We start from the raw sequence: 60,948 nt of genomic DNA, 5'->3' as shown, positions 1-60,948 counted from the left end.
TAAGTAAGAATTGTCTTATATTGCTATTAGTAAGTCGGCTGTGTTTGAATAATTGAATCTATTGTTTTCTGTGTCTAGTGTTTTCTCTCCTTCTCTCCGGCTACCTAAATACATCAGAAATCACATATATTGTAATTTATATCAATGTGTTTTAATTTAACATGTATTCACAGTCATTATTAGCTACTTCCATTATACAGAAGAAGTAAAAATTACACTATTGAAGATTTGGAATAGGTGGATTTGAGAATTGGCACTGGTCAGGAAAAATCCTAGATCCACCCCTGGTAATATACAGTTTTCTCAAACAAGCAAGATCGATCGTCTTGCTTTGAATCAAATGGGACTTTCTTTAGCAGTTTGAATAACTTGCTCAGCTTAAGGAGGCTGGAAAGTGTTTTGTACCTTCACATACACTGATCACCATGAATTATGAAGTAAGGACATTTTATTTCAGGCCATAGTATAACAGTTAGTAAACCTGGAAAGCTTACCATGACAACATCAGAACCCTTCTTTTGCCATCAAAAATGTTCATTTAAAAAATCATAACTCAGGGACCAAACGGTAATTTTTTTTTAAACCGGAATATTTCAACTTTGTATCGTATTCTTCTATTTGACGGGGAGGGGGAAAATTCTGTAAGAAGGAATAGTCCCCTTCACAGTTCCCTGCCCCATCTCGAAAAGGTAGCCGTGCCTTTGCATTGAAGCGAGACGAACGGTGAACTTACAATGATAGAGAATAATGTGAATAATTGTTCAGATTACCGATTTTTAAAATGTTTTCCTTAAGTTTTCGAAAACATAAACCAAAGCCATATGCAAAATTTGAAGAAATTTCACAGCAACGTTTTTGAGTTTTTTCAGTTTGAATATTAAAATTATTAAGGACAAAATTGTCCTTTTCATATATAGTTCAATTGCAATACCTACGGCATCCGCTCTAGAGGGCGCGCGCTCAAGAAAGACCGTTTCAAGGCTCTAAGGTGGCTGACTACTTTGGAAAATAATAAACAGAAAATTGAACCTTCTTTTAACCTGAAATTTAATGCTGATTTCAAAACTGCATAGAAATATGTCCCAAGCTTGTTCAGTGAGATAATCACTCCGGAATGACATGCGTTTGTACAAATTTTCGAAGAAAAATAGCGAAAATCAGGCTATGTACAAAAAAGATCATAAAACAGAAACTAAGGAAGAAACATGAGTCATTTTCTCCGAACACGTAACTTACACTATATTTATGAAATACTGATAAAAGTTGTCTTAATAAACTATTGTAGACAATGGAAAAAAAAATTTTTTGTTCAGGTTCTACGGCGTTCAAGTTATAGCACAAAATAAACAGAACGCTTTTTTACATTGTTCTAATAAACAGAATTGTCTTAAACTTTGAAAAATAAAGGGATATTACCTGTTCCAGAAAATAACAAAAAAAGTATAGAGTCCCGCGCAAAATTTGAGGGTTTTGCCCTCTTGAAGTTCAAAACTTGTATGGTTCTTCAATAAAATCGTGTAAATTATTCTGCGGTTTTTGAGCGAGCGAGCTCAAATCGAACTTTCAAAAGTAGTCAGCCACCTTAAATAATACTAGTACATTGTTCAAAAATTCAATGAAAATTAAAAAGTCCTTCAGCTTGTCTGATCACTAGGTGATATCACATAAAACGTCGGCAAATTTATACTGGGAATTTTTTTAAGATGTACCACAGATCCCCGAAAATAATTTGAAAACGTCATGAACAGTTATTAACACGAAATAATCAAGAAACCTAAGTTTCTAAAGCAAAGACAACAAGCTTAAACGAGAGCAGTCGTCGACTATTAGCAAACATTGAATGAGTTATTAATGCTAAATTTCTTTACTATAATAACGATTTTAAAGACTGTCAACGTTCACAGTCGGAAACTTTTTCCTGGGTAAATTGGTTTCGAGTTAATTATTTTGAAGGCCAAATATATTTGAGTTCAGTAAGGAGTCATTTCGTCAGTAGGAGATTGAAGGTGGAAGGGACAGGCTCGTTATCAGTTCAGCTCAAACCATGAACGGTTCGGACAACCTAACGCAAAGCAGCTTGTCGTGCTTCAGTGTACCCGATCCAGATCTTGTACGAACTGTAAAGATAATGGCCATCTTGTTAGTGGGTGGCTTTGCTGTGTTTGGCAATATTTTGATCATCTTCCTCGCTGCCAGATTCACCTTGAAAAGGAACATCCATCATTTGATCATCAACATGGCCGTTTCAGATATTCTCGTTGCTATTATGTATTCGTATCACAACATTCTTTCTCTACTTCGTCTTCCAAATCCCTGGGATCTTTGGGATAATAACGTTTTTGGCAACATCTCATGTAAGGCTTACTACTTCTTCGGTACGGCTTCCATGTATGTGACTTTGACTAGTCTATTGATAATAAGTGTGGAACGGTTCAGATCAACCAAGGTAACTGTACACAGAGTTCGTCCATACACGATGAAAAAACGTCTGGCACTAGTCTCTTGTTCTTGGTTGCTTCCTATGGGACTTACGGCCTACGTTCCTTGGTATGTCCAAATTCACTATGACAGCAATATCCGAGAATGCGATACAAACTCGTCGAGAACTTTTGTATTTCTCTATTCTTTTGAGCAACTCTTTGTTCTTCTTATGATGTGTTTAGTTGTGATATTTAATATCATGACTTCATTCAGACTTTGGAAATCACGTCGAACCTTCGCGCAAGGCAATTTTACTGAAGAACAGAATAGAACTAGAGAAAAACGAACAGCTAAGGCAGTGAAAATGGTGTTGTGTTCGCTTCTCCTTTACACCTGTTGTTATCTTCCAAGTTTTCTCTTCAGGTTCTTTTACGCTTTCCACAATGCAGAAGTGTTTTCAGTATTAGAGCCATTTTTCAATTGCACTATTGATTGGAACACGTTACCCTTTATTCTTGATTTCCTTTTTCTAGTCAACTCTTGCTTCAGTCCTTGTATTTATATTGTTTTTCTAACTGAATTCAGACAAGCAGCTAAAAGACTATTGCAGTAGTAATGAACAGCACTGAACTTAGTAGTCTATTTTGATGGAAAATAATTCTTGTACTATATATCATTCCCATGTACAAATAATGTAAAGTAAAATAAACTACGTATCACTAATGATGAATAAAAAGTTGTATTAAATAGCAAGTTTGTTACTTAGAAAATAACTGATTCTTGTACTATATATCATTACGATCCTTATAAATAAAAAATACAAAAATATTTGTGAAATGAGCTCATTATGATATTCTTTCATATTAAAATCAAAATATTAAGCCATGTTGTTACTCCTTCCTTACTATTTTTGTTTAAAAAAACTCAGATTGCACTAAAATTTGCTTTAACTACAGGGGCGGCTGAAGCTTAAAATCTTTGGGGGTGGGGGGGGAGGGCACTGCAAATTAAAAACCTTTGAGGGGCACTGAAGATTATATTTAACGCTATGTGATAATGACAATGTTTTGTTTGATTGCAGACGCATGCGCCGTAAAACAATGACTAAGAACCAATATTGGGGGGGGGGGGGGGGGGGGGGGAAGACGGGTAGATGGAAAAAAAGTAATTGAATTCCCCCAGAAATCTTTGAAACTTGAAAGCGAGCGATAGCCATATACTTTTCCCGTAATACACTGCCACAAACACCAAGCTTTTCTGTCATCATCCATTCCCGACAATAGATAGAATATACACTTAATGTCTGGTTGCGAGGGAAATGGTTAGTTTTGTTTTCCCGAGAGTCTCGATGTTTCACGAGGCGAAGCGTTTTACACGTTCTGATCACGTGCACTTGATTATTTTTGCGATTATTGTCACGTGCAACTTATTTCCTGGTTGAGATACATTTAGATTTAGCAAGCGTCACGTGGTCATCTTTCAACCTATGAGAGCGTTTGTTGTATCGGAAAATTTCGTAGCTATGTAACAATACTTTTTATGTAATTGCTTAGTATATTTTCCCCTTCGTTTGGTCAGATATTAGACTTCCTACCCAACCACCTGTAATATCTAGAACAGATGGTTATGAAAATATATCAATATCCCGCTTGTGTTAGACGACATTATTATGTGGCAGACTACTTTAGCTAAAAGTAATTAGAAAACTTTCTAAAAAAGCTTATTTTACACAAAATTTTTTGTTCAAAACGAAGGAAGAAAAATGGAGGATCCTGAGCTCGATTTTGGATATAATGAAATGTAATTATTATATTTTCCCCTTCGTTTGGTCAGATATTATACCTCCTACCCAACCACCTGTAATATTTCCAACAGATGAAAATATCTTAATATCCTTGTGTTAGCTAATATAGAGTTTAGATGTCGCGGTACATTTTCAGAAGGCAGACTACTTTAGAAAAGATTATCATTAAAATTATCATTTTGGAAACAAAAAACAAAAAAACGCTGATTAAAAACAAAAAAAAAAAAAAAAAGAATGTGTGCCGATAATGAAATTCGAATACTACCATCTTTGACAGGTTTTCTAAAATTCGCGGAAACCAAGCTTTCCACAAAATAATTTATTCGTTGGAAGCGTAAAAAATAGCTATGAAATTAATTGTGTGAGAGAATCTACTCTGAACATTTATTTCGAGAATTAGCTGAAAATTTTTTGCGGAGTTTTCGTCAATATAACAAAATTTAGCATTTTTGTGATTGATGAAAAGAAAATCGTTCTCAAATGAGAACAACCAAAAAACCAACACCAGCCTTTTACTTGAAGTTAAATTAATTACGTTTTTTTGTTTTGGACAAAAGATTGCTTTATACCTGTTGTTTAAAAAAAAACTAAAACTAAAAGTATAGAGTATATTGCAAATTTTAGGGTTTTGCGCTCAGTGTTGAAGTTCAAATCGTGATGCTTGCTCTGTTAAAATTTCTACGGCTTTTTATTTTAGCGGTGTTGAAATTTTAAATTTGTGATGCTCTAAAATATTCATCGATTTAAAATTGAAATTTACAGTTTCCTCGAAAAAGCAGGTTCGATTGTCTTGATTTGAATCAAAGACGACTTTAGTTTAGTAGTTTCAATAACTTTCTCAGCTTAAATAATACTGGTACATTGTCCAAAAAGCTCAATGTAAATTAAACACAGCAGCTGCTTGTCTGATCACTTGCTTATTTCACATTAAGTGTCGGCAAATTTATACTGAGAAGATGTACTGAGATCCCCGAAAATGAAATGAAAATAACTTGAACAGTTATTAACAGGTAATAATCAAGAATCCTAAGTTTCTTAAGCAAAGACATAAAACGAGAGCAGTCGTCGACTATTAGTAAAAATTGAACAAGAAATATATGTTATTTACCGGCCAGGAGGTCCGAATAGGGAAAAACTGTGCCCGAGGTCTTGAATATACGGACCGAGGCCGTTTATTAATTCTCAATTTCTTTACCATTATAACGATTTTCAGTAAAGACTATCAACACTCGCACTCGGAAACGTTTTGCTGGCTAAATTGGTTTTGAGTTGAATCCGCAATAAAGTTGCAATAAAAGCAACGATGAAAGAAAGGAAGAAAGAAAGAAAAAAAAGAACAAACAAACAAACAAGCAAACAAGCAAAGAAAGAAAACGTCGTAGGGAGACTGAACAACCAAGCAATAAAGTTTTGAGCAAATTCTATATTCGAAAATTCATTAAATCGCATAAGACATTTTCTTATTCCTTGCTCGCTATTTTTTTCTTTCTTTCTTTCTTTCTTTTTTTTATTTTTTGCTTTTCTTTTCTTTCTTTTATTTTTTTATTTTTTTATTTTTTTGTAAAAAGAAAACTCAGAATGCGTGAAATAAAGCACGGCTCTAGCTAAGAACAGGACACAAATGAATAACGAGAAAAAGAACAAAATTCATTACATGGGCCCCCGAAAATCTTCAAAACTTGACAAAGCGAGATATTAGAGTGCACGCATTAAAACCGTGAACATTAAATAGTACTAATTAGTACTATTTCATACAGAATCCTTTGTTTTCTATTGTTTAGTTATCACTATTTAGTGCTAAAAATTAGTATTTGTTTCACGGATTTAGTGTGAGCACTCTACTTGTGAACCACATACATTTACTGTAATACACTGACACAAAAACAATTAGCTTTTCTCTCATCCATTCCCGACGATAGATATAACACAAGATAATTCTCTATATAATTGCTTAGAATTTTTGGTTTAGACAGAAATTAGACCTCCTACCCAACCTGTAATATCTCGGACAGATGGTTATGAGAATATTTTAATATCCTTGTGTTAGACAACATTATTAGGTGACAGACTACTTTAGCTAAAAGTAATTAGAAACACTTCTAAGAAAGCTTATTTTACACAAAATTTAAGGCTTGTTCAAAACAAAGAAAGAAAAATGGGGGATCCTGAGCTATTTTTTTTGTAAGAAAAACTCAGGCTCTAACTAAGAACAGGATACAAATGAATAACGATAAAAAGAAAAACATTCATTACATGGGCCCCGAAAATCTTCGAAACTTGAAAGCGAGAGATTAATTATGAACCACATACTTTTACTGTAATACACTGACACAAAACCAAGCTTTTCTCTCATCCATTCCCGACAGTAGATATAGCACAAGATAAAGAAAAATGAGAGATCCAGAGCTCGTTTTTGAAGATAATAGAATGTTCATATTATTATCTTGCCAAGTTTTCAAAAGAGAAATGGCAGGAACCAACCAGTTTCCACAAAATCATCATAACTTGAAAACGTAAAAGATCTCTGTAGTGGAAGTATTTTTTTCAGAAAATCTACTTTGAACAATTTTTAAGAGAATTAGCTAAAATAGTTAGCGGAGTTTTCGAGAATAAAATAAAATTTAGCATTTTTCCGCTTGTTTATGAAAAGAAATTCGTTCTCAAACGATATATGACAAAAAAAAAAAACACCACAACCCGTTCCTGTAAGTTAAATTAACTACGTTTTTTCAAACTTTGAGGAAAGATTCCTTTTAACCTGTTGTTTTAGAAAATTAAAAGAAAGTTATAGAGTATCTTGCCCAATTTTAGTATTTTGCGCTGTTAAAGATCAAAACGTGATGGTTCCTTGCTACTGTTTCTCAGCAGTTTTGAGTTATGAATTTGGGGCGTGCCAAAGTATTCAGCCGTTTAAATTGTAATATACAGTTTTCTCAAAAATACCAGATCGATCGTCTTGCTTTGAATCAAAGAGGACTTTCTTTATAGCAGTTTCAATAACTTGCTCAGCTTAAGTAGGCTGGAGAGTGTTTTGTACCTTCACATACACTCACCATGAATTATGAAGTAAGGACATTTTATTTCAGGCCATAGTATAACAGTTTGTAAACCTGGCAAGCCAAAGACCATAAACCAAAGATCACAATGAACATGAAAAAATAACGTAAAGCGTTACCATGACAACATCAGAACCCTTCTTATGCCATCAAAAATGTTCATTTAAAAAATCATAACTCAGGGACCAAACGATAATTTTTTTTAAAAACCGGAATATTTCAACTTTGTATCGTATTCTTCTATTTGACGGGGGGGGGGGGGGGGGGATTCTGTAAGAGGAAATAGTCCCCTTCACAGTTCCCTGCCCCATCTTGAAAAGGTAGCCGTGCCTTTGCATTGAAGCGAGACGAACGGTGAACTTACAATGATAGAGAATAATGTGAATAATTGTTCAGATTACCGATTTTTAAAATGTTTTCCTTAAGTTTTCGAAAACATAAACCAAAGCCATATGCAAAATTTGAAGAAATTTCACAGCAACGTTTTTGAGTTTTTTCAGTTTGAATATTAAAATTATTAAGGACAAAATTGTCCTTTTCATATATAGTTCAATTGCAATACCTACGGCATCTACTCTAGAGGGCGCGCGCTCAAGAAAGACCGTTTCAAGGCTCTAAAGTGGCTGACTACTTTGGTAAATAATAAACAGAAAATTGAAAATTGAACCTTCTTTTAACCTGAAATTTAATGCTGATTTCAAAAATGCATAGAAATATGTCCCAAGCTTGTTCAGTGAGATAATCACTCCGGAATGACATGCGTTTGTACAAATTTTCGAAGAAAAATAGCGAAAATCAGGCTATGTACAAAAAAGATCATAAAACAGAAACTAAGGAAGAAACATGAGTCATTTTCTCCGAACACGTAACTTACACTACATTTATAAAATACTGATAAAAGTTGTCTTAATAAACTATTGTAGACAATGGAAAAAAAATTTTTTTGTTCAGGTTCTACGGCGTTCAAGTTATAGCACAAAATAAACAGAACGCTTTTTTACATTGTTCTAATAAACAGAATTGTCTTAAACTTTGAAAAATAAAGGGATATTACCTGTTCCAGAAAATAACAAAAAAAGTATAGAGTCCCGCGCAAAATTTGAGGGTTTTGCCTTCTTGAAGTTCAAAACGTGTATGGTTCTTCAATAAAATCGTGTAAATTATTCTGCGGTTTTTGAGCGAGCGAGCTCAAATCGAACGTTCAAAAGTAGTCAGCCACCTTAAATAATACTAGTACATTGTTCAAAACGTTCAACGAAAATTAAAAAGTCCTGCAGCTTGTCTGATCACTAGGTGATATCACATAAAACGTCGGCAAATTTATACTGGGAATTTTTTTAAGATGTACCACAGATCCCCGAAAATAATTTGAAAACATCATGAACAGTTATTAACACGTAATAATCAAGAGACCGAAGTTTCTAAAGCAAAGACAAAATATTAAACAAGAGCAGTCGTCGACTATTAAAAATTGAACAAGAAAAAACTTTATCAATGTTAAATTTCTTTACTATAATAACGATTTTAAAGACTGTCAACGTTCACAGTCGGAAACTTTTTCCTGGGTAAATTGGTTTCGAGTTAATTATTTTGAAGGCCAAATATATTTGAGTTCAGTAAGGAGTCATTTCGTCAGTAGGAGATTGAAGGTGGAAGGGACAGGCTCGTTATCAGTTCAGCTCAAACCATGAACGGTTCGGACAACCTAACGCAAAGCAGTTTGTCGTGCTTCAGTGTACCCGATTCACATCTTGTACTAACCGTAAAGATAATGGCCATCTTGTTAGTGGGTGGATTTGCTGTGTTTGGCAATATTTTGATCATCTTCCTCGCTGCCAGATTCACCGTGAAAAGGAACATCCATCATTTGATCATCAACATGGCCGTTTCAGATATTCTCGTTGCTATTATGTATTCGTATCACAACATTCGTTCTCTACTTCGTCTTCCATATTTCTGGGAACTTTGGGATAATGACGTTTTTGGCAACATCTTATGCAAGGCTTACTACTTCTTCTATTCGGCTTCCAAGTATGTGACTTTGACTAGCCTACTGATAATAAGTGTGGAACGGTTCAGATCAACCAAGGTAACTGTACGCAGAGTTCGTCCATACACGTTGAAAAAACGTCTGGCACTAGTCTCTTGTTCTTGGTTGCTTCCTATGGGACTTAAGGCATACGTTCCTTGGTATTTCAAAATTCACCAGGACAGCAACACCCGTGGATGCTATCCAAACTTTTTGAGAGCTTTTTTCGTTCTCTTTTCTTTTGATCAACTCTTTGTTCTTCTTACGATGTGCTTAGTTGTGATATTTAATATCATGACTTCATTCAGACTTTGCAAATCACGTCGAACCTTCCCGCAAGGCAATTTTACTGAAGAACAGAATAGAACTAGAGAAAAACGAACAGCTAAGGCAGTGAAAATGGTGTTGTGTTCGCTTTTACTTTACACCTGTTGTTATCTTCCAGGTTTTGTCTACTATTTCCTTTTCGCTTTCGACCTTACCACGGAGTTTCCATCATATTCCTTTGAAACATTAAATTTTATGCTTTCTTTTCTTTTGCTAGTCAACTCTTGCTTCAGTCCTTGTATTTATATTGTTTTCCTAATTGAATTCAGACAAGCAGCTAAAAGACTATTGCACTAGTAATGAATAGCACTGAACTTAGTAGTCTATTTTGATGGAATGGAAGAAATTACACCTCCTACTCAACCTGTGATATCTAGGACAGTTGGTCATCGAAGTATCTTTTAATATCTTTGCGTTATAGCATGTATAATATAACATGGACTTTCGATGTCGCCGCAACATTTGGCAATATTTCCAAATATTCACGCATACGCAGATGATACTTAACTCTACTTATCATTCAAGCCATACAGTTCCTTGGGTGAGACCGAGGCAAGATCTGCTATGGAACGGTGTATTAGGGCTGTGAGGGCGTGGATGGTTGTAGATAAGTTGAAACTGAATGAAGATGCTCATTAAACTCGCGAGCAACTTAGTAAAGTTAGAACTGATAGTCTGTTAATTGGCGACACTCCCATACTATCAGTTAGTGAAGCTAGGAATCTAGGTGTCTGGTTTGATTCTAATCTCCAATTTCAAAATCATACAAACAACACGTGTCAGTTAGCTTTCTATTCACTATATAATATTAGACGTATTAGGAAATACTTGCCTTTCGAAGCTACAAAGACATTAGTGCAGGCTTTAGTTATAAGTCGCATTGATTATTGCAACGCTATATTTTATGGTCTGCCAGCTATTCATATTCATAAATTGCAACGCGCTCCAAATGCAGCCGCAAGGTTACTGACAAACACACCGCGCTATGCTCATATCACTCATGTCATGATAGAACTTCATTGGCTACCTGTTAAATTTAGGATTATGTTTAAGATAATTTTAATAGCTCAGTTTTAAAGTTTTACACGGTCTAGCACCAGTGTATCTTAGTAAATTTTTATCTTTCAAAGAACATTCAAGATATAATCAGTTGAAGATCTAATAGTAATAACACTCTCTCTCGTCTTGCAATAAAATCGGTCAAGACCACTGGAGACAGAGCCTTTTCAGTGGCTGCTCCAGTTTTATGGAACGCTTTGCCGCCAAGCCTTAGGGCTGAGGACAAAATTACTAGATTTAAAAAAGAATTGAAAACATATCTTTTTAGGCAGGCCTATTTTTAATTTCTAATTAAATTATGAGATCGGAGTAACTGTGAGTTTTGGTAAATTTAGTTTATTTAGTGACGTTTATTTTGATTTTCTATCTGTAAATATAATAAATAGGACTACATGATTTTAGATACAGTTTTAGTATAGTTTGATTCTTAATGATTACAAAGATTGTAAAGCGCATTAGATCATATATTTTAATGAATTTTTGCGCTATATCAGTAATAAATATTTACTTCAAGACTCGCTTCAAGACTCGCGTCTCGGTAAATATTCCCCGATATTCACTTCGCCTTCGGCGAATAATCGTTGAATATTTACTATATTAATACACTGCCACAAAAGCCGAGCTTGGGCTCCCTGTGATTATACGTCCCCACAATAAATGACACATTCAGATTTCTTTTTATGTAATTGCTTAGTATATTTTTGCCTTCGTTTGGTCAGATATTAGACCTCCTACCCAACCACCTGTAATATCTCGGACAGATGGTTATGAAAATATCTTAATATACTTGTGTTAGCTAATATAGAGTTTAGATGTCAAGGCAGACTACTTTAGCAAAGAGGAATTAGAAAACTTTCTAAAAAAAGTTGGTAACGAACTAGGCTATCACGCCAAGGATCCCAGGTTCGAGACATGGTAAGTCCAAGGTAAAAAGAAAAGAAAAAGGTAATTACATAAGCAGATCGAAGTATAAAAAGTAAGTAATGGAGGGGAGAGAGGTAGAGAAATGAAGCAAATAGGCCGTGATCTAGTTATTTTGAGACACCCACGACAAATAAATAGATTAAAGGACATTAGCAATATAATTCAAGCAACCTATCATTAAAGGTATATACATAAATAGTCTTTATGGTGGTGTTTTATTTTATCTGGATTGTAAGGGTGGCGAGAAAACGAATTGTTACTTGCCCCTAGTCGTCCCCTGTTCTGCCATTTTGAAAATCTTCGACATGCAAATGTATTCATGTGACGTCATTACCAGGATAGCATTGAAACATCTGGTTGTACAAGATGAAAACAAAATGTATTGCCCAGTTTACAGCTCCATAGTCTTACATAAAAGGATACTAGAAACTAATTTTTACGTTCACTTTCTCCAAAAACTAGTCCGAAAATCAAGGTCTGTTTTCATTCTACCCTGCTAATGACGTCATATGGACGTTAATTATTTCGACAGACTATTCAAGATGGCGGACGCTAAAGAATTTTGGCCAAATTAATTTGCTTTTTATTTCCCACTATATCGGTTTCTTCACGAAATAATAGCATATTTAATGTTGCACCATAATGTGAGCCTTAAACAGACTGCGTTTTTCTATATTGCCAATGCCCTTTAAGAAATATTTTAAGCCTGGTTTTTCATTAGGTTTCAAAACCCATCCACGTGATCCGAAAAGTGCCCTTCCATTGGTTGCTGAGCTTATGAATTATTAATGAATCTGAGAACGAAAAGTAAAAAGTAACAGCTTGTCTGATCACTAGGTGATATCACATAAAGCGTCGGCAAATTTATACTGGGAATTTTTCAAAGATGTACTGAGATTCCCGAAAATAAATTGAAAACGATATGAACAGTTATTAACGCGTAATAATCAAGAGACCGAAGTTTCTAAAGCAAAGACAAAATCTTAAACAAAAGTTGTCAGTCGTCGACTATTAAAAATTGAACAAGAAAAAACTTTATCAATGTTAAATTTCTTTACTATAATAACGATTTCAAATACTGTCAACATTCGCAGTAAGAAACTTTTTCCTGGGTAAATTGGTTTCGAGTTAATTGTTTTGAAGGCCAAATATATTTGAGTTTAGTAAGGAGTTAGCGCATCTTGTTTTTAATCGCATATTTGAGTTGCTTTCTCTTAAGTTTCTTCCTCATATCAATTTAAAATTTCTAAACTTCCTCCCCAATTAAACCAAAGATGACTTGGGTTAAGCTGTATTTTCGTTGTAAAAACAGTTTTTAAGAACACGTTCAAATTCTTATTCCCCGTCATCAGCTCCGTTGCGTGGTTTTGCAATAAAATGGGTCTCCACGAAATTTTTGTGAAAAGGAAATCAAACTTTAAATGTGGTTGGAATAGATCGATTTCACTGACGGCACAGTAAACAGTAAAATTTTCTGGGTCTTATATCGAAGATGATTGAATCAAAGGTTATGCACCCGAAAGAGAATTCAAAAACAATATATCTCCGAATGAATTGTTAGTTATAGTTATAAGAAGTTATTGTTATGAGAAGCTTTCATACCGTGATAAACGATCAAATGTGCTCATATTTAGCGCGCCATGGTTACCATGGAGATTTTCGAGAATAACGATTCTTGTTTGAATTCAAAAACGGCGCGAGTTTGCTCTGATCTATTTTAGAATCAAGTGAATAAAGTCAGACGTGGAAGGGATTATTTTCAAAGATGGTTCTATTTGACCCTGCGAAGAAAGCAAATAGATGGAGCGAAGTTAGAATTTCCTAAAGTCCTTGTGGGAGACGGGAGGACGTGAACCTACTACATGGTAACCATCGTCCAATCAGATGGAGATTTGTAAAATTAGGCCCGTTTACATTGTCAACGGTCTAAGACGATGTCCATCAAGGAAGGTCAGCGCTTTTTTGTGAGCAAAAAGTGTAGCAGATAATCGCTCAAAATTGAGGATTTCATAAAGTTAAACTCAGAATCTGAGGAAATAATACAGTTTTCTGAAGAGAAGGATCATTGAAGGAGGGGATTTTGAGGAAAAAGATGGCTTAAACATTTTTTTTTAACTTTTGAAAAATGTTTTTTTCGGTTGAACGTTTAATCATTCTTTTTTTTGCGAGAAAATGGACAAAAAAACATCTCCCAGTCAATACTACCATCCACTGCTAGCAGAAAATATACTCAGTCTTTTTTACGAAGAAGATATTCAATATTTTATTTTGCTTTGCTTCTACTGATTTCGAAATAGAACGTTTGCATGATGGCGTCATTTTGACTCCCTCGCGAATTTTCGTTCTTATTCAAATATGTATTCCCTCATGAGTATAGTAAGGCAATAAATAGCCAATGTGCACGAGCACGAATATCTAGCACAAAGCATGATGGGAAAACCGAGTACTACATAAATTTTAACAAGGAAATCAATAGAATTATCAAAAAAAATTACTGTGATATTGTCGTCTGTCGAAACACTCAGTTTCATAGAAAATGTCGAAGGAAAAATTGTAAGTGCTCGGTTTCCCATCATGCTTTGTGCTAGATATTCGTGCTCGTGCACATTAGCTATAGGTGCTAATTAAATGAACAAAAGAAAGTGTGCAAGTAAGTCTGGTAGTAGACGTCAATGACGCCCGTCGGTTAGCCTTTCTTTCTGTCTGTCTGTCTGTCTGTCTCTTGCTCGGTCGGTCAGTCGGTCCGACTGTCTGTCCGTATGTGCCTCTGTCTGTCTGTCGCTTGGTTAGTCGGTCCGACTGAATGTCTGTCTGTCTATCTGTATGTGCGTCGTCCGTTTGTACGCCGAACTGTCTGTCTATCGCGGTTTCTCAGTCTGTCCGTCCGTCCGTAGGTCTGCCAGTCTGTCCTTTCTTCAATTGCTCGTCTATCATTTCTTTAAGTACATCTTAATCAGCATCTTTAGCAGGAAGGCTCGAAGCGACGATTTTAAGCAAACTGTTTGACGAACTCTGACCAAACAAAGTCAGCAACAAAGCCACACCGTATCCAGTAGCCCGTTCTCCCTGCCGTAAGAAAAAACTGGTTATTATCCATGTTAAACATCCTTCTTATGTAAGGTACGTTTTTAGGGGGGAGGGCTGGGTATTCAATGGGGAGCGTCATCAGTAAACAAAGGAACTTTTGTTGGGTCATTGCTGTCTACACCCACCCCTCCCTTATGACTTACCGATTCTACAGGGCTTGCCATGTCAACGTGAATCCAAGCACCAGGATAATCAAATCCCAAATGAGCTCCTTCAAAGAAAACAGGGTGGAAAGATGTTAATACCTGGGCTAAAAGCTTGAGTCACGGTCCCTACCCCTCCCCCCTTAGATAGATTAGTCCCTCCCCTTTCCCCCTTAGAGAGATTAGTCCTTATCCCTCCCTGTTCAGAGAGATTAGTTCCTACCCCCCCCCCCCCCCCCCTTAGAGAGATTAGTCTCCCCCCATCCCACACACACATACTTGGAGAGATTAGTTCCTACCCCTACCCCTAGTGGAACATCTGTTTCAACTTATACATGCTGAAGGACCACTCTTAAGGGCTCTAACATCACCTACCGATAAACAGTCCAGCACAAGAACTCTGTGCGTTGTCACGATTCTGAAACAATAAAGTACTCCATCAAATAAAATGTCGAATGAAAACAATACATTCCATTTCTGTGTAGTGGAGCCAATCAGCAACCTAGAATGCACAGGAATCTGATGTTACGTGTAAACAACTAGAGAGCGATCGTCATTTTCTCGTGAAAATAAAAAGATATGTCGTGAAAGGCTATTGTTTTCTGCTGATTTCTGATTGGCTCCACTACCCAAAGTCGGAATGCATTGTTTTGTTCCACAATTTGATTGGTTCTTGCTGTCTAAGTGGCCCCGGTTATAGTAATGGCACTGTAAGTAGAGCTGTGATCAAATTTAACCAATGTTGGAATGCCTTTTCTTGACATTTGCTCCGTCCTGAAATTCCCAAAGCATATGGTTCGAACTTTATTCGCGTTAGACTCCATGGTGGTTTTCGTATTACAATGCAGATATCTCACATGATCTCACAAGTTACCTTAACAGAGTTCTTCATGTCAGCAACGACACTTGAAAATTCACAGAAATGAAGTTCAGGGCAGTATGGCAGAGGATGCTGTACGTAAGAAGTAGATTGATATGTTAGGTGTGAAAGGCATTACACTTTGCAAGGGTGGATCGGATGCATGTGGTGATTGACATTGTGTCATAAAATACACTTCTTTAGCTTGGGCGTAGTGTTCACTTTCCCATTTCAGATTACAATGCATCAATGGACAATCAATAACTTCAATAACACGAATTGACAAACAATTGCGTTTATTGACAATCATTTACCTAAAAGTGAAAATTCATTAGTGCTAATTCGTGTTATTGAAGCTTAATTGCGCGCACAAGAAAATACATTCAGCGCATATGAATGTACAAACGCGCTATTGATTCTCTATTGATGTCCATGAATGTACACGCATATTCAAATATCGTTATTGAAAGTTGATCCGCGCTAATGATGTTACTTGTGGTGTTGATGAAAGTACATTACACGTTATCGATACAACTATTGGCACAAATGAATGTATATTTTCTGTTAATGAACGGCAAAAGGTGTAGTAAATATAACACCACAACGAGTTTTCAATTTGCTAAAAACACAATGGTTTTTCTTTCTTTACCAACAAATCCCCGCTCTTGCGTCCTGCCTGGACAGCAGCTATTTCCCATGATTCCTTGTTGGTCAACAATCCTCCATGGTATCTCCCCGTAGCAATACCCTGGGCCCCGGTCAGGGTCGCCATGTCCAGAACCACGTCAGCTTTGAGGTCCTTCCTGGCATAGTATACCTGGAAATGGTAAAAGGTGCATTGGTCATATCAAAGTGTCTTCATGAATCCTAAAGAAAATCTTTCGGTCCAGGAATCTGAAAAATAGACCTCCTCAGCTTGGGTGTAATGTTTACCCATTTCAGACCACTTGTCATTCCCTTGATAATAACATTCTTTATTTGAGGTGTCTCCATATTCATGTGTTTAGAGCCCTTGCAGCACTTTGGAATACAGCTCAATCTGGGGCACAAAATAATAGGTTTCAATTCCCAGGAGATTGGAATTCTTTTAATTTGTCCCCCAGATTGAGCTGCTTTGACGTCACATGCAAGGGATCTATTCTCATGTGCAACCAAGCACAACTGTTAAACAAAGAAATGATACTCTAGGAAATGAGACATGGTCTGAAATGGGAAAACATTATGTCCAAACTGAGGAGGTCTATTGGCAGGAAATCTGAGCCTTACTTGGCTTTGAGCATGCATGATTTTTCGTCAGCTGAAATAGTGAAAGTCAAATAGTGCCAATGGCCTTTTGCAATAGATTGACACATGATTGTTACGGAATGTCAAAAAAATTGGACTTCCTTTTTTTGCTGCATAACTAATGTTGTATCCAAAACCTTTTCAAAAATACTTTTTTCCATTATAACATATAAAGTTTTTTTGGCCATCCAGCAGAGCCTTCCCCAAGTAACCTTTGGCTGAATTGATTCGTTATCAAAGCGATATATCAGCACGTGACTGTTTGTTGCAAAAGGTCTTTTAGTATGAATAGTATTGTGACTCACCCCATCAGCTAGAACAAGCCGACCCTCTGCATCCGTGTTGTTGATCTCCACTGTTCTGTTCCAAAAAATGTTTCAAAATATCAAGATTCCAATCTTAATAAAGTTAGTCAACATGGAAGCCAAAACGTGAGAACGACGTGGATCATTGGCAAAAACAATTCTATAAATGTTAATTTTAATTAATATAATCCTATAGACCCATTGCATGAGACGTCAAAGCAGCTCAAATTTGGAGGACAAAACAAATGAATTTCAATCTCCTGAGAATTTGACCCTTTTGTTATGTCCCCCAGATTTAGCTACATTCCAAAGGGCTGCAAGGGGTCTATAGAAGATTTGCACCATCTTGTGATGGCAGCCATGACAGGAGGCAGGAACAATAATTGAATCTGATCTAATCTGATTTATAGGGAAAAGGTCTTCAATTGTTGTTCCTCGACCAATGAATACTAAAGAAAAGTTATCAAGTTACATGGGTATTCATGCTTACTTTCCAGAATAGAATGTATGGATATCATCAGGCCTTGTTGAATTAGGACCAACAGCATTTTCTGCCAGGCAGAAGACACCATGGAGATTCTCCCTGAAACCCTGGACAAGGATTTACCAGGAAATTATGATGTTAATACATAATTGATAATGGTTCCATAATAAAATTGTCTTCGTTTTACAAGGGTAGCACTTAATAACCTGTGATTCCCAGGGGGTACTCCCCTATATTCGCTATATGGATACATGCCGCCAAACAGGGTATGGTCTTCAGCGATTTTACTCTGGAACATGGTATATAAAATAGCGCTCGCTCTGGGACAGGGTATATGAAATCACGCTCTCTCCTCTCTTTAACAAGGTATTTGTTTTCACAATACAGGAACTGGGTATGATTTTCAGCTATCTTGCTCTGTAACAGGGTATGAATTTCAGCGATTTTACTCTGGAACAGGGTCAGGGTTCAGAGGGCTCAGCTGCACATCCCTACCCTAAACGGGCAAGATTACCCCCGGGCTGTGATTAACAAACCTGTGACCCTCGTTCCATGATTTGGAATTTAGAAATTGATTTTTATAGAGGGAGGCAAACTGGAGAATCGATGAGTGAAAAACCTTTGAAGGGCAGGAGAGAACCAACAAGTATGTCTACCTACATGTGATGGTAAGTGCGGCGATCACTGTTACTACACATTACCTGTTTGACTGCAGCTCTAAATGCACCCAAGATGGCAGCTGCTCCTCCACAGTCCCTCTTCATACCAGGCATTGCAGTCTGTGGTAAGAAAAAGTTTTGCATCATTTTATTAGAATTACATGACAGCAAGAAACACTTGAATCCATGCAAGAACCTTTTGATAGTTTGTTTTGTTGCAAAGTATTGAATTCCATACTCGTTTGTAATAAAAATAAGGGGAATCGTCATTATGGCAAAGTACGTCTTGGTGGATGTGTATCAAAGTGTCTCCATGACATTGTCGAAAAACATGAAGTTTGCAAGAGGCACGCACTCATGGAAATGGAAACACCTTGATTGATGTCATACACTAGTGCCTTACCTTACAGCACCCCACCCCTCCCCTCTACAGTTCCTTAATGTTACCTTACCTTGCCTTTGATTGAAAGTCCACCAGTGTCATACACAATCCCTTTACCCACCCAAGCAAATGTACGAGTGGCATCTTTAGGAGTATGACTCAAAATGGCCAGTGCAGGTTGATGGATGGCTGCCTTCCCTACTCCATAAATACCTTGAAGAAAATGTTAAAATAGTAAGTATCGTAGTAACTAGAAATCCTTTATTTTTTCTATCTATGATTTTGCCACTGCAGCCAAAGTCTAAACATGAAAGCAAACATATAAATGACATAGCAGAGAGAGCACTTGCCTTTTACCAAAGCCCAATTTAAGGTCTGATGATTTAACTAACCTCCAAATCCTCTCTCTCTGAGTTCCTCTCCTTGGATGATAGTAGGCTCAATTCCAAGTTCTTTGCCGACTTTCCTGATTTCCTGTTCATAAAAGATTACAAAAGAACTATCTTCCATTAAGTCAAATCACAGCTTAAAGGCATTTTCACCACTCATTTAACATTCTGTAATAGAGCAAAGGCACTTGAACTGTGAAATAGAATCGACTAGTTACAAACAAATAGTCGCTATTAGTCGCTATTCAGAGACTAATAGTCATTATCACCGAACCAGAAGAGTTTATATGAACACTCTAATGAATTTGGGCTTATAATAAAACTAGATAAAAAACATATTTGTATTTCATGGTCTCTTGTGTATTCCTTTTTTTGTCATGTAAACTGTTCTGGTTGATCAGTGATAACGACTATTAGTCTCTTAATAGTGACTATTTGTTAGTAACTAGTTTGATTTAATTTCACAGTTCAAGTGCCTTTGCTTTATTTGAATCTTTGAAACTCCTTGAAACAGAAATAACGGTAGTGAAAATTTACACTAGTTTGAGAACAAAAACCCAGTTTTAATTTCATATTTGAACCACTAAATAGTATTGGGATGTCATCAGTTGGGTAGGTAGGGTATGCATGTCAATAGGTAAATACCTTGCCAACACCATGATTGCAAATATGGAACTATACTATAAAGAACATACATTATATTATTTACTTAATGATGTTTTTTTTCTGTCAAACTTTGCTAATCACCATTATAAAATAATGGTTATAATTTAAATATCGCCTTCTGATTGGTTGGAAGAGCATGCTTTGTGAGAGCACACAGCAAGTGTGCGCCCTTTCAGTTGCGTCATTCCTATTCAAAGTATCAGTCATTGTAATTTTAATCTTATTTATAAAAAATAAAATAACTTGCTTGTTGTGCTGTGTGGAGTCATAAAGCACTTAGGGATTCAGGCAGAACACTTGAGAAGTCTTGAGAAGTACTCTGCTACAAGTCATGCTTCTGCTAACATTTCTCTTGTGTTCTGCCAACCCCCACATGCTTTATAGCTGCATCAACATGCATGTGCATTTTCTGTTTCTTCATGCTCACCTCAAGAAAATTGTCCGTATGCATAATATTGCAAGGAATATCAACAATTTTTGCAGCCAAGCGAATACTCTCAGCAGTACTTGTCAAGCATTTGATATCATCATCTGTTACTTGTTGGCCATCAGTGGTTACAAATTCAACAGTAATTTTCTTTGACTGTTTGGCAGAAGAGTTTGTCTTGAGCGAGAACAGAGGAAAACACCTGGCAATGGCACAACCACTAGCAAAAACATCTTTCTTTTCACAAACAACCTAAGAAGAAATAAAGTACATTTTCTATAAAACTGCTGGTAATAACTGAGCCAAAAGACTTATCTAATCTTGTATAAAAAACTTCATTGTTATCAAACCATGAAACAACCTGTGGGCGGATCAGGTTAGCTAAATCAATTAAACAATTTCTGGGCTGTGATGATATATAGGTAGTTTACCCAGACCCTTCTCACAAATAATCCAAGGCTCTGGTTACACACAATAATAATAATAATTACATGTTTTGCCAGGGTAAGCTCGTCAGCATAAAGCTGTTACCAAAGAGCGCCTTGGTAGACCCAGATCTTAGGTCGTCAGATATGTGCATGCTCCACCTATTCTGACTTCCGGTATAAATTCAAGCCATTAAGAAAAACAATCTAGCTTATTTATATACACTGTTTATGGAACAGTTTATTTATTGTTTGAGTTTTCCTGGAGTTTTTGCTCCCCTGGCAAAGAAGCTAACTACAGTACGTAAGACAGAACAAGTACACACATTCCCCCTGGGGGGAAGGGAGGGGGACTCCGGGAAAAAAGTACCGGGGATGCTCGTCAGAAATTTTCAAAAAGGCCCCTAAAAGATACCGGAAGTCTTTAAAGAAGGGCGTGGCTGAATGATTTTTAGACCCTAAGAGATACCACAACTAATAATATTAAAAAGCCATATCGATGCACGCTTCTCTCCTTTTCCGAGACCCTAAGAGATACCAGAAAATGCTGATTTTCAAAAATTCACGTTTAACACCCTAAAAGATACCAAATCGCAAATTTTTACCCCTAAGAGATATGACGAGCATCCCCAGTACATTTTACCAAGAGTCCCCCCCCCCCCCACCTGGGCACATACCTCAATAGGTTTCAGTAACACCCACATCCCCAGTAACAATCCCAGAAACCAAACTTACAAAGCAATACTTGGACCATTCTCCCACTCATTTTTAAACAATGGATGCTAATAAGAAATCTTTTGGTAAATGGCACCAGCAACCCCCCCCCCCCCCCCGTCCCGAGAGGCCCCAATGATGTAACATGCAATCAGAGAATTGCATAACTTTTCCAGGTACCGTCTGAGGCATGCACATAGCATCACTAAGAGGCCTTGATGATGTAACATGCAATCAAAGAATTGCATAACTTTTCCAGGTTCCGTCTGAGGCATGCACATAGCATCACTAAGAGGCCTTGATGATGTAACATGCAATCAAATACTTGCATAACTTTTCCAGGTACCATCTGAGGCATGTGCCAAAGCATCATGTCATTTACTCCAGCTACTCACCACTATCACTGCATTGCCGGCCGGCAAGTATGACTTGACTAAGCTCTTTAAGACATGTGGATGGCATGGCGAGTTGTGACGACTAGCATTGGATGGCAATGAACATGCAACAACCTGGTTTAACCAGATATTACAGGAATCTGACTCACTAAGTGACCTCAGCACAAGATTGAATGTCTGGAAAAAAGATCAATCAGAATAATTTGACATTGCTCAGCTATATGTAGACAACGAATTCCAAAAACTTACAGCACTGCAGTTCCCCCCACATAATTAGCTTACCTTAATTTACCAAACAACTAATCATAATTATTGCAGATCAGACAAAACGTTTTCTTGGCATTTTTGACGCCAAGAAACTAAAAGGCGTAATCCACTTTAGATACTTCAATGCATTTTTAAAGACTTTTTTATCGAGTTTAACTACCTAATTTACTTACCTTACTATCAACCGATGGCTGTAATTTCTCCGCAAAATTGTCGTACGTGACCATAGAGAAATTTAGAACACTTCCTATGATGAGACATCCTCTTTCTTTGGGATCAGAGGAGGTTTTTTCAAAAGAAAATTCTAAAAGGACTTCCGCCATCTTAAAACCGAGAGAAGACCGTAAGACAAACAAAAACTATTAGAGAGGGGACCCACAGTTCATTTGTCCTTGTACGAAATTAAAGATTTATTGCTGTATCATTTCTCTTTTTATTAGTTTGTCTACTTTTCTTAGTTTTGCTATCCAATTACCTAAAGCTTTGCATCTTTAACTTTTTATTCTATTTTTGATAATGAATATAAATATTAATTACAAATTTCTAAAAGCAGTACCTCCCAGAACGTCAATAATTGTTATCGCGCCCTTAGTGTATTGACCTGCGGTGCTACCTAAAACCCGCCAAATTTTCAATCATCGAACTTGGAGAAGAAGACATCTTGTCGTTGAAAAATCTGAACAATAATATTGTAATGTTTTCGCTATGGATCAGTATTTTTTAGTATTACTTGGTACTGGTCTGAATAATGAAAAGCTAGGTGAGTGTTTCTCCTTGGTGTTCCTATAAAAATGAACCCGGAAAATGCTCTTGTTTTCCTAAGGCCCCGTCCACACTATGCCGGATAAATTTGAATCCGAATTTTCACACCGAAACCGAAAAAAAATTTTCCGTCCACACTAATACGGCTAGCCGGCGTTTTCAAATTGTTCCACTCTGGAGACCGTATTCGAAAAAATTCGTTTTCGGATTCGCCCGGACTAGTGTGGACGGTAATTCGGATTCAAATTTATCCGGCATAGTGTGGACTTAGCTTAGGAAAACTGTGTAAATTCACTCATAAAATATGGTCTTCCGAATTCGAAAAGCCGTACATGTACATAAATTGGCTATCTTTGAAAGAAGTCTGTTTTTCCTTATAGATCACGGTTTCAACGTAGAGCTACAGAAAGGATTTGATATCGTAACTGATCAAATACTTCGAGCAAGAAAAGAAAATAATTGCCAAAATGAGGAAAGCTATCCAGAAGGTATTTTGAATTATTTCCCTTCACGTACAGGGACGTACAACAGCATACTACATTATTTGATAATGATTTTTGTCATAAGCTTAATAACTTTTATTTATTTCTTTTCTTTTCTATATTTTCTAGATCCTCTGTTAACCTTCATTCAAAGCAGGCATCAAATTTACTTTGCATTGAGTTGTTCTCAGCAGCTTCAGCTTGAGTTACAGGTGGATATTTTACTCTTTAGTATAATTTTACCCTTGAATATAGAGTTTCTAGCGCTGTGATTGGTCGAGCAACCAGTGATTCTGAGACGATATTCACTGCTCGAGCGGTGATTATGAGGTTTTCCAAAGTTTGCTTTTTTTATCTTGAATTTCACCTTTGCCGCTCAAAGACTTGCGGCTCAGTAAATATTCACCAATTGATAATCACTTCACCTTCAGCTTATTATATAGACACATATGTTTTATTGTGAAACAAAGACTGATCTCTGTGACATATTTTCCATATCCTTATCAAATTTCATTACTTCCATCATTTGCATAATTTAGTTTAAACTATTTTGTTCAGGAAATGGATCCAGATGGCAAGTCACATGATATCTTGAACAATTCTGATTGGTTGCCTGCTGCTGATGATGATGATGTACTCTTACAGATACAAAGTATCATTAAGCAGTTGGTTTCTAGACAAGACAATAATAATGGGTATGATAACTGGCATTCCTTTCTTCTTTCCTTACTGTACATTACTTCCTTCCTTCCTTCCTTCCTTCTCTCAATTCTCTTTCCATACCTTTTTCTTCCCTTTTTCTTTCTTTCTTTTCATTTATTCCTTCCTTCATTCTCCTTTTCTTTGTTTGATCTCATTACTTCATCGCTATCTATGATACATCTTCCCTATTGCTTTCTTTTCTTAACATTTTTATATCAACTTTGTTCAAAGTGTTCAAGACCAAAAACATTCAGCTGTCAAAAATCGTGATACACCCAGTGATGATGATGATGATGATTACAACAATGATGATGATACTGCTGATCATATTCATCATCTTGCAGATCTTCTACCTATAAAAGGCATGTGAAGAAATTGCCATACATGTAGTAGGGCAAAAAATTACAGCATTTTAATAGCCATCATAACGTCCTTTTTTCACTAGGGTAGCAATTAATAGCCAGTGGCTAACAAACCTGTGGCCCTCATTCCATGATCGAATTGGAATTTAGGAGTTGATTTTTGCGGAGGGAGGAAAACCGGAGAACCCGGAAAACCCTTGAAGCACAGGAGAGAACCAACAAACAACTCTACTCATATACAACACCCAACCCGGTGGGACTCGGACTCAGGTTGCATTGATGAGAGGCGAGCGCTGACACCGCTACGCCACCAGTGCTTTCATCATGAAGGGCCATGTGGATTAAGTGTCAATGAAATGGTATGGGACCACCATTTTACATGTACACTGTACATGGTGGTTATATCCAACACACTAGCCTGCTCGCACTCCCTCTCTCATCCTCAATTCTTCTATGCCATATATTTTAACAAATAAATCCCAATTACTTTCTGGTGAATAAATATTGAGTAGCATGTGGAGCAGGCTATCACAACAAAAAGTTCTGAACATTTGCAGATATTTCTAGAGCCAAAGTTACAGCACCCTTCTACTCAGATGTCTAAGAACCTGAGAATTAGTCTGCCACAGATCTTTAAACCCATTACCTTCTGCACAAGAGGCTGATGCTTAATTAACTGAGTCAATTGAGTAGTGGTTGATTGTCTTGTTATTTTGTTATGTTTGACATTTTATTTTTGCAGAAGGTGCAGTAATCAATGTATATTGGATATTACCAGATCAACACAACCTGAATACCACGTAAGTCAAACATTGTTCTTAAACTTGATATATTTTACAACCTGTACGGCACTCTTTCACGAGGTTTGCTCCACACGCACCACCACTATATTCTATATTTACAACATACAACACTCAACTGACATCTGATGTTGATTTATACGGAGGGAGGAAAACCGGAGAACCTGGAGAAAAACCTTTGTGGCAAGTGAGAGAACAAAACATCAAACAAACTCTCTCAACTCACATACAATCCAGAACAAGCCACAGCTCAAACGTGGACCACAGCTGTGAGAGGTGGACAGTAAACCACTACGCCACCCATGCTACCCAATCATTTGTTTCAGTTGTGAATTAAGACAAAGGAGCAGCAGGCAAACAGTCCACACTGACCTTGGGTACTTCTAGTTGGGGTATAATTGAAAGTAAAAGGAGAAATCTTCCATGGAATATGCCAACAAATAAAATCTGGTCATTATATAGAGAGTCACCTCTAGCTCTACTGCCTCTGATTGGTTGAAAACTGTGCTCCTTCAGAGAAAAGAGTGGGTTCTCTTGCTTTCCTTCCTCCGCAAAACTCAAGTGTTTCTTATGTTTTTTTTTTTGTTAATATGTTAAACGTTTTTTTTATATTTTTCCTAAACCTCCAGAAACCTTGTAATTACTGTTAACTGTGTAATCTCCCACGATGAGCCTAGCTCTTGGAGAGGACACAGAGAGTCAATATCTTTGAATAATAAAAAAAACTTAAGTGTTAAATTCCAATTTATTTGTAGTGAGTTTGTGATGCCCTGACTTCGATCAACCCAGATGTTGTTTCATAGGCAGGGTATCAACAGGGGGGGGGGGGGGGGGGGGGGGGGGAGAGTACTCCCCTATATTCGCTATACAGGTACCTGCCGCCAAACAGAGTATGGTTTTCAAGGATTCTACTCTGGAACAGGGTATATAAAATCACGCTCGCTCTGGGACAGGGTATATGAAATCACTCTCTCTCCTCTCTGGAACAGGGTATCCATTTTCGCAATACCGGAATAGGTTATGATTTTCAGCGATCTTGCTCTGGAACAGGGTATGAATTTCAGCGATTTTACTCTGGAACAGGGTCAGGGTTCAGTGGGCTCAGCAGCACATCCCTACCCTAAACGGGCAAGAGTACCCCCCCGGGGGTATCAATAAAATTGTAAACTTTTTTAAAGCTAATTATATTTGTTTCTAGGAACACACTCCCTTTATTTGGTGCGCTTAAAAGACTACAACACTGCAACAATGCTCTGCTTAACATTCTTACTACAAACAACTTATCAAGGTATCTTTAGCCATATTATATTTCCAGAAAATATTTTAACTTGTATTCACCATAGTGGATCTGTGGAGAGTGAATTGTTTTTGTTTCAGAAAGTATCTATACTTACTTACCTCAATCATGAAGGGGGAAATAGAATTTTCAAGGGGTGGGGAGGGCTTATGCAGGGCATTTTATGTATCTACTTGTGACAGAGTCAAAAGACACTATTTCGGACAGTAATTATTTAGTCATAAATCTATATTTTAATTAGGAATGCCTCGTGTACACATAGGAATGTAATTCTTTAGTTAACTGTTTGCGTGGAAAATGCGTAAGCAAGAAATAATTTCCGTACGTAATTACATTACAGTGAGTCATGCCTAGGTTTGGCGCTTGTTTACGTAAGTTCGTGTTTGGGACATCCTGTTTGCGCCTAGGGCGTGCAACATTGCATAGGATGTGTAAGGTCTTAAGAATGCAGGTTTTTCCATAAAAATAGGCCCAAACTAAGCTTAAATCAGTGTAGTAAAAGTTCTTGAAGACGTTGCACATATCAAGACAAGGAATTCTCTACGATGTAAAGAGATATCCTGTAATCTTGTTCCCGTTTTTTTTCGAGTATTGTAAAGTTGTGTGAATTTTTCAATAAATTCTTTTGTCAAAACCACTTGCAATCTGATTCATAGCTGAGCGCCTTGCCGCCGGTTACATACTGAAAATATCCATACGTCCCCCATGTAAGGGGATTGGAATTTCCAAGGTGTGGGGAGGGTCTGAGGACGCTAATAATTCAAGTAGTTCAAGAAAATTATTCATACCTCCCAATGAAGAGGGATTCAAATTTCCAAGGTGTGGGAAGATTCTGAGAAGTATACCACAAGGCTCATAAGATTACCCAGTCATATTGCACAATGTTTGGTAATGATAACCTTTGTCTATTTGCTTAGTGATGGGTTTTTGGATTTATGGAAGAAGTGGCTAAATTTTAATGTTCTTGACATGACAAACCCATTTGTCCTAAAAGAAGTACCATTATGGCATGGCTCTCTGACTTGTGTAGGATTACAGGTTAGTACAATCCTTCTATGTTTCTATTGTTCAATTCCTCTAAGAATTGTGATATGAGGTGCCTGTGTTTTACCTCATTTAAAATATAACACTATAGGTAGTGCAGCTGAGTAATCAGAGAACACATAGTGAGTACAAGGGAATCAGTTCAACCAGTTCATAGAAACTCCGAGTGCTGAACATTTGTACTTATTTGGATTCTCTGTGTTTTATTTCTTTATGAGTGAAAATACACAGGTGAATATTGAAAATCTCTTGAAAGAATCAAAAAATTATTTGCCTCAGCCTCAGTGAATATCGGAGAATATTTACCTCACCGCCTTTGCCTTGGTGAATAATTGTTAATTAATGAAGCAGCACCATTGTTGCATGTTAGTTTAACAGCCAACCAATCAGAAAATTTCATTTTCCTGAATTATATTCTTTTCTGATCTATCTTCAGAGAAAATCAAGAGTTATTCTGCCTGGTTTTACACTGACATCAGACAGCAACACACAAAGGGAACTGGACGTGATATTTAAAGAGGGGTAAGTTTTTTTAAATGACTGACTTAATACCTAATTTATGATTCGTCAAATAATTACTAGACTACAGACTACATGTTACTAAAAAATAGCCAAAATGACATTTGCTGTCAACACTACAGCTGTATGTAAAACACTTTGACTGCATACTATAGCAGTTGGGGTAAGAAAGTGTGAAGTTGGTTTTAATGTATCCTTTTATTCAACCAGTGTCCCCTATCTGAGTCTGCATGTAATCAATCAACTAGCATATATTTGGTTACAAGCTAGTAACAATAACACAGGAAACCCAACAGAAAGTGAACTGCTATAAGCTAAAAGCATGGTAAAAGATTTGACGCAGTCTATTGAGCAAAATTTTCATAGTCTGTTGTCTGTAGTTCTGGAATCTTAAATTCGGTAAAAAACAAATTTCAAAAGCATGAAGACACTAAAACAACAAAACAAGGTAATAATAAGATGATGAAACCATAATACTGTACCTTGTGAAACAAAAACTTTAAACCAAAATACAATAAAGCTTTCTACACTGACAAAGACCCTTCAAACTTGTGAATGTCATCTACTATAGCTAATACCATTGATGTTCATCTTTTTTTGAATTTTACAGGAACAGTTTTTGTCCACGATCCACATGCAGCACTCAATATTTAAAGCCTGAAATCCAGATCCTGAGATACATCCCTTGGATAAGTGTGCCTTTATACCTCCTCCTGCCAATCAAACTAAAACTGTATCCTTCCATGGATAACACTTTTCATGACAAGGTGTCATTTTCTAGAGTATCATTTCTTTCTTTAACAGTTGTTCATCTTGAATATGAATACAACTCAAACAAAGAATCTTATTTTCAAGAGAATGACACTTGGTCAAAAATGGAAGAACACTGATTCAAAGCTAAATACTGAGATCTATTTGAAACACGATAGCTTTCTTTTAGTATCTGGTCTTTTTGTCTTTTCTTTCCTGATTTGTTTGGTTTGTATTTTGTGTTATTTCATAGTTTTGTATTCAAAAATGTTATGGTGATTTCCATCTCCTTTACTAAATCAATCAGACATTTGGAGTATAAAAATGAAAAGTTGTCTCAAACGTTTCTGCATGATTTACACAGTTCTTGCAGCAAGGTATGTTTTGCCTCTGACCAACTAGAACACCCTAAGACACCTAGAAATGACAACAAGAAGCTCTAATAATATGGACACTCGTTAGACAAGTTTAAGAACATGCGACAGCTGGGACAATTGGGGCAATTGGAATACCCTTGGACAAAAGGACCCCCTGGAACACCCTTCATCAGCTGGGGCAATTGGAACACACTTCGACAACTGGTTCAACCTGAAACAAAAGGGAAAACCTATGATATCCTTTGACAATCAGGGCAATTGGTGCACCCTGGGTCAAAAGAGACACCCTGGGACAACTGGGACACCCTTAAAAAATAGAGCAATTGCAACACCCTGGAACAAAAGAGATACCCCAGAACAACTGGGACACCCTTCAACAACTGGGGCAATTGCAACACCCTGGAAGAAAAGAGATACCCCAGAACAACTGGGACACCCTTCAACAACTGGGGCAGTTGCAACACCCTGGAACAAAAGAGATACCCCAAAACAACTGGGACACCCTTCAACAACTGGGGCAATTGCAACACCCTGGGACAAAAGGGATACCCCAGAACAACTGAGACACCTTCAACAACTGGGACAATTGCAACACCCTGGAACAAAAGTGACACCCCAGAACAACTGGGACACCCTTCAACAACTGGGGCAATTGCAACACCCTGGGACAAAAGGGACACCCCAGAACAACTGGGACACCCTTCAACAACTGGGGCAATTGCAACACCCTGGGACAAAAGGGACACCCCAGAACAACTGGGACACCCTTCAACAACTGGGGCAATTGCAACACCCTGGGACAAAAGGGACACCCCAGAACAACTGGGGCAATTGCAACACCCTGGGACAAAAGAGACAACCTGGTGTAACTGAGACATCCTCAGACAACTGCAACAAACGGAATACTCTGGAACAACCTGGGACTTTGAGATAGATGGAATTACCTTGGCCAAAAATGGGAGACCTGATCTTATCAATTAGAAGGCTTTTGTATAATTATTCAGTCAAATAACAGTGGTTTTGGGCACGATGTGGCTCTTTGTTGTTTTTTCGTTCATTTTCCAGACATAAGTTTATTTTCTCCGAATATTTTTGTGTTCACAGGGTCTTGGTTTACTAGCCTGCATGTCGCTGACAACCAAATCTGAAGCCGAGAAAACTGGGCAAAACCTGGAGTCGTGGATGGAGTACATCACTTCATCATCAGACCTTTCTACATCTCCAGGTAAAACAGGCGAGGAATATCAAAAATGAGTGTCTTATAGTGCTTAACTTTGTATAATATGCCCCTTTATTGTATAACTTGAATATAACGCACGCTCTGATTGGTTGAAAACTGTGCAGTATTAGTGAACAAAAGATGGGAAAAGCTGTCTTAATTAACCGCACAGAAATAGATGTCAATTTAATGCTATTTGTATTATAGTGATGTTGATTATCCGACAGCCTGTTTGAAATTCTCATTTTTTTCTTGCAATACCTGAATGTTCTGACGCGAAATTTTGTGGGGGGGGGGGGAAGTAAAAAAAGAAAAAAGAAAGAAAAAATAGACAACGAGGGAAGGAAGAAAGGAAGGAAATAAAATATAAAAACTACTATAAACGGAAACTGAATTTTCGTTCAATTCCATCGTTTGTTTTCTTCTGATTTTTCTCCAGTTAACCAAAGATTCATAACTCAATCTTCAGACGTCAAACGACTGTGTCTGATATCCAGCAAGGAATCCAGTGACGTCTACGTCTACTTATTCCGTCAACCAAACTCTTTGAATGGAAAGATGTATGAATACTTACAGACTATGACCAGAGGGAAGAAAATTATAGATTATGAAACTGGTAAGTTCCTTTTTATCAAGTTCCATAAGGCCATAAGATCAGTTAGGAAGCAATGGTGATTTGCGATGCTAATTCCCCACCTGTAGCACATGATGGTAGCCATGACAGGAGACAGAAACAGTTGAATACGGACTAGGTCAAAGGACTTGTTGTGCCTCCTGTCATGGCTGCCATCACGTGCAAAGCCTCTATTGTCATGGTTCGACCCCCAGACCCAGCACTATGTCAATAGAGGTGCTTCTTACTTTTCTCCTGTGCTTCGAGGGTTTTTCTCCGAGTTCTCTGGCATTCCTTTCACTGAGGACTAGATATTAATAACACTTACTTAAAAATAAATTTTAACGATAAATTCTCCATCTTATCTTTGTCCAACAGATTCCAAGCTTCATGTTCAAGATTTAAGCGACAGCTTTCATGACAATGAAATGGAGTTTTCTAGTTTATATACGAAAGCAGTTGTCGACCAAATCGGTAATAAAAATAATACTGAATAGCTTTTTATATTATTTATCCCGCGCATCAACCAAATCGGTCAGGGGACATTACACGTAGTAGTAAAACAAATAGAAGTACTTAATACTCTTAATAATACAAAATCCCAGTTATGATCCCTTGGCTCATACTTATTCGCAAATGTTTGTTAAGTGGGCTTAAGTAGGAGGGGGAGGGGAGGGGGGGGGGGCTGGAATAAAGAGGAGAGGGTTGTTCGTTTTATTTCAAGCCAATGCTTTTTGTGTGTCATCAACGCCACGAAAGTGAGATACCAAAGGTTGACTTATAACTTATAAGGATTTTAACTGGGAGGATATTTGCATTAGTATAGGAAATCGCACGATCTCGAGTACAATTTGGAAATTAATAGACACGAGTAATGTTTTGAAAGTTCTTGTAATTGCACGAGCCTTTAGGCGAGTACAATTAAAGAACTTTCAAAACATTACGAGTGTCTATTAATTCCAAATTGTACGAGAAGATCGTGCGATTTTTTGTTTATAGTTCACTCAACAAAATTTCAGTAAAAAATGCGAAGCGACGCCGTTCATCTTTGTCTATTTGGCGGCCGATTTCCAGTCCATCGTGCAACTCAAATGCATAAAAAAGATTGGTTCTTACGGCTTTAAAATTTTATTTATGCTTTTTAAGTACAAAATGATAGAAAATAATTGTTTTGACATTGTTTTGGCCGTGTTGCCATAGCGACTTAATTCGGTACTCCTACGGAGTACAATTAACGCTATAATTGTACTCCTCTCGACCAATCAGAGTCGAGTAATTTTGTTGAGTGTACTATAAGCAGAATAATGGGCTTATACACCGTTCTCATAATGGCTGACAGTGCACGAAAACGAGGTCACCCGTTAATTAGTTCACAATCAAAGATATAAAAGTACATGAAATGCGTTCATAGAAGAAAAGTATATTCACCTTTTGTTTTGACCTGAATTCACACTATCCACCTTTATTTTGAATGAGCAGCCTTGCAAGATGACTGGTGACCTCGTTTTCGTGCGCTCGTCGACCATTTTGAAAAGGGTGTATAATCAGGGGGCTTCTAAGTAGGCGTAGCTCAGTTGGTTAATTCTTGGCCTTCAAAGCTAGAGGTACACGGTTCAATCCTCAGGAACTCCACGTCTGTTTCGATTTCTCTCTGTTCTGTGTAGCTTTAGCTTTAACCATAATAAGGAGCACTGATAGACTGAGGGGGCAAAGTGCGCACCTTCAAGCGCTTTAAACATGACCGTCTGGCTAGATCCTTTTCGAGTTCTAAATTACCGCTGTGTTTCTTGATTACAGACTCATTTTGTGAAGAATATTCACGTTTTCCAGTCAAGGTCCGTCAAGTTTCAAAGTGTTCGTATTGTTGAACTCGTGCATTCTTTACTTTACCGTTGGTATTTGCGAGTAATTAGACACTGATTCGAGGCTAAGCCTGAGCAAATGAGTCTGTAATCAAGAAACACAGCGGTAATTTGGAACTCGAAAAGGGTCTAAAAAGGAAGTAAAATAAATCCCCTTTACCTTAACTGAGTATGCATTCTTGGAGTTTGTCTCCCTAGTCAACATTAGCTTTTATTATTATTTTCAGAAAAACTAAAAGCAGAAGAAAAGGGAATTTCTTCGCAAGAACTACAACAAATCTTATCTTTACCAACATGTGACATTTCGTTACCTCAGAAGTGAGTTTTTGTTCTAGTTTTCAGGCATTTATCGAAGGTCAAACCGGTATTGTACTGTCTAACAACAATAAGCCTTTTCATAGTTTAAGAATCGATTCCACTGCGCATGCGATTTTATCCCGAATTTCTCACCTTCTTTTGTCTAAACCTTCTTTTGTTCTTAATTAATCAAAAGAAGGAGAGAAATTCGGGATAAAATCGCATGCGCAGTGGAATTGATTCTTAAACTATGAAAAGGCTTATAATGACGACAACACGTGTTCTAAAAGGGGAAACATTATTTCCGGCTTAAATGGGTCTATTTGTGAGACCATGTTGTCATGGAAACGCTTTAATTGACGTTCACCAAACCATTTTGACGTGAGAACAATCCCGCTCATGTTACTGTCGAAAACGATTGAATTTCTTCATGTAATTTATGTTGTCTTTTAATGTTGGTCACTTACAGGAAAAGTTTACATCTCACAAAGAAGATAGAGATCGATTTGTCATCCACCATTGAACATAACCTGCAGTCAGGTCAGCAAAACCGTCTATTGTAGTGGAATTCTCCAAAAAAAGCTAAGCAACATACATGCAGAGGCTCCTGTGTGCAATAGTTCACTTCACAGATCCTTTCGCCATCGGTACCCATGCCTTTGCATCGAAGTGAGACGAACGGTGAGCATGCAATGATAGAGACATGTGAATAATTGTCCAAGGTGTTAAAAACAGGTCTCTATCATTGCAAGGTCACTGTTCGTTTCGTGCAAAGGCACGGCTATCTTTCAAGATGGCGCAGGGAACTGTGAAAGGGACTATTTCAATCAACTGATAAAGTCTTTGAATCTCACTGTCTGCTCCAAAAGGTGGTCGTACACTGACAGAAAGAATTATAGTGAAAAGTCGAGGTTCATTAGATGACCATTCGGCACGAGACAGAAAATGACGTCAAGTAAAATCAACCATATTGAGAAGAGTTGGAATTACTGAAAGGCTGAATACTGTATAAAACTAGGCTTGATACCCTTGTGTCACAAGTATGTACCACTTTTAGAGCCACAAAAAATAATGAAAGTACAATGAACTTACTGCTAAAGCTACCTCCCTATCACCAGGGTCACCTTACCTCTTTTGTATAAAGCCTCTTGCGGGTTCATTGCAATATTGGGATTTTGCACTTCCCTTGCAGATTTGAATGTTCCACCTAGTAAATGGCCTGAAAGATTATGGTTGATGCAGAATGACCCAGCAGAATTGTGAGTTTACACTTGGCTCAAATCTAAATGCCGCAATTATTATTTTAACGACAAACTAGAGTGATTTTCATATGATCGTGAAAGAATAGGCAAACTAATAGTTAGTAGTAGACTCTAAACCAATGATTTTCTTTTGTTCTTTATCAACTATTACAAACTAAATGGTCTATTTTCTTTCACGGTCATGTGAAAATCATTCTAGTGGACTATTGGTAGCCCTCTAGTAGTAAAGGAAAAAAGTCTTTGAAAACGTGTTTGTTGTTGTTTTGTTCGTTTGTCTGAATAACTCTATCAAGGGCGGATCCAGGGGGGCAAAGGGGGGCTGAAGCCTCCCCTCAGCAGAAAAACAAAAAACAAAAATGAAGAATTAGATGCTTTTTTTATTGTTTTTCCGTTGTGTCGACGGAAGAAACTCGATTAGCCCCCCCTAAACTCAATTAGCCCCCCCCCCTAAAATTTTGGCTGGATCCGCCCTTGTCTATAATTAGGCCGTTTTAGGAGATTTTTATTTTTTTAATTTTGCCTTTTTTGGTCAACTGTTAGACATTTTCACAGCAGACCAAATATTTCATTAACATCATGATCGATATGTTTGTGTGTCAGGGCTGCAAGAGAAGCGAAGAAAAAAGCACCAATACCAATAGAAGAAGGTATCACCGAACTTATGTCCTATGACTGACATCCGTGAAAAACACTCTGCGCATGCTCGTTAGTTCGGCGGGAAATTTGTACAAGCGTCGTGTTTACAAATAAAACCATTTGAGATTTACCAGAGTTTGACGGGGAAAGTGGACGAGCACGCGCGTTTTTTGGCGCGAAAATTCCCTTTATCCATAAAGTCCATTTAGTCGCTCAGAGGTTTTTTGTTATACCGACGTAAAAATATATATAGAATTTCTCAAACAGCTCGACCTTTTTTGTCAAATGTCGTTTTGTTTTGTAAAATGGAAAACTGCAGTTTGGGTACTTGGAGTTCTTTTAGATACTTATTTTTACCGCGCCCGTTCGAGTTATTTCGTACTGACCTTCTGCTTTGCCGCTTTTTGTATCCAGTTTTATCCATGGACGTGAAAGATATTTTGAAAAGATTTCATTCTGATGGTAGACCGGTCAGAGAAAACCTTTCTCCTCTACGATCCGCTGTGAGTACCGAAGAAGACGTTTTTTAATGCTTTAATGCCTTTTCTCATTTAGTAAATACCGCTGTGTTCCTTGACTACTGTGGTGCTTACCATTTACCTGGAAAAACTGGAAATTCCGGTTAGAAAGCAAATGGTATGTGTCATTCCGATTGGAAAGTTCCGGAAAACTCTGTCTTAGGATTGAGAAAATCCACTTTTCTCGCTCTTTTCGGTTCGTGCGGTAGACGCGTGTACCATTTTGGGAAGAAAAATTTTCCCGCTCTTTTTTCACCATAAGCAAACGAATTTCCAACCGGATGGATTGGTTGAAATTATAAGCACCCCAGACTATTTATATAGGTTTAACCTCGCTTAAGAGCAAATTATTTGCAAAAGTCAACTGAAATGTAAAGAATTTGCAAGTTGAACCATGCCAATAGTTTTGAAATACCACGGACTTCTAATGGTATGTGAATAGCTGAGTTATAAACGAAGTTAAACCTGCATGAGTGAGTCTCGTGTGGTCGTGCATCAAAAACAGCAGAACTCTTAATTTGAAATTCATTCTAAATAAAGTGCAAACCATATATCCGAAATAGCACAAAAGCTAATCACTAAACACATATATTACTTTTGCTTTCAGTTGTTTCATTGGTGTTATTTTGTACTCATTAGTTTGTACTATTTCACGCATATTTGGTTTACACTCTAACATGCCATGAATGAAATGCCTATTAAACTATATATTTAAAACTTTTTTCAGTATAAAACCGACGCTGAAAGTCATATTCTAATCAACACGACTGAAGGTTGGTAACTAGATCCCAGCGGCGGATCTAGGGGTGGGTTTTGGGGGTTGCAACCCCCCTATGAGAGCCATCGTGATTTATTATTATTATTTATTTTTTTTCATGACAACACCAACAGCATCGCGAGTTTTATTAAAACAGGGGTGCCGAACACATTTCGCTCGCTTTTTTTTCTATACGCCGTGTGTGGGACCTGAAACAACCATGCTCGCCTGCAGCAAATAATCATTATCACAAGACCTACTTCCGTTTGGGAACCCTGTGCTACTTTCCCGCCAAACAAGTACCTCAATCAATGCTACAACCCCCCCTTTGAAAAAATCCTGGATCCGCCCCTGGATCCCCAACATCGTGTCATTCCCTAGAGTATCATTTCTTCGTTTAACGGTTACTTATGAGAAGATGTATGAATATGTATAAAACTTGAACAAAAAATATTATTTTCAAGGGAATGACACGTTGTCTGAAATGGGAAACCATAGCGCCCAAGGTATAAAGGTCCATTGTAAATTTAGAATCTTAACTTTCCAGAAAGCATACGACGAGCTGGTTATCCTGAAGCGTTGACGAAAAAATACCACGGAGTTGAGTAAGTGTCAAAAAACAATAGTTACTAATAGTTAACAATAGTTACTAAACTGCTCATGGTATATGCAGGAAATTGCGCAATTTATTCTGTAAGTATGAAAGATCAACATAAACCATTTTCTGTATTTCCTTCCTTCCTTCCTTCCTTCCTTCCTTCCTTCCTTCCTTCCTTCCTTCCTTCCTTTCTTTAATTAAGCCAGTCAGTCATTCAACCACTCACTTACTTGGTCGGCTGGTCAGTCAGTCAATATGTCAGTCTGATGAGCAGATTTTTATGGATGTAAAAAAAGGATGTAACGTCGTGGTACCGTATCCAAGTAGTCAAAGGATTCCAACATTGCAAGTTATGATAACATCTTGCCTCATTTTAATGTCAATAAGCAACCGTCTTCAAGAGATATAAGTATGATGTATGATGATAATGTATAGTATCACTTTCGCTATCAGTCAATGAGCAACAGTCTTCCTAGTCTCCCTCGCAGCCGCTATCAGTGTCGTAACGCAACGCTTTGAAAGCGTTGAGTGATGACACTGATAGCGAGTGCGATGGAGACTATAGTCTTCCTCGATCTTCAGGAGATATACATTTGTTGTTCGATAATAATTCATAGAATCCCTTTCTTTATCAGATATTGCTTGGATTCTCGTGACGCTTTATCCAAAGACATCCAAATAGCTGGTACCCAGACCTCCATTCTAAAACAAGAGACTCTGTCATCTTACGCCGCGCTGAACTCCAAGAGACTGGAGACAATACCTAGGAATTTCCAACGAGTTACTCGATCAAAAGATAGGGATCGATCAATAGAAGCGGCAACTGATGTTAAGAAGAACACACAAAAAAGGTAAATAATAAGTATGCTAGAAATGCACCGTAACATAAGTCTGTGTTAGGAAACACGTAGCCCAAGCTGCCCTTTGAACATTTTTATTTATTTAGTCAACACAGAATAAACGCAATATAGCCAATAAGGAACCGGACAGCAACATGCTAGTTTGCTCTATCTTGTTATAGTTATGCCCTTTGTAAATAAGTTTAATTAATAGACACAGGTGACCCATGCATCCGGGCTAAAGGATAGCGGAATGCTAGTTTGCTCTATCTGCTTGTGGTTATGCCATTCGTAAATACGTATACTTAATAGACACAGGTAACCCATGCATCCGGGCTAAGGATAGCAACATACTAGTTTGCTCTATCTGCTTGTAGTTATGCCCTTTGTAAATATGTATAATTAACAGACACAGGTAACCCATGCATCCGGGCTTAGGATAGCAACATACTAGTTTGCTCTATCTGCTTGTAGTTATGCCCTTTGTAAATAAGTATAATTAATAGGCACAGGTAACCCATGCATCCGGGCTAAGGATAGCAACATACTAGTTTGCTCTATCTGCTTGTAGTTATGCCCTTTGTAAATATTTATAATTAATAGACACAGGTAACCCATGCATCCGGGCTAAGGATAGCAACATACTAGTTTGCTCTATCTGCTTGTAGTTATGCCCTTTGTAAATATGTATAATTAACAGACACAGGTAACCCATGCATCTGGGCTAGGGATAGCGGAATGCTAGTTTTCTTCACATCTTTCTAGAATGATTGTTGTAACGAATTGTTAGACACAGGTAACCCACGCATTTGGGTTTAGAATACGCATATGACTGTTTTTAATGTTTGAATGTTTTGCTCTGAAGACCAAAGAAAAGAACGTCACCGTCGGCAAAAGACGGCACAACACGACATTCAACGAAACGAAAACGATCTGAATCACCAAAACAACAAGGTAAAAAATACTCTTTAAAATTAATGAAAATTTTAAAAAATTAAAAATTTTAGGACAAGCTACAAAATAAAAACCAAAATAAGGTCTATTTCATGACAAGTTAAAATCTATTTTCTTGCTTCGTTTGTTTGTTCACTTGTATTTTATTTACTCGAGGTCCAGTAGAAGAAAAAGTCGGTCCTACTAAAACGAAGGAGTCCAGAAGCCAGCGGCATAAACGAGTAAGTGCAACAGGTCTACTTACTATTGTTATATTTTTCATATGCTTCATTTGTTAGTGAACAGCAGAAGCAAAAAGATGGTTTAAAATAATTGGTGACTGGACTGACGGATGGATGGGTGAAGAGATAGAGGGGAGGGATAGCTAGGAAGCGTTGAACAATAGATTAATGGGAATGGACAAGAGAAAATGAACTAAGAGAAAAAATCTCTGTTATTCATGCTTGTAACCATTATAGGCACCACCGTTTGATGCTATTTTTAGAATCACATTTGCTTATCGTTTGTTTTTCTGCACGCGCATTCTACAAGCGCTCTACGCTGTTTGCTCACGTCTTCTTGAAAGGAAAAAATATGCACGTGCAGATAAACAAGCGATTAATTCGAAGATTTAAGTTTAATTTGAAGATTCTAAATATAGCATCAATGATTCTAAGAATAGCATCAACGAGTGCTCATGATGGGGTGAGCGGGGATCCCTTCTCTCAATTTATTTTCTCGGCGTTGAATGGATGTATAGCTGGATAGATCCATTCGCCTTTTCCAAGTTTAAAGTAGGACTTGATTGTAGGACAGTATTTGGTACCCCATCTTGCAATACACGTTCAGTCTCTCAATCCTCTGCACCAAGAGGTTATATTATACTGAATTTCGAAAAGGCGGATTTTGGTGGTTGAATATTTCAACGTTTGTTTTTGTTATGTTAGCGTCTTCGTCTCGTCATCGAGAAAACACTAATCGAGCGAGGGATTGACAAGAACAACGATCTGTACTCATCGTGTTCAGAGAGACTGTACAGTCTGATCAAAAGCTTTTTGAAGGTAAGACCTCATAATATAATGGGTAGCATTGGTAACGCGTCGTCTTTCACTGCTGTGAATCCAAGGGGTCGGGTCGCTGGTTCGAGCCCTGTGGTTGCCACATGTGAATTGAGTTTGTTTGATGTGTTGTTCTTTCCTATGCTACAAGGGTTTTCTCCGGGTTCTCCGGTTTCCTCCCTCCGTAAAAATCAACATGTGAGATGAGCGTAGTGTGCGTAGAATATTGAATGAAGCGGTAGTGTGTGTGAGTGAAAAGTGTCCCCAATTAGTGTGAAAGCGCTAGAACGACTAGACACTTAAATAAAGATTCTTTTAATAAAGTGGTGTTCGTATGAATGAGAAACGTACGGAGGACTTACGCCCTGAACTTAAGTATGGTTGCAGATATTCCGCTCCTCTAGGCCACTTCCGAGTTTGATAAACACGATGCATTGTGGTCTAGCTTGGGTACAAACAACACCATATAAGGCATGATGAACAACAGATGTTTGTGCCCAAACTAGGCCACAATGCACCATGTTCGCCATCTAAGAAAATTGGTCCCCTTTCCAATTTTCAAATTTGCAGTTTCGCGTTCTCTGTTGCTCAGGGTTAGCCTTAATTTTGTGCAGAATATTCACGTGTTCCAGTGAAGGTCCATGGAATTTCAAAGTGTTTGTATTGTTGAAGTTGTGCATTCTTTACTTTCCTGTTGCCCTGCCCTGCAGAGGCTTTGCCCCATCATGTGATGGCAGCCATGACAGGATGCAGGAACAATGAATCTGGTCTAATCTGATTTACATGATAAAGGATTCAGTTTACCTGGGGGAATAGACTGTAGGAGCAGGCGTAGCTCAGTTGGTTAGTGCGCGACCTTCAGAGCTAGAGGTCCACGGTTCGATCCTTAGGTACTCCACGTCTGTTTCGACTTCTCTCTAATCCGTGTAGCTTCAGCTTTAAATACTCTTAAAACAGAGCACTGATGGAGAGAGGGGGTAAAGTGCGCACCGTCGGCTTCCATTGATAGCAGTTGAATTTCAACTGAAGGAACTACCGACGTTAAATATAGGTGCTTTACTTTTTTACTCTATTGTTATGCCTTCTGTCATGGCTGCCATCACGTGATGGTGCAAACCTTCTATCGCATAACATTAGATTTTCCGATGTTACCCCCTTCAGTACCCTGTAAGAAACGTTTTGTCCACTTTCGCAGGACTTGACGTCTTCACATGGACTGAACGACACGATGAAAGATCTCGCTCGAAGTAACGTAGACCAGGTAATTTACAACCGTTTGACCTCTACCTTGGGCGTAGTGTTTTTCTATTTAAGACCACTTGTCATTCCCTTGAGAAAACGATTCTTGTTTGATTCAGATCCATATTCATGTGTCTTCACATGCTCCAGCGTTAAACAAAGAATTTATATTCTAGGGAATGACACCTGGCCCTAATGCGAAAACGTTACGCTTAAAGTGCCTATCACCCTTCTGACAATATTCACAGTATTGATTCTACATGGGGTAAGATGTGGAATAACCCGAAAAAATTTCTTAGTTTGAGTGCAGCTTCTTGAAGTTATGAAGGTTTTTCCATGCCATATGCTAATGCCGTGACGTATGAGGAGGCATTTATGGTTATTTGTTGTTCCTTGTAATTCGAAACACCGGCTTCTATGTGAAAAATAGCTTGCAATAATTTCTATAAGAGCAATGGGCAAAACAATTTCAAATTTAATTTATCTGTGCCAGTAAGGTTTTGTATATTAAATGATTACTCCTCATACGTCACAACATTAGCATATGGCATGGAAAAACCTTTATAACTTCAAGAAGCCTCACTCAAACTATGAAATTTTTTCGGGCTTTTCCACATCTTACCCCATGTAGAATCAATACTGTGAATATTGTCAGAAGGGTGATAGGCACTTTAAGGTAAAGGTGTCTATTTACATCTTTACCTTAGGTGTAATGTTTCCATTTCTGTCCACGTGTCATTCTCTTGAGAATAAAAATTCTTTGCTTGAGTTGTATCTATACATATATCTTCTCACTCGCAATCATTAACGAAACAAATGATACCCTAAGGAATGACACGTGGCCTGAATTTTAAAATCAATACGCCCAAGCAAAAAGGCCTATTCGGAAAGGCGTTTAACATATCTATTTGTTAAGAGGAAATTTTTTTTTCAATAACGAGCAATAATGGCAAAAAGCGCCAAAAACTAGACCTTCGTATGAGTTTTGATCCCAATTTTCGTTTTGGGTTAACACTCAAAACCTTTTTTTAACAGTTAGAAACTGATGTACTATGACAAAATGCCTGTTTGAAGCGGTATTTCAATTGTACAAAGATGTTTTGTTACATGTGTGTTAGAATGTTGCTTTGTCAGGCTTCTTTATAGAAAATATATGGGAAATAAGCAAATGAAGGCCTAAACCTCATTTTCGATTCAAACTTTTGCTTTGAGTTAACACTTTGATTCCACTTTCATCGGTCATCTCCACTTCCAAACAAGTTAACTTTCTGAATAACAAGATTTTAGCCTTGTACAATAGCCTTTCTTCAAGAAAATAGTTTTTGGCGCTCACCGCTTGAATACGAAAAGAATTCTCTCTCAATATATTATATTCGTTATTTGACTCTTTCTTTCTTTATTTTAGGTGATAAATTTTGAAAAAACTCGTCTGAGCGTGAAATAACACAAGAAGAAAAGAATAATTGACTGCATTTCCAGTTATTTCTAATCCAGGACACGGACAGACGAAGAAAAAAAACACGAAGGACATTCATACGACAGGGCGTTTTTATCAAACCTTGAAACATCTTGGCTGATATGCAGGCAGAGCATGGCGAACTTACAGATCTAATGAGAACAAGCTAAGCTGAATTCACTCTCTAGGTTGCCTGACTTTGATCAGCCCAGAGGTTGTTTCAGGGTTTGATCTGTGAGTTAGCCATGCCCTGACTTAGATCAGCCCAGAGGTTGTTTCAGGGTTTAATCTGGGAGTTAGCCATGCCCTGACATAGATCAGCCCAGAGGTTGTTTCAGGGTTTAATCTGTGAGTTAGCCATGCCCTTACTTAGATCAGCCCAGAGGTTGTTTCAGGGTTTAATCTGAGAGTCGAGTTAGCCGTTCCCTGACTTCGATCAGCCCAGAGGTTGTTTCAGGGTTTAATCTGTGAGTTAGCTGTGCCCTGACTTCGATCAGCCCAGAGGTTGTTTCAGGGTTTAATCTGTGAGTTAGCCATGCCCTGACTTAGATCAGCCCAGAGGTTGTTTCAGGGTTTAATCTGTGAGTTAGCCATGCCCTTACTTAGATCAGCCCAGAGGTTGTTTCAGGGTTTAATCTGGGAGTTAGCCGTTCCCTGACTTAGATCAGCCCAGAGGTTGTTTCAGGGTTTAATCTGGGAGTTAGCCGTGCCCTGACTTTGATCAGCCCAGAGGTTGTTTCAGGATTCGATAAAATAAGGTTTTTCCACCGTTATTATAGGAATATCCTAGAAAATGTATTACAAATTCTACTACTATCCAAACAAATGTATTTTATTACAAATTCAAGATAGCCAAACTACTCGTGTCTTTGTACATCTTGATACATTATTAGTTTCGTATTTGCTTGTTTACGCATCGTGCTGGACTGTTTTCTGTTTAAATAGCAAAATGGATTGATGTTGTCTGCCGCCTTCCTCGCATCCCTCCACTCCTAATCCCTTTCTTTCCTCTATATTTTCCTCCCGCTTTCCCCCCTTCCTTTCCTACTTCTTTCTTCCCTTCTTTAATTTCATCCTTTCCTTCCTCCCTCCCTCCCTCCCTCTCTCCCTCCCTCCCTTCCTTCCTTCCTTCCTTCCTTCCTTCCTTCCTTCCTTCCTTCCTTCCTTCCTTCCTTCCTTCCTTGAAATTTGTCGCAAGCGGGGGAGGACGCCCTATCAAAAGCCTTTCATATCATGACCAATCCTGATCGAACTAAGGAGACAATAAGATTCATCACTGATTCTTGAAAGTTTACAAGAGATCGGTGAGGGATCTTTTTTTCTCCTTAGAATACCTCTCCCCTTGATAGACCTCAATCGATGACGATTGGACAAATCCTGCAAGATATAGACCACGAAAAATGATATATTTAAATATTATCATATGCAATGTAACCAAAACATCCCTACCTTGAAAACTCTCTTTTTACTCTGTCCTACGTCGTACACCGTTCCAAAATAATTGATAACTTTCAATGAAAATTTCGATTATAAAACTAAAATTGCAATTCAGTTCCAACTTATTTCATTCGTCACTTCGAACTAGCTCTGCATGCAAGGTTATTTTCGCAACTAAAAATGAAAAAACGAAACTTTGACGTAATGTGCATTATGACGTAGTAAGTGAAAGTTAATTGATGTCAGTTTATGAGTTTTGGCCATGCGCGCGCATACAAAACTATATCAATCTTATTCCATACATTTGTCAATCTCGTACCCAGAGCCTGCGCTTCTTCTGGCCTGCGGCGAAGAAAGAGGGCTCTGGCATAATCCATATTTTGGCGCATGCGCAATTTTCGAAAAGTTAGATACAACCGATCAAAATGATTAAAGTCAAAATTAAATCAAAGTCAAAATCAAAGTCAAAATCATAGTAAAAATTAAAATTCAGGGGGGGGGGATTTTTTTAAATTTTTGGCAAGTCTTTGAACGCGTTCGCTGTTATACCGGAAGTCCAAGAAATCCTGGTCTCAAAAAATGGATTATGCCAGAGCCCTCGTTCTTCGCCGCAGGCCAGAAGAAACGCAGGCTCTGGGTACGAGATTGTACATTTGTATTATATTTTCAGTGAAAACTCACTAACACGTGGAATTAGTGAACATCTTGCTCTCCGTGGATCCTAGGCCTACGCAGCGGACACATTTAATGTATTGCACACTCCGCACTCCTCACACGCTTCAGAGGGACGCCTTTTGTCGATGTAATATCTAAAATTCAATTGCCCTGATTTCACTATGACGTCACATCAAAACAATCTATTGATTAAACGCAAAGGATCATGGTCGTCGTACGGGGTCAAATCAACGCAAATTCACCGAAAATTGTTCTAAAACCCGTATTAATCCACGAAGAGAAGTAGGATAGCCAGCAAACGCTCAGAATATTTTTTAGTACATATTAACACATATCAAGAGAATATGAACTAAGAGAAGGAATCCCCGTGCCCCATCATGTGCACACTTTGATGCTGTTTTTAGAATCTATTCTAAAAATATCATCCAATGATATCATTTATTTGATCGTTTGATTTTCTGCACACGCATGTTACGCGCGCGCTCTATGCTGTTTGCTTACGTTTTCTTGAGCTTTTCTTATGTTTAAATGTTCAAATCTGCCCACAAGATGACGATGTAGGTCGAAAGCTTTGGAAAATAAATGTAAAAATACTCCAGAAAGTTACTACTTCAATTTTCCAAGCTTTCAACGTGCACATTCATATTTAGGGTAGAGTCGAAATAACGGAAAAACCTCAAAAACGTAAACAAACAGCGTAGAGCGCGCGCAGTAAATGCGCGTGCAGAAAAACGAATGGTTTTAAAATAGCATCAAATTGCTTACTATCAATCACGTGACTTTTTGGAGTTGACTGGGGGGCAAACAAGCGGTTGACTGGGGGGCAACTAGCGGATGCTAAGTCAAAGCATATCAAAATAAGTCCTCAAACTATTGTATTTGACTATTTTCACGACATCAAACCAGAAAACAACAGATCAAAACAACCTTCAGGATTCTACAAGCCATCAAAAAAGAGCTATTACCGGAAGTGACATCTATTGATAGCAACCTATTGTGCACATGATGGTTACAAGGCTGCATAGGGGGAATTCCTTCTCTTAGTTCATTTTCTCTTGCACATATTTTATCTGAAAACCAGGCCATTTTAGATTAAACTTTTTCGCTAGGAGCAAATTTTGTTGAATTTTCTATTGGATTTGGCAATTCTATCCCCCACATAAACAAGCAGTGACGTCACTATAGTGAAATCGGGAAATTCCCCGTGGTAGATCGCCTTCACATTATCTTTTAAAATTCATTGTTACTTGTCAGATTTTTACTTAAGATTTTTTTTGATTTTTTAAAAATTTAATTGAATAATGCTAGCGCTATAAACGATTATAGTAAGCATAACAAGGTTTGCTCGAGCTTTAAAGTGCAAATGAACCCTTTGACAATGCATTCAGTACTGGTTCTGCATAAAGTAAATAGTTGATTGGTAAAATATTTCTTGATTTGAGTGATGCGTCTCTAAGTTATGAAGGTTTATACTTCCAATATGTTAATGATGATGACGTCAGGTAAGGTATTTGAGTGTTTTTGTTGTAACTAATAATACTAAATGCTGGCCATTTTTGTTAGATTTGCATTGATTGACATGTAATTATTGTATGACGATCGTACATAATAAAACACAAATACACCACAATTACTGGCGACGAGGATGGCCACATTGTAAAAATTCGGAGGACTTCTTCTTGAAATAATGTGAGATTTCCTTGGTTTTCACAAACAAAAATGGCCTTTATTGGAAGAATAGAACCATTCGACGAAGCTACAGAAACATGGAGTGCCTACATCGAGCGTTTGGAACAATATTTTACAGTCAACGAGATCAAAACAGAGAAGAAAGTTCCCGCGCTTCTTACGCTACTTGGAAGTAAAACTTATAATCTCTTACGGAATTTAGCAGCTCCAGAAAAGCCTTCTGAGCTTGAGCATAATACCATCGTACACCTTTTGGAGAGACAACTATCGCCTAAACCGTCTGTAATCACTCAACGTTTCCGATTTCATACAAGAATGCAAGACGAAGGAGAAACTATAAACGACTATGTAGCACAACTAAGGAAGTTGGCGATTCACTGCAACTTCAATAACCTGAACGACACACTCAGAGATAGATTAGTATGTGGAATCCGTAATACCGGAATACAGAAAAGATTGATTTCAGAATCTACGTTACCACTGGAAAAAGCTATCGCAATATCCGTAGCAATGGAAATGGCCGCGAAAGACGCCATTGAATTACAAGGTAAGCACAAAGAAGTTGGTGTAAACAAGATAGCTAAAGCAAAGCCTAGAAAACCAACCGAAAATCAGCTTAACCCAAGAGATAATACGTGTTTTAGATGTGATAAACCAGGTCATTCATCTAATTCATGTAAACATAAAGAAGCTACATGTTATTTTTGCAAGAAGAAAGGACATATCGAGAAAGCATGTTTAGCTAAACGCAGACAACAAACACGCCGCCATACACGCCGGAATGTACACGCCCTCGATAACAATGCCGATAGCGAAGACGAGTCGGACAGCGACAATGAACTTCCCGTAGGAAGCTTAGACATTAATTCGATAAAAGAGAAGAAAACTAAGCCTATTCAACTACCATTAAATATTAATGGAAAGAAAGTATCAATGGAGCTTGACACAGGATCAGCAGTTTCAGTTATGTCTAAAGATGAATTTGAGAAGCAAGTCGGCAAGGCTAAAATTGAGCCCACAAAAATTGTTTTAAAAACCTACTCAGGAGAGAAAATTCATCCGTTAGGAATCACACGCGTCAAGGTAAAGTACAACAATCAAGAGAAAAACCTCGAATTATATCTAGTCGAGAGAGGCACAGCAGCACTGTTTGGCCGAGATTGGTTAGCAGCGATACAGTTAGAATGGAAAGAGATAAATAACGTGTTAACACTGAATAAGGAACCTGCAAGTACCAACAACGCACTAGACAATATCTTAAACAAATATCCAACAGTCTTTGAAGAAGGAATTGGAAAAGTGAAGGACATCAAGGCGACCTTAAAGTTCAAAGAGGAACCGCAACCAGTATTTCTGAAAGCCAGACAACTACCATATGCCTTGAGACCAAAGGTGGAGCGAGAATTAGACGAGCTAGAGAAAATGGGAATAATATCCAAAGTGGAAACAAGCGAATGGGCCACACCCATAGTTCCCGTACTCAAGAAAAACGGAAGAGTAAGAATCTGCGGAGACTTTAAGCTCACAGTTAATCCCCAGCTTGCAGTGGACCAGTACCCGTTACCCAGGATAGAAGATGTGTTCGCATCGTTAGCAGATGGAGAAAAGTTCACAAAGATCGATTTGAGGCAAGCCTACCTACACATGGAGATGGAAGAAAACTCAAAGAAGTATTTAACTGTGAATACGCACAAGGGTCTATACCAGTTCAACCGGATGTTGTTTGGAATCGCTTCTGCACCAGCAATATGGCAGAGGACTATGGAACAGATTCTGCAAGGAATACCATCAGTCCAATGCATCCTAGATGACATGATAATAACTGGTAAGGACAATACCGAACATTTTAACAATCTGGATAGTGTGTTGAGCCGTCTGCAACAGTACCAACTCAAGGTCAACCTAGACGAATGCCAGTTCTTCCAAGATAAGATCGAATACTGTGGACACAAGATAGACAAGCACGGCATACACAAGACAGAGGAAAAGATTAAAGCAGTGCGTGATACTCCAGCACCAAAGAATGTCACTCAGCTTCGCGCATTCATTGGCCTCGTAAATTATTACCACAGATTTCTACCAGACCTAGCCTCGGTAATGAGACCACTCCACCAGCTACTGGAACAAGGTAAAGCATGGCAGTGGACGAAAGCATGTGACAAAGCCTTCGAGAAGGTAAAAGAGATGGTCACGTCAGATTTGGTATTGTGTCATCATGATTCCAAGAAACCTATCCGCTTAGCATGCGACGCGTCACCATATGGAGTCGGCGCAGTTCTGTCCCATATCATCGATGGACAAGAAAGACCAATAGCATTCGCTTCTCGCACCTTAACGAAAGCAGAGAAAAACTACTCTCAAATTGACAAAGAAGCATTAGCAATCATCTTTGGAATCAAACGATTCCACACCTACCTTTACGGAAGACAGTTTACGTTGGTTACGGATCATCAACCACTAGTAACCATCTTCAGCCCAACCAAAGGCATACCAGTGACCACAGCTACAAGACTACAGCGATACGCTATGTTTCTATCAGGCTATACTTACGACATAGAGTATAGGAACACTAAGCGACACACTAACGCTGACGCCCTTTCAAGACTACCGTTCGAAGTAACCCCAGAGGATCAAAAGGAAGAAGCTGTTGACATTTTTCACTTAAGTCAGTTTGAACAGATACCAGTGACAAGCGCAACAATCAGGCGAGAGACAACAAGGGACAAGATCTTAAGTAGAGTCTATGAACAGACCATGTCTGGATGGTCAACTAAGCCAGACGAGAAGTTACTACTGGCGTACTACAATCGTCGAGATGAAATCACAACGTATCAGGGATGTCTCATGTGGGGAATACGAGTAATCATTCCAGACACCCTAAGGAAACAAGCACTCGACGAAAAAATGGATTTGTCATGTAGGCAAACATATAGACAAATATATGGGCAAATATCATATTTGACTAATAGTAGACAATATTTGCCCAATGACTGTATATGATATGTACCTACACATTTATCCCATGGGCACAGATGGCAAAGTCCGTATGGCCCAGTAAAATCCCAAACGGCAAATATATAGCAGATATCATATCATCCATACATTTACCCGGTAGTAAATGTGAATGCTCATTTGATATGTGCACGTATTTGCCCAGCCCGTATATGTGTTTTATGTCTTACGTATACCCTGTGTTTCCCCAGGCCGTATATGTGATTCATGCCTTACATATACCCTGTATTTTCCCAGGCCGTATATGTGATTAATGCCTTACATTTACCCTGTCTTTGCCCAGGCCGTATATGTGATTAATGCCTTACATATACCCTGTATTTTCCCAGGCCGTATATGTGATTTATGCCTTACATATACCCTGTGTTTGCCCAGGCCGTATATGTGATTTATGCCTTACATATACCCTGTGTTTGCCCAGGCCGTATATGTGATTTATGCCTTACATATACCCTGTGTTTGCCCAGGCCGTATATGTGATTAATGCCTTACGTATACCCTGTCTTTGCCCAGGTCGTATATGTGATTAATGCCTTACATATACCCTGTATTTTTCCAGGCCGTATATGTGATTTATGCCTTACATATACCATGCGATATGCTCTGACCGTATATGTGATTAATGCCCCCTTAATGCCTTAGATGTACCAGCGCGTCTTAGCCATATTTGCTCAGTTGAATTATGCTCATCATATTTGCTAAATTTAACTATATTATCAGTCTTCAGCTATTGTCACTTATGGCAGGCCAAAAAAAATAGAAACGATATATGTCGTGACAACCACCTCATACTTTAAACATAGCTAACCTATACTAAGAAGCAGGAAAAAAGACATAAATCATACTGAAACATTTTTATTGTGAATTTCCTTTTCTTGACGACTGATTAACTATGAACAATTTGTTAACTACAACTAATTGAAAATGCTAGTTCTGTAAATTAATTATAGGTGTTTGTTTCATCTTGTGACAGAATTTGTGAAAGGAGATCATAATATATTTAGTTGTCAATCGATCTGTGGCTTATGTACGATTCTTTTTAGATATTCTGTAGTAGTACACTTCATTTATAACTGCAAAAACTTAATTAAGGACACCGAACGTGGTTGGGTTTCTACGAGTTTTATGAATTAAATCTTGTGTCACTGTTCCTCCGTTCCTTTGGCCTGATTTCTAGGGTTTTCCTTCTTCTTTCGATTATTTGAACATTATACTTGTTTACTTTAAGAAATCCAAAGGTCAATAGGCTTAGATAGCCGCTGCTATACCGTTTGACCTTTGGATTTCTTCAAGTAAACGAGTATAACGTTCAAGTAATCGAAAGAAGAACGAAAACCCTAGAAATCAGGCCAAAGGAACGGAGGAACAGTGACACAAGATTTAATTCATAAAACTCGTAGAAACCCCAACCACGTTCGGTGTCCCAGTGCCCTTGATTTGATAAAAACCTTTAGGCTCTCAATGCCCATTCGGGACCTCCAGATGGCCTTGGGCGTCTTGACGGCTCCCCGATTTTCCGCTTCAAAAGCATGGTGAGACTGCGCTCTGACAGCCTCCTTTTTGCCTTTCGGTCCATGCTTTTCATGAACTGATTAGCTAGGGGGCTTCTCCATGGCAGAGGGTGTTTTATTAAAACTTTACTCTGCTTAGTAGGGCCCCCTTCGTTATCAGAGCCACTGTCCGCTGTATCGTCATCAGCCTGGTCATCCGCCTCTGACATCGACTCCTCTGATGACATATACTCCAGTTTCATAATTGCCTTGACTTTCTCTTTGTCCCCTGGTGATAGCGAGGTTGACGAGTCCGCTGCCTTGGATCTGGATTTTAGGAGCTAAAAGAAAAAAGAAAAAAAAACACCGTCAGTCAAAGTTTCTTATTAAACAAAGTCATAATCGTTGCAAATTCAGTTTACTCACATTTTGTTTTCTTTGTGTTTTCCGCTGCATCTTTTGATGCCTTCCAAGGGCCCCTGAACGCTCTCTTTTGTTTCTCTTTCTTCTCGTCAGAAAGTGACTTTTAAGGGCAGCTGAAATTATATCAAGTACCCATATGTTAAAACTTGAGACAAAATTTGTTAGAAATTTTGACATTTGGCCGACAATTACTCCTTTAGCATCCATTTGTTTTTGCTTTGTTTTGTTTTGTTTCGTTTTGTTTGTTTTTTTTTTTTTTTCCCATGTTATTTTATTTCAAACTGCTTCCCCTCCCTTCGGCATTTGAATATTTCTAAAAGGATTTCGTTACCCCCTTCCCCCCCCCCCCTCCCACCACCACCCTTTGTCCTCACCCCTCCCCCCCCCCCCCGGGTTAACTTTGATAGGTGCATAAGGCCTTTCGCACTTCGTAATATGAAATACATAAATACCTAACTCGACGGCAGAGACATCCTTATGAACATTCAGAACTCTATCCCTTATTGCGTTATTAATCTGTTCGTTGACGTCATCTCTGAAACTAATTAGGAAATGCCATATTTGAGTGGTAAGTGGAAACTTAATATGGAAAGAAACTATGGATGATTCAGACAAGATCATTTTTATTAAATTTTCATACTTACGCTTTAGTAAAATCCCATATAAGAGGGTTTTCTTCCCTGTCCCGTAATTTCTTTGCTACCAAGCGTACTTCAGACTGTAATAACATAATATAATTCATTAAAATCATAAGATGTACCTTAAGTTATTCTTAGACATAGTAATAATGTTTTCATTATTTTTATGGCTGTGATTGTATAATATTGAGAAAAAAATCGAAATCAAATCAATTCCTTTACAAAAAAGGAAATTATCATTATCATTCAGTGTCTTGTTATTGGAAATCAATAGTAAAGTTTGGTAGCATTAACCACTACCATGGCGGGTTTCCCGCCAATTTTAGCATTGCATAAATTATACCGCTGCATAATTATACCAACTACTCTTCGCGCCAAGAATTCCCAGTAAAATTATCAATAAAAATAGCTTGCTTTTTAAAATATTGCCACTTTACTTACTGCAACAGCCTTTGAGACAGTAATTTTGGTCTTGCTGTTGTCCTTGTTCTGCTGGCTTTCTTTTAAGGCCGCTAGTATTTGGCGGTTTTGTTCTTGCAGTTCTTTAAACTGTTTCACAATCGTTTCGAAATTTGAAGAAATTTCTTCTTTTTCGCTGTCGGGGTCAACGTTCTCATTCTCGCTTGTTGCTTGCAATAGGCGATTTCTGTGTTCTCTTAGCACATCCTCGTTACCACCAGGGACAGAGGGAATAAGTATATCAAGCCTTTGAGAATTGGCGCCATTTTCAGTATGTCTACTCGTACTGCTTGTACTGGTAGTTGCAGTAACAGAATGGATTGGCATTGGGCGTCCTGGTAAAGGTGTAGATGTTCTTCCCATTTTTTGATCGCGACGAATGAACGCAATTTATAAGCAAAGATATAGAATGTGCGGGAAACTAGATGACCGACAGAGTTTGTTACCTGTTTGTGATCAAAAGGCGAATGAACGAATAAGCACATCCACCGAACAAATCTACCCCCTATCTATCACGGCGTATCACGTGACTTGTGATGACATATACGTTCATATAATGAAGTCTAATAATAAAAAAAGGAATAACTGTCTTATAAAAATGCTGAAGTTGTATCCAGGATTCATGTTAAGTAATATATCTATTATCTTAAAGCTATTTGCTCCATTTTATAAAGTTATGAAATTTTTTCTAAAGCCTAGATTCACGAAATATCATTGCAATAAACTTGATTAGCTTCTAGCTCTAAAACCATCGTACCATTATCTGCCGCCAACAGTGACAGCTCTAAGGAAAAGGGCGCGGTAATAAAGATCCGGCGTGCTTTTGTCCAGTGGCATGTGGTTGATGGACGTGGAACTTTATTACGCTGGAATATGGCTGTTAGCCATTCAAAATGCTTGGATTTTGAGTAATTATCCCAATGATACACACCGTCTTTTTAATTATATAGTTCTGGAAAACAAAATGTCTTCTGCGATGTCAAAGCGTTATCATTGCTTTCATTGTAACGAAGATTTACATTACAGAGTATTTTGCCGTCACAAAGAAGAATTTTATGATCCTTTAACAAATCAATGGCAATTACAGCGGAATGACGACGAAGACTCAAATGATAGTATTTTCACTCACGAGATTGACGGCCAGAACGACACTTTTTCTAATGACTACAGCGAGATAAACGTTTTGGACCAAACTGATCAAGACTCCTCTGATGTGCCAAATACAAACCAACCATCAAGTGACGAATTCTTACCAGCTACTTCACAAAAAGGTATTGATGTTATACGTTTATTTGATGATTAGATTATATAATCTTTAAATGTTAAAGTCAAACTGCATAGATAAAAGACTGAATCTTTAACAAGCGGCTGATTTGCACATGATCTAGCTCCCCTATTGGATTTACTACCAAGCATTAGTGTTATTGAAGCGAGATTAAGTTAGAGGTACAAATGATTCTTTTCTATTTCTATCTTAGCCTCGTTTTCACCGTTACTTTTAAGAAGGGTGCATTATTAAGTAATCGGCTTATGGTTGCCATTAAAACCTCAGTGTTCATTCAGAAAGGTTCATTCAAAGAGTTTATAAAATCATAGCTAGAGATAACTCATTTAAAACGCCAAAAAGAATTTACTATGTTCAAATGGATATTGCTGTACATTTTTGTCTCCAAATCAATTCATGACTGTGGTCATCCTGAGATAGCATGGTATCCGGCAAAACATGTTTGTCAAGTTAGAGAAATACAATTATAAGTAATTTATTTAATATGGCTCTTGGGTTTTTTATTTTCGATTTATCATTTTTCTTTCACGAATTATAAATTGTTGTTTTGCTGACTTAGAAATTTATATTTTATTTTCAATGGAAATCATTTATTTTCAGAGCAAAATTTGGGTCAAAATTATACATTTAGGGACCGGTCATTATTTAAGTTGGAGGTGGGGGGGGGGGGGGGTGGAGGAGAAATTGTCAGTGACGCAAAAAAATTTCAAGGCCCCCCCTTTGAAGGCATCCAAGTTTATCGAAAACCCCCCATGGATTGTAGCAAAAAATTTAAAAATTTTCCCTAAAAGTCATTTTTAAATTTCAAGACTTTCACTAGCAAAAATTTCAGCCCCCCCCCCCCCCCCCAACTTAAATAATGACCGGTCCCTTAGCCCATGAGGTTTTTTTTACTGACATTTTTTTTTCTAGTATTATAATGGTTTCAGACTTTATCTTATACTATGTTGCAGTTATACAATGCCGAATGAATAAAATACATCGTATTTGCTTATGTTTAAAGGAGACGGAATAAATAACTTTGAGGAAGAAGATCAAGTGTTTTGGGATGACAAGTTGGACAGTGAATCTGACCATGAAGAGATAAGAGGAAATGAAAGAAGGAGATTGGTTGAAACTTGGGATATTGATATCGAAGACGTAGAAAGAGATTTTGAACAATCTAGTGCAGAAATAAGCGTTGCCGTCGAAGCAAGTTCCCGAGTGACCCTTATTAACTGGATTGCCTTGTTTGTGTGCTTTTGGTCTGCATACTTTTCTGTACCAGACCGAGGCATTGATATTCTCCTCGCCTTTTTTAAAGCGATTTTTCAGGTTTTGTGTGAGCTTTCGCCAATCATTTTCCCAACCGCAGTATTGGTTTTCCCGAGCTCCTTCAAACTCTTGAAAAATTATCTTTCTTTTAAAGATAAGCATTCAAAGTATGTTGTTTGTCCGAAATGCGACACCCTATACCGTTTTCAAGACTGCATAACAACAAGATTCGGGCGTGTCATTGCTAAACCATGTTCTCACATTGCTTTTCCGAATCACCGTCAATTGTTTCGCCGCACACCTTGTGGAGCGGAATTGCTTAAGGAAATTCGTTTGAAAAATGGACAGACGAAATTGTACCCACATAAAGTTTATTGTTATAAAAGCATCAGAGACACTCTAACTCACTTTATTAAGCGACCAGACTTTGTACAAAAATGTGAGATTTGGAGAAATCGGAATGTACCGGACGATATTTTAGTTGATATTTACGATGGCCAAGTGTGGAAAGATTGGCAATATTTTAACGGCACTCCTTTCCTTGCCCAGCCTAATAATTATGCTTTTATGCTGAATGTTGACTGGTTTCAGCCTTTTAAGCACAGTGTCTATAGCGTTGGAGTCATATATATGGTCCTCCTAAATCTTCCGAGAAAAGAAAGGTACAAAGAGGAAAACGTAATAATAGTTGGGGTAATACCTGGTCCACACGAGCCCAAATTGAATATCAATACGTACTTACAACCACTTGTAGCCGAATTGAACTTATTGTGGCACGAAGGCATCCAAGTTCGGCCTCATGGGAGTAGAACAGCAAGATGTTTTCGAGCTGCCCTCCTTTGTATTTCTTGTGACATTCCTGCACTAAGAAAAGTTTGCGGTTTCTTAGGATGTACTGCTCACCGAGGGTGCTCAAAGTGCACAAGATTTTTTCCCGGAGATTTTAGTAGCATGGATTTTTCAGGTTTCGAAGATGACGATACACCAAGGACAAATGAAGAGCACCGAAGAGAGGCTCAGAAAATACTCAATGCAACAACCGCTGATGAACGAAATCAAATTGAAACTTCCACTGGAACAAGATATTCTGAACTCTTACAGTTGCCTTACTTCGATTGTACTCGTTACCATGTTGTTGATCCTATGCACAATTTGTTTTTAGGGACAGCAAAACATTTAATGAAAAATGTATGGCTAAATGCTGAAACGCCAATTATTTCTAAAGAAAATTTGAATAAAATCCAGGAAAAGGTAGATGACGTCAAAGCACCATCATTTATTGGGCGTCTCCCGAAAAAGATATCAACATCGTTTGGAGGATTTACTGCTGATCAGTGGAAAACATGGACTCTCTTGTATTCTGTATTCTGCATTTGGAATATCGTTCCAACAGATGATTTGGAGCTGTGGAGGTTATTCGTATTGTCCTGCTTTCACCTTTGCTCTCCACTTATTACAACTGAAGAGCTACAAGAAGGACATGATTACCTAGTGGAATTTTGTAAATCGTTTGAAAAAAGATATGGAAAGGAACGTGTTACGCCAAACATGCATCTACACCTGCACCTCAAACAATGTATTTTAGATTACGGGCCTGTATATTCATTTTGGCTTTTCAGCTTCGAACGTTTCAATGGGATTTTAGGAGCGTTTCGAACTAACAATAGATCTGTTGAAATACAAATCATGAGAAAATTTCTCCAAAAGCATGAACTAAGAGATATCCCTTTACCAGAGAGATTTCGAGAAACTTTCCAACCAGTATTTCAACTTCTTCAGGAGGCACAACAAGTAGGAACACTTGGCGAAAGCATCCCATCAATACCATCAACACTTAATCTTTCAGTTGGTCAAGTACTACGTTGCTTAGAGTGGAGCAATATGAATGCATACTCATGTTTTTCACCTCGATCCATTGATGTTCTTGATGATGACTATACAGAATATCTCTTTAAAGCTTATGAAACAATTTTACCTCAACACTCGGTCATTGAATGTGTTACCGATACGTTTGAGAGAATTAGTACCATTGGATATTCGGGGACAAAGCTAGGGTCCTCTGACTCTAGACTAGAACGTTCTTCCTTCATTCTTGCAAGTTGGTGTGGCCAATATAGTGGCAGTATTGAGACCGATTCATTTGACTTGCGCCCCGGTGTTGTCGATTTCTTTCTTAAACAAACCATTATAATTGATGGCAAGCAGGAATCATTGTGTATGGCAAAGGTTCGATGGTATCAGCGACATCCAGAAAGACACAGGATTGGCAGACCACATGAAATTTGGTGCAGAAACTTGTTTGAAATGGAAGGGCCCTCTACATTCATTCCCATACAAAGGATACACAGCCAGTTTGTTGCTGCTTACGATGTTATTGACAAAGAAAGAGTATTAATTGTTTGTCCTTTACAACGTAAATTGTACGGATGATGGAGATGACAGTAAAGTATCATCCAGGAAAAATATTCAAAGCTATCAAAAAAAAACTGTTTGAACTGTGCATCAGTAACTAGATAGTCAAAATGAAAATTGAATGAATTCTTTGATGAGTTTAAAATTAGATGAATTAAAATAATTATGAATGAAATTGCATATATTGCCAATGAAAAAGATGAATTCATATGTTTAGACTAAACAAAATTGATGCTTCAAATAATATTACAGATGTTAGCGGTTTGAAGTGCAGCTGAGGTTAATGGGTTAATGAGTTTTCTTATTGTCACTGGAAAAAACGCATGTACGACTTACGCATATTAAAAATACATCGTCCGCGTTTTTTCCTGTGTGTATCAACGCATATAACCTCACTTTCATGACATCAAAGCAAAACAATGATTGAATTAATGTGGTCGCAACATTGATGTCATGCGTTAGGAGAAAAAATTGACACATATGACTGAGATGGACCTGCATGCACTCCCCCCTCGTAAGTCGTAAAAACAAGCCAACATCCATCATAATTCAGTTGAAAAATTGTTGATTTGTTTTGAAAAGTTTTGATTGCAATAAATTGAAACGGAAACCTCACATCGGATATACTCAGTTTGGGGTATTGTATTTGCTCCCCAGGTAAATATGGGGCAAAGCCTAGTGCAAAGTTGATTTCATATGTGCCCTTCATTTGACAATAGGGCAAATATAGGGCAAAAACGGTTATCATATATCCCCACTGGGTAAATGCGTCTAAACTAAGGGCAAATATATAACATATTTACCCATGTGTTCAGATGTATGGCAAAGCAATGGCAAATTTATTAGAAATTTACCCCGACCTTTGCCTGCATAGGCAAATGTATGGGCAAATATAGAGCACCATATTTGCCCAACATTTGCCAAGCGGACATATGATGACCAAATCCATTATTTCGTCGAGTGAAGTATTGGAGGTCATCCATTCAACTCACCTAGGCGTAGTGAAAATGAAAGCCCTCGCTAGAAGTCACATCTGGTGGCCAGGAATCGACTCCGAAATTGAACAGATAACCAAAACCTGCTCTGGTTGTAACAAAGTACGAAACAACCCAACAAAGGTACCCATCCACCCATGGGAATGGCCAAGTTCACCTTGGGAACGCATCCATATCGATTTTGCTGGACCATTTATGAACAAACAGTTTTTGATTATAGTCGACGCACACTCTAAATGGCCAGAGGTGTTTCCAATGAACAAGATCACAGCAACAAGCACTATTGAGGTACTACGCTCAGTATTCGCAAGAAACGGCGTACCACAGCAGCTCGTTTCTGACAACGGACCGCAATTCACGTCAGAGGAATTTCAAGCATTCATGAAGAGCAATGGGATTCACCATTTTAGATCAGCACCGTTCCATCCTGCAACGAATGGACAAGCAGAAAGATTCGTGCAAACCTTCAAACAGAGTATGAAGGCAATGAAATCAGAATCAGCCTCTTTAAACAAGAAGATAGCAAATTTCCTACTGATGTACCGCAACACACCTCATGCTACCACTAACGAAACACCAGCCAAAATGTTCCTTGGTCGAAACATACGTTCACGTCTGGATTTGATGAAGCCAGATATAAAAAGCACAGTGCAGAAGAAACAAATGAAGAAAGCACTTGAGAAGAAAACACCTATACGCTTGTTTGATGATGGACAGCCAGTGACAGTTCGAGACTACAGAGGACAAGACAAGTGGGTTAATGGAACCATCAACGCACAACTAGGACCATTGATGTATGAAGTCAAAACAGAAGCTGGAAGTTATTGGAGAAGGCACACAGACCAAATCCAAGAAAGGAAGCATGATGAAAATCAAAGCGACCCTCAACCAAGACCAGCAGAAGATGTCTGCCCATCAGCAGTAGAACAGCCATCAGTCAGCACAACCCAGACAAGCAAGAAAGTTACCCCCGCTAAGAGCAACATGACGCAAGAAGGACAAGGCAAAGGACATCGATACCCAACAAGGCACAGAAGCCCACCAAAACGTTATATGTATGAACAATATTAGGACAGTCATAAGAGATATGAACATTCAGAGACATTATTATTGAGTTATTTTTTCTATCACAGTGATTCATAACTAAGAAGGGAGGAAATGTTAGATTTGCATTGATTGACATGTAATTATTGTATGACGATCGTACATAATAAAACACAAATACACCACAATTTGAAAATAAAAATTGTAAATAGCTTTCATGTAAACCATGAGTAAAATAATGATGCTTCTTAAATACTGTATCTATGAACCAGTTCGATTTTGTATATTTGATTAAGCCTTAATAGACGTCACACTCATTAGCATATTGGAAGTATAAACCTTCATAACTTAGAAACGCATCACTCAAATCAAGAAATATTTTACCATTCAACTATTTATAATTTTTTTTTTTTTTTTTTTTTTTTTAATCAAAAAAGAAAAACGGAAAAAAGAGGCAAAAGCGTGAATAGGGTCGTGAATAGGTATAATGTTTAGGTCACCCATCTAAGGTTAACCCTGCTCGGGCGAGCTTGACTCAGTATCTTGAACGACAACGATTTATCCACTGGACCACGGTTCCAAGTGAATCAGCATAACAATAGCCGTGAAAACAATGCACCGAATAGACTAGACTTTTTAACAGTATATTTTAGCAGCAGTAAGGGGGACACGAGAATCGCCGGCACACCCCCAAAAATGACACGGGTATAACCCGCAGTTACGAGGCCCTACAGGGGGTCTTGCGCGATCCGTCGGCAGCCACGCGACAAGTCCCTTACTGCTGCTGTGTTGGGAATCGCAAACGGAGGTTAAAATATTTGTTGGATATACGATGCATGAATGTAAAAAGTTCGCCAATGACTTCTGTATAATTTGCCTAAGATCCAAAGTTAATATGCCCAAGCCCAAGGGTTTCTGGTGTTGTGGTAAGAAAATGCAAATAGAAGACGACACGTCAGCGCAGTGTTACGAGTGTGGTAAGAATATTCGTAATGCCGTACCAAATGCTACCAGAGAGCAATATTACGCCAACGGAGGTCGTACGAAGACCCCATACAAGAGAATAAAATACTTTAGGGACTGGATGAGTCATATCCAAGGTTTACATTCGGTATATTTAGACGATGAAGTAAGGCAGAAAATCATAGACCATTTAGAAGAGCCAACCCCACAAAGTCTACGGAAAACGTTGAAAAAATTAAAGCTAGGGAAATATTACAAAGCTATTCCTTATCTTTTGTCTGAAATTACCGGTAAGTCTATTCCCGAGGTTTCTGATATGACAAAAGCCGAGTGGATGTTTTGTCGGTTGGATAAGGATATTCCTTATTACCCTGACGTAATCTACGAAATATTTTACAAAATAGACCCCAACCACCCACTGTTAGGATGGATTCCAAGAAGATAGTGGATCTTATGCCATAAGATGAGAAATTAGCATAAATCTTATGGCATAAGATTACGCGTAATTTCCAGACTGTCGTTCGATATGTAAACGAAATCCTGTCACGCTTTTTTCAAAGTAGATGTTTACTGAGCAAGCTTTCTTTGAAGCTCTTCTTTCGCTTCTTGATAGATCTTTTTGCGAGATTCCTCGGAAAGATCTTTTACGACTGTTTTTTATTTCTTATGTCCGTCTTTAATTTC

General features: G+C 38.0%; 4 protein-coding genes across 4 annotated transcripts; 3 read left to right on the top strand and 1 right to left on the bottom strand.

Annotated features, from left to right (window-relative positions):
* Nucleotides 1-1,361: 1,361 nt before the first annotated feature.
* Nucleotides 1,362-3,151, top strand: LOC148909218 (growth hormone secretagogue receptor type 1-like). Its single transcript, XM_089034519.1, has one exon. It carries the CDS (start codon nucleotides 2,045-2,047, stop codon nucleotides 3,032-3,034), a length of 990 nt encoding a protein of 329 aa, XP_088890645.1. The 5' UTR covers nucleotides 1,362-2,044; the 3' UTR covers nucleotides 3,035-3,151.
* Nucleotides 3,152-13,856: 10,705 nt separating this feature from the next.
* LOC116306163 (putative aminopeptidase NPEPL1) lies at nucleotides 13,857-22,461 on the bottom strand. The gene is made up of 13 exons (XM_031716212.2): nucleotides 22,280-22,461; nucleotides 21,840-22,016; nucleotides 20,306-20,557; nucleotides 19,216-19,297; nucleotides 18,894-19,036; nucleotides 18,484-18,561; nucleotides 17,789-17,889; nucleotides 17,299-17,353; nucleotides 16,359-16,526; nucleotides 15,725-15,802; nucleotides 15,226-15,268; nucleotides 14,851-14,918; nucleotides 13,857-14,686 (listed from the first exon to the last, which is right to left on the bottom strand). Exons 1-13 carry the CDS (start codon nucleotides 22,427-22,429, stop codon nucleotides 14,570-14,572), a joined length of 1,512 nt encoding a protein of 503 aa, XP_031572072.1. The 5' UTR covers nucleotides 22,430-22,461; the 3' UTR covers nucleotides 13,857-14,569.
* A 287-nt stretch (nucleotides 22,462-22,748) lies between these two features.
* Nucleotides 22,749-43,335, top strand: LOC116306162 (mdm2-binding protein). The gene is made up of 27 exons (XM_089034047.1): nucleotides 22,749-22,866; nucleotides 23,249-23,356; nucleotides 23,480-23,562; nucleotides 23,909-24,045; nucleotides 24,284-24,414; nucleotides 25,157-25,214; nucleotides 26,413-26,502; nucleotides 27,429-27,549; nucleotides 27,992-28,077; nucleotides 28,685-28,807; nucleotides 29,132-29,201; nucleotides 30,306-30,426; nucleotides 30,860-31,036; nucleotides 31,412-31,507; nucleotides 33,123-33,213; nucleotides 33,662-33,732; nucleotides 34,385-34,451; nucleotides 35,055-35,101; nucleotides 35,505-35,593; nucleotides 36,336-36,381; nucleotides 36,913-36,970; nucleotides 37,599-37,814; nucleotides 38,668-38,756; nucleotides 38,913-38,977; nucleotides 39,683-39,796; nucleotides 40,989-41,054; nucleotides 42,438-43,335. Exons 1-27 carry the CDS (start codon nucleotides 22,812-22,814, stop codon nucleotides 42,474-42,476), a joined length of 2,514 nt encoding a protein of 837 aa, XP_088890173.1. The 5' UTR covers nucleotides 22,749-22,811; the 3' UTR covers nucleotides 42,477-43,335.
* Nucleotides 43,336-53,022: 9,687 nt separating this feature from the next.
* Nucleotides 53,023-59,328, top strand: LOC148909217 (uncharacterized). Its single transcript, XM_089034046.1, has 3 exons — nucleotides 53,023-53,582; nucleotides 54,600-55,351; nucleotides 58,465-59,328. The coding sequence occupies exons 1-3, from the start codon at nucleotides 53,147-53,149 to the stop codon at nucleotides 59,326-59,328; spliced, it is 2,052 nt and encodes a 683-aa protein (XP_088890172.1). The 5' UTR covers nucleotides 53,023-53,146.
* Nucleotides 59,329-60,948: the final 1,620 nt, after the last annotated feature.

Source organism: Actinia tenebrosa, unplaced genomic scaffold (genome assembly GCF_029948245.1).
Source record: "Actinia tenebrosa isolate PJP-AT-01 unplaced genomic scaffold, QUT_ActTen_1.0 PGA_scaffold2__45_contigs__length_23673736, whole genome shotgun sequence".
In the NCBI taxonomy this organism is placed as follows: domain Eukaryota; kingdom Metazoa; phylum Cnidaria; class Anthozoa; order Actiniaria; family Actiniidae; genus Actinia; species Actinia tenebrosa.
This window is presented reverse-complemented; position numbering and strand designations above follow the sequence as displayed.

Coding starts and splice junctions, on each gene's coding strand:
- LOC148909218 (XM_089034519.1), top strand. CDS start 2,045: ATGAACGGTTCGGACAACCTAACGCAAAGCAGCTTGTCGTGCTTCAGT.
- LOC116306163 (XM_031716212.2), bottom strand. CDS start 22,429: ATGGCGGAAGTCCTTTTAGAATTTTCTTTTGAAAAAACCTCCTCTGAT. Junction 18,562..18,893: donor GACTTTCAATCAAAGGCAAG/GTAAGGTAACAT, acceptor TTCTTACCACAG/ACTGCAATGCCTGGTATGAA. Junction 14,687..14,850: donor TGGCAAGCCCTGTAGAATCG/GTAAGTCATAAG, acceptor TTCTTACGGCAG/GGAGAACGGGCTACTGGATA.
- LOC116306162 (XM_089034047.1), top strand. CDS start 22,812: ATGGATCAGTATTTTTTAGTATTACTTGGTACTGGTCTGAATAATGAA. Junction 33,214..33,661: donor GACATTTCGTTACCTCAGAA/GTGAGTTTTTGT, acceptor GGTCACTTACAG/GAAAAGTTTACATCTCACAA. Junction 34,452..35,054: donor CAGAATGACCCAGCAGAATT/GTGAGTTTACAC, acceptor TTTGTGTGTCAG/GGCTGCAAGAGAAGCGAAGA.
- LOC148909217 (XM_089034046.1), top strand. CDS start 53,147: ATGTGGTTGATGGACGTGGAACTTTATTACGCTGGAATATGGCTGTTA. Junction 53,583..54,599: donor ACCAGCTACTTCACAAAAAG/GTATTGATGTTA, acceptor TTATGTTTAAAG/GAGACGGAATAAATAACTTT. Junction 55,352..58,464: donor TTGATATTTACGATGGCCAA/GTGTGGAAAGAT, acceptor ATGAACAAACAG/TTTTTGATTATAGTCGACGC.